Raw genomic sequence first — 72,089 nt, forward strand, 5'->3', positions numbered from 1 at the left:
TACTCTAGTGTCACATCTCTTTCTTTATCTTATTTTCATTTATTTCTATATTTATTCTTACCCACTTGTAGTATGCTTATCCAAGTCTCCATAGTTTAAACTAGTTATTAGCTTAGAGTATCTCGTACAAAACTTTACATTGGGTACGCCAATTAATACTAAGAAATCGTATCAACAATCATCATACTTGAAATTTCAGGTTTCAAAGGTTTTTGTACACTGTAGACAGTGAAGATATTTCAATTATGGGTAAGTAATATAAACTTTGATCCTCGCTTGTGTTTCTCTAGGGAGATGAGTGATGAATATTAAGCAAAAAAGTGAAGACAAGTCTGAATTTATTAATAATAAGAGTGGTAAAATCACAACAGCTACATGTGCCTAAATCTTGGCAGTGGCGTCGTGCGGGTTAAAATTATGAAATCGTCTTTTTGCTTTTGATTAAAAACTTTTTTTGAGTGAATGGAGAAGAAGAAAAAGTATTAAAAATTTGACAAGATGTTGAGATTTTGATGGACAATGAAATATAACAGAGTCCGCAATTTTCTGACCATTTTCCACTTTGTCCACTGTTTTTATTAGTTTTTTGTCTCTCCCCCCTCACACTTCTGTCTGTTTATTCTTTGGCTCTGCCTCCTTTTCTCACATCTCCAACTCCCATAATTCTTGTTCCTTCGTGTTCAAAAATTTTATAATATTTTTGCTTCTATTTATGAATCATATTTTTTTTTTTCTAATATCATAAATGAATATCTGATTTAAAATTTTAAACTATGAATAGATTAAATAAATAAATCTAGGTTGGATTCATTGCTTGAAATATAAGACTTGAAATATAATTAATGAAACCATTTTATTGTTGGCAAAACATTCAAACTTGAGATTTGCTTTGAGTGGTAAAAGAATATATTTCAAGTATAAAAAAGTATAAGTTTAACTCACATCTCATAATATTTTAAAATTAAATTCGTAATTAATATAATTCAATGGTTATAAAGTCAATCACTAATTTGATTTTTTTAGTATGATTACTTTAACCTTTAAAGGGTAGTGGTCAAACTTAAGTAAGATTTCTCGTTAAACAAAAAAAACTTGAGTCTTTCTTTTTAAGAAAAGGATTTGAGTTGGGTTATTGTTTAAGCATTTTTTAACCTGTATTTTACCCTCAAGTATGCAGGGTGTCCAGATAGAAGAAGTTATTTTTTTATTAAAATTACAAAATTGGCATTAAAATATTTAACATATATATATATATATATATATATATATATATATATATATATATATAATATCGATGTATCTTTATCAATTTAAAAAAATATTACTTAAGCCTTTAAAAATATCAAAATTTTTAACCAATATTAAAATATCACATTTTATTCAATTTTTTAATGTTGTAATTACAATTTTTTAAACTATTGAAAATTATTTAACTTTTAAAAATTTTAAAAACACTTTAAACTTTTTTTTTCAATTTTTCAAAAATCCCTTGAAAAATTTATTAATACCCATGATATTTTTATAAATTATAGTCCATTCTCTAAACATAAGTGATTTCAAAAAGGAAAAATATATTAGTAAAATTTATACAAAATAATATTTGTATACTTTTACTTAATAAAATTTACTATTAAAAATTAATGACATATAAAAATATAATCATACAAGATAATATATATATATATATATTTATTTATTTATTTATTTATTTATACTATAAGGTTATTATATAAAATAATCATTCGATTCAAATATTAATATTCGAGAAACCAATAGTAAAAGTTTAGTAGTAAACTTTCGTAATTTCTTCAACCGCTGTCATAGGCTAATAGATTAATTTTAAAATTTATTTTACAATAATCATATACCATAATCTTGTTTTGCCTATTGTAAAGATTAAAAAAACAAAAGACATAAACAAAAGACCCCACACCAGACGCAAAAGAGGGAAATTTCTGGAAGCTCATGGGCAATAATAAAAGTTTTACTACAGAGTATGAAATCGAAGGTGGGGACTCTATCATATCAAAAGTTCAACCATTGTTTGAAAAATGAGAAGTGGGAGTTCGAGATTGTTGAATTTTGCTGTAAATCAGGAGCTCAACGACCGATGAAAAAGCTACAATTGTTCTATTAATTGTTCAACCTCCATTAATTAGTGGAGCTTTTTCGGCACATGATTGGTTTTTTAGTATTTTAATTTTTTCTTTTTATTTGGGAAACTCATGATTAATAATTCAAATTTTCTTTATCAGTACTGTAAGTGGGTTACAGCTGACTTATAATATGATTCGTAATATTATTATTATTATAATTCACAGATGGTTATTGCTACATTAATTCGTAATATAGGGTTTGGTAGCTGTTAGGAGACCCAGAGCATTTAATTAAATTTATAATTGACAGAAGATTTATTATTAATACAAACGTACATGATACATGTATAAATAAAACAATGCCCAAAAGAGTATTTCCCTCCTGAGGATCGGTCATAAGCATAATTTTTTATCAGTTAATTATCAAAAATTTATAAATTTATTTATTTATTAAATTTTATTTAAATTAATATTTTAAATTACCTTAAAATTTTAAAATATTTATTTTTGTCCTTAACTTCATATTTTTCTAAGTTTAAAAAATATTCTCCCCTTTCCCCCTTTCCTTAAGTATAGGTTTTAAACTTTTATTTTTTTTTTTCATTACAATTGCCCACCAACTTTATAAAATATTTCAATTTCACCCATTTTCTCTCTTTCAATTTCTAGATTTGATCTCCTACAATCATCTACCATCTCCGATAGTCGGCTCTCTCCCTCTCTTTTATGATCTTCATTAGCGAAGACGAAGACGATCATAGTGGGAAGAAAGAGTGAAAGGAAGATTGGGATGCAACATAAATTTTCTAAAAATTTAAGAGGCAATTGTAAAAAAAAAAGGAATTAGAGTTTAAATACCTAGATTTAGGAGAAGGGGAGAGAGAGTTAGCTTTTAAATATGGAAATACGAGATAAAAATAAATATTTTAAAATTTTAAGATAATTTAAATATATAAATTTAAAAAAAATTAAAATAATAATTTTATTTTTAATAATAATAATAAAATTTAATAAATAAATAGATATTTAAATTTTTATAGTTACCAGACGAAATATCCCCCCCTCTTAGCGTAGCCCGGGGAGTAGTCGTTTGGCCTAAAACGATTAATTAAAATCAATGGCTGCACATGGGCTCTACACGTGGCCTCGCTACAGCCATAATCCATACATATGCCTTCCACTCACTTAATTTCTTTACTGTTCACTGTCATATCCATTCCTTCCAACCTTTTTTATATTTATATGCAAATCACAAATGCTTATGTATCCTCCATTATTCCAAAATTTTTACACACAATATCTCAGTTCTTATTGAGTCAGGTAATATGCTTTAGTCCTATTGATAATTTATTTCATATACGTGATTCTATTAATATTATTATGAATTATATATCACTGAAGATTAAAAAATAAAAATAATCAACATAACAAATCCATATAATCTGTCTAATCACATTGTGCAATAATAAATGCCACGTTATTGGAGTTATTATTTCTCTCTCTCTCACTTTTTTTTTTTTTTTTAAATTATCCATGTATCATAGTTGTCGTTGAATCAAGTTACACATACAAATTGTAAAATTGATGCATGCCTTCTAGAGGTGACAGGGTCCCTAAAGATGTCAATAGGTGGGGTCGCAGGTCGAAAGGGCATAATCCACTATTATAACAGGCTCTATTAAATTCGTAAACCTTTTGAGTCATATTATAGGTTGGCCTTCTGGCCTACAGGCCAACTCAATCTAATACTATTAGATTTAGATCTATCCATAAATTATCAAAAGACAAATGTTAAAAATTATTGGATGATGGTTAGACTGTTATTTAAATATCTAAAAACTGTTTTCCTAAAATATAGAATGCAATATTTTATAGAAAAAGTTTTCTCTTTTTGTTAAAACACAAAGAGATCAAATCTTTCTTTACATTCTCTGGTTTCAATATTTTCTTTATTTAATTTTAATTTCTCTTTATATTCTATTCATTTAATTTTTATATTAATATTTTTGTGTTTAGTTTTCTAATAAAAAAATTTTAAAAATAATTATTTAAATTTGTTAATATAAATTTTCTTTCAAATTAATACAACCAAAATCGTAAATTATAAGTCAATTTTTCAAATCATATTTTATTTATATTTTCAAATGATATAAAATTATTTTTTATTACTATTGTCGTGTCTAATTAAAATACACTCTTTATTTTATCGGTGTCATCATGATAGATTTGTTTTTTAGTTACATTTTCCTAGTTTACCCTACACTTAAGTTGGGATAACCATATTTTATATAGTCCGACAACAAAATGAACCAAGTAACCTACGTGCATTACCTTCAAGCAGTGTCACTTGTATTTTTTTTAAGCCGTTACTAATACCATTTCATTAATATCTATTACCAACATAATTTCTTTTTTGTTTTTCCAATTTTGTTAATAATTATTCTGCTTTAAAATATTTTTTATAATGGAAAATACTTAATCTACTCTAAATGGAAAAAATGTGTAAGCAATTGGGACGACTTTACTTTTGTAGATTCAATTGATCAAAAATTGATGACCTCTCAACACCTACAAAATAACAAATATAAACAAGTGAGTGAAAAAAATAAATAAGTCGATGACCTCTCAACACCTTGAATACTCATAAAACTGATAAACCTAGCGTCCCATTTGTAAATCTAAGTATAGTCACAACTCGACACTTTTGTGCTCTAACATACGCCATCTATAAAGGTTACTAAAACGTAAGATAAAATTGACATATCTAATGCCCTAGTGAAAGCTTAAGACATCTTTCGTGTCATGATCTGTAATGTCTTGTGCAGATGTTATACAGTCTATCAGGCTAGCTATTTAGGACATCCTTGTCACACAGGGAAAATTTTGGCACAATACCTTCCCTTACCATATAAGTTAATCGAAATTGTTATCTAAACCATCTTGGGATGACCCCATACCGTAGGTATATATGTGGTGTATTTTGCTGACCACGTCGAAAAAATCCGAAAATTCATAATGTAATACCCTCAGGTATGTTTCAGAGGCATTTATGTCTTTTGACCCTATTTTGTGATATTTCTAATTTTAAATATAGATATATATATTCACATGTATGTGTGTGTTTTTGGATATATATAAAAATGTATAGATATATATATAAAGAAAAAAAAAGAAAAAAAAAAGAAAATGAAATAAAGATTATATATAGAGAGAGAAAAGTAAAAAAAACAACTTTTACCCCTTTTTCCATCATTTTCCCATCTCTTCCAAAATGAGGTAGATTTCCTTTTGCTTTTGCTATGTTTTTTGAAGAAAAGTGAGTGATTTGGAAGGGTTTTAGAAGATAAATAAGGAAGAAAAATAAGATGAAGCACTTTGGAAGCTTTCGTAACCAAAAGATCTCTTCCTTTTCCCTTTACCTATGTTTATATATATATTGGATGCATGTTATATGAATATGTTAGTATGTTTTGGTGTTGATTTAAGGTGATTTTGGTGATAAAGAAAGCAAAACAAAGAGGAGAGAGCCAACTTGTAAAGATTGGCTTGAAACAAGGTAAAGGGTATCATCCTTGATATGTTGCATGTTTTAGGGTTTTCGTTTCTTGGATCTATGTTATGAATGATGATTTTGAAGTTGAGAAATGTTGTTTTGCCATTTGGGGTATTTATGTGTGTGATTTTGTTGATGGCAAAGAGTTAGAGAATATTTATAGTTTTACCATTGAATTCGTCCTATGTTTTGGCTACCTTATCTGATGAATCATAGGTGCTATTATAGCTTGTTGGAAAGTTCTTTAAATCGTATTTTCAATGACATATAGCTTGTATGAATTGGAGACTGTTTGGACTGTTAAATTGCTTGAACAAAAAAAGTTGTCTTACCAAATAAACAGTGAAGACAGTTTTTTACCACTGATTTCATCCCACATTTTGGTTGTTTTATCTGAAGAATCATGAGTGTTGTTATAGCTTGTTGGAAATCTATTTGAATCCTCTTTCCAATGATATATAGTTTGTATGAATTAGAGATCATTTGGACTATTAAATATTGTATGAACCAAAAGGACTGTTTTATCAAATAAGCAGTGAAGACAGTTTTTTGCCACTGATTTCATCTTACGTTTTAACTGCCTTATCTAATGAATTACAAGTGCTGCTATAGCTTTTTGGAAAGCTCTTTGAATCCTCTTTTCAACGATATATAACTTGTATGAATTAGAGACCGTTTGGGTTATTAAATTGTATGAAAAAGAAGGCTATCCTACTAAATAAATAGTATTTCATAGTTTTTGGAAAGAAATAAAAGGAGAAAAAGGAAAGGAAGAAAGAAAGAAAGGAAAGGAAAGGAAAGGAAAGAAAGAAGAGAAAAAGAAAAAAACAAGAAAAGGAATTTGGGGCTCAAGATTCAGGGGTCGTCCTAATAGTATAGTCTGATGGGTTATAAATAGATTTAGATGGAGCAAGATTAGTAAGATATAAGACATGCATGCATACTATGAGCTATAAAGGGGCACTTTACACTACACCGCTTGTAATAGGGCATGTCTGCAGTACGACACATCCGTAGTAGGACATAGACCCCCAGTAGGGTTAGCTCATAGTAGAGCATACTCGTAGTAAAGCTCAATTCAGATTCAGAAATAGTGTAGTAAGAGAAAAGAAGAGAGCTCGAGCTTAGAAAAGTGTCAAATTCCTATAGTCAGCTTCTAGAAAGTATCAAATAGACACCAGATGAGACAAAATATGACCTAAATAGTAAAGAATAAACTAGATTGTCTTCTCGATTTCTTATAGACATTATGATGTGAGGTTGAGTCTCGAAAGTGAGTTAGAACAGGAAAGGAGATAGTTACCTAATTTTTTCCCCTTACTGAGTGTTCTTATCTCTCACTTCCTTTTCTTTCATGATTATAGGTACAGGTGATCGAAGAAGCTGCGAGGTAAGGTTAAGTCAACGAAGATAGATTCGGTTGGAGCAGGTTATCTGTGGTTTATATTACATGCATACAGTTGCATGTCCTTGTTGATTTTTGACCTTTTTAAGATGATTGTACAGTTGCATATGATTATTCCATGTTTTTAGATGCTTTCAGATGAGTTTTCATATGAGTATATACATCTTTTGTTCACTTCCAGATTTCAATTTTCTTATAATAATTTCTAAACACTTTTAATGATATGTTCATTTTAAAGTATTTTAAAAGAAAAAAATAGACGTTCTGGATATTAATTCGTAACATTTTTCCTTTAGTAGGTAGTACTTCTAGGGAGAGATGTTACAAGTTTATATCAGAGTATGATTTTGGGAAGGCCAAACGACTATTTCCCACCCAAGGTTTGATGTTTTCTCAAGTTTCCACCCTTTAATTATGGAAACACCAAACACCCATCTATGACCGGTTAGATTTAACAAAACCCTAACGGTGGTAAGGGTAAAATCATCATTTTTGCTATAATATTAAAAATAAACTAAAATAGAATCTAATTTTGCCCCCCTAAACTTTAAAAACTAAAATTTTCCCCCAGCCTAAGTTTTAAAAAATGGCAGTTTCACCCTAGAGTTTGATTTTGAAATTCCGGTGACCATTTCGGCTCCATTACTGACGGCTTCTCCCTCTCGAAGTAGTCTCTCCTTTTGGTGAATGTTTTCCTCCTATTTGGAGGCTCGATCGGCTTCATCTTCGCCTTGGGAGACGAAGAACTTCGTCGGCGAAGACGAAGTTCTTTGTCTCCCCAAATGAAGACAAAGCCGTCGTCTTCGTCTAGGAAGACGGTCGTCTTCCCAGAGGTCTTCTTCTGAGAAGACGATCGTCTTCCTAGACGAAAATGACGACTTCATCTTCGTCTGGGGAGACAAAAAACTTCGTTTTTCCCGACGAAGTTCTTCGTCTCCCAAGGTGTCTCCGACACCGATCGAGCCTCCAAATGGGAGGAAAGCATTTACCGAAAGGAGAGGCTACTTCGAGAGGGAGAGATCGTCGACAATGGAGTCGGAACGGTCATCGAAGATTTCAAAACCAAACCCTAGGGTGAAACTGTCATTTTTTAAAACTTAGGCTGAGGGAAAATTTTTAGTTTTTAAAGTTTAGGTGGGCAAAAAGAGATAAAATTTTCAGGCGTTAGGGTTTTGTTAAATCTAACCGGCCATGGGTGGGTATTTGGTGTTTCTATAGTTAAAGGGGGGACTTTTGAGAAAACATCAAACCTTGGGTGGGAAATAGTCATTTGGCCTTTTGGGAATCTAAAAGATGTTTTCTAAAATAAATGGAGTAATCTAAGTAACACAAAGATAGAATACCCTCTAGCCACGTTGACCACCCTCGCAGCTGATCACTGTAAGTTAAGTTTTCACTTATACCTGTTAAGTTTTATGGGATTGATGTGTTCATTTTTAGAACTTATGAGCTGAACACCAATAGATCCCTCTCAGAGGAGCCAGAGTGAAAGAGCAGCTCCCCAGGTACCCTAGGGGGGACTAAGTGCACATGATATACGAGAGATTTTTAGAGAGATAATGAGAGAGCATAGAGGTGCTCCTACATAGGGAAGTGAGATGACGCATACGTTGCCAACCTGAGGATATGATATGAGGGAGGTTACTTTAGCATCTATAGCAGCCCTAATGAGAACTCAGTTACATCCTATTTTCAACCTCCCTAGTATGCACCAACCTCAAAAATTTGATAGTGCAAAAGACCCAATAGCAGCTAAAGAGTGGTTGGAATCAGTAGAGAGTGCAATGACCCTATTTGATATGATCGATCAAGAGAGAGTGAGATATGCCACCTATCTTTTCAAGTTAAAGGCAAGAATATGGTGGAACTTAGTCAGGGAGATGATCAATGTCTTAGAGATGACATGGTCCGAGTTTAGGCACCGATTTGAGACAGAGTATAGAGGTGTCGATGTTACATGCATTAGGGCCCATGAGTTTATTAATCTAGTGCTGGGGATAGATTCAGTAAAGGAATATTTCATGAAGTTTAATCAGTTGTCCCAGTATACCCTCGAGATAGCTAGTACAAAGATAAGATGTATGCAAAAGTTCGTGTATGGGTTAGATCTAGAGATAGCTCAAGATGTTATGACAGGGCACAACTACCTTAGACTTATGCAAAGGCCCTCGATAGAGCTTTAAGGGTAAAGGTTTTTGTGAGAAGGAGGTTTGGTCAGACCACATGGTAAAAAGTTACACCCCCTGCTGCCATACCAGTTCCTTTGATGAGTAATGGTTCAGTTTCAGTACAGAGAGACCCTCTTTCAAAGCGAGACAAGAAAGGTAAATGACCTCTCTAGTTCAAAGGCATGAAAAAGAATTAGAAGAGTGGAAAGAAACAAAGAGGACCTGAGATACCAGCTTGCCAGAAATGTAGGAAGTAACATAAGGAAAGTGTTTGACAGGCTTGGTAGTTTGTTTCAAATGGCACCTTATGAGGCATTATATGGTAGAAAGTGTCGTTCTTATCTCCACTGGGATGAGATAGGAGAGAGAGATGTGTTATCCCGATCTCTTGGGCCCGAGTTGACCTAGAAAATGATTGATGAGGTCTAGTTGATCAGGCAAAGAATGAAACAAGGCTAGGATTGACAAAAAAGTTATGCAGATCATCGACGTCGAGACTTGGAATTCAATATGGGTGAGTTTGTCTTTGCAAAGGTTGCGCCATTCAAGCATTTAATGAGATTCGGAAAGAAAGGAAAGCTAGCTCCTAGATTTATTAGTCCATATGAGATAATTAAGAGAGTTGGTAAAGTGGCTTACTGATTGGCCTTACCAGCCAATATGGATCGGATTCATGATATATTTCATGTCTCATCTTTGAGGAAATGTTTTGGTGATCGTTCCTAGGTCATGACTACAAATGATATTAACTTATCAGAAAACCTTAGTTATGAAGAAAGATCGATTCAGATACTTGATAGAAGAATTAAGTAACTAAGTAACCGACAAATTCCTCTAGTAAAAGTTTTATGGAGAAACTAGAAGATAGAGGAGGCTACCCGGGAAATGGAGTAGACCATGAAGGAGAAGTATCCAGAGTTGTTTTTATGAATTCCGAAGATGAAATTCTTGTAAGGGGGGAAGAGTTGCAATACCCTCAGGTACGTTTTAGGGGTATTTATGTCTTTTGACCCTATTTTGAGATATTTCTAATTTTAAATATAGATATATATATTCACATCTATGTGTGTGTTTTTAGATATATATATATATATATAAGAAAAGAAAAAAGAAAGAAAAAAAGAAAATGAGATAAAAATTATATATAGAGAGAGAAAAGTCAAAAAAGGTAACTTTTACCCCTTTTTCCATCATTTTCTCGTCTATTCCAGAATGAGGCAGATTTCCTCTTGCTTTTGCAGTGTTTTTTGAAGAAAAGTGGGTGATTTGGAAGGGTTTTGGAAGATAAATAAAGAAGAAAAATAAGAGGAAGCATTTTGGGAACCTTAGTAACCAAAAGATCTCTTCCTTTTCCCTTTACCTATGTTTATATATATATTGGATATATATTATATGAATATGTTAGTATGTTTTGGTGTTGATTTAAGGTGATTTTGGTGATAAAGAAAGCAAAACAAGGAGGAGAGAGTCAACTTACAAAGATTAACTTGAAACAAGGTAAAGGGTATCATCCATGATATGTTGCATGTTTTAGGCTTTTGGTTTCTTGGATCTATGTTATGAATGATGATTTTGAAGTTGAGAAATGTTATTTTGCCATTTGGGGTATTTATGTGTGTGATTTTGTTGATGACAGAGAGTTGGAGAATATTTATAGTTTTATCATTGAATTCGTCCTATATTTTAACTACCTTATCTGATGAATCATGGATGCTATTATAGCTTGTTGGAAAGCTCTTTGAATCTTTTTTTCAATGATATATATATTGTATGAATTGGAGACTGTTTGGACTGTTAAATAGCTTGAACAAAAATAATTGTCTTACCAAATAAATAATGAAGGCAGTTTTTTGCCATTGATTTCATCCCACGTTTTGGCTGTCTTATCTGATGAATCATGGGTGCTATTATAGCTTGTTGGAAAGCTCTTTGAATCTTCTTTCCAATGATATATATTGTATAAAGTAGAGATCATTTGGACTATTAAATATTGTATGAACCAAAATGACTGCTTTATCAAATAAACAGTGAAGATAGTTTTTTGCCATTGATTTCATCTTATGTTTTGACTGTCTTATCTAATGAATTATGAGTGCTATTATAGCTTGTTGGAAAGCGCTTTGAATCCTCTTTTCAAAGATATATAGTTTGTATGAATTAGAAACCTTTTGTGCTGTTAAACTGTATGAAAAAGAAGGTTGTCGTACCAAATGAACAATATTTCACAATTTTTAGAAAGAAAGAAAAGGAGAAAAAGGAAAGGAAGAAAGAAAGAAAGGAAAGGAAAGGAAAGAAAGGAGAGAAAAAGAAAAAAACAAGAAAAAGAATTTAGGGCTCAAGATTCAGGGGTTGTCCCAAGAGTATGGTCTGATGGGTTATGAATAGATTTAGATGAAAGTAAGAGTAGTAAGATATAAGACACGCATGCATGCTATGAACTATGAGGGGGCATTTTACACTACACCACCTATAGTAGGGCACATCCGCAGTAGGACACATTTGTAGTAAGACAGACCCCCAGTAGGGTCCGCTCGTAGTAGAGCATACTCGTAGTAAAGCTCAATTCAGATTCAGAAATGGTGTAATAAGAGAAAAAAAGAGAGCTCGAGCTAGAAAAGTGTCAAATCCCTATAGTCAACTTCCAGAAAGTATCAAATAAATACTAGATGGGACAAAGTATGACCTAAATAGTAAAAAATGAACTAGATTATCTTCTTAATTTCTTATAGAGGTTATGATGTGAGGTTGAGTCTCGAAAGTGAGTTAGAATAAGAAAAAAGATAGTTACCTAATTCTTTCCCCTTACTGAGTGTTTTTATCTCTCACTTCTTTTTCTTTCATAATTGTAGGTACAGGTGATCGAAGTAGCTGCGAGGTAAGGTTAGGTCAACGAAGATAGATTCGACTGGAGCAAGTTATCTCTGGTTTATATTACATGCATACAGTCGCATGTTCTTGTTGATTTTTGACCTTTTTGAGATGATTGTATAGTTTTATATGATTACTCCATATTTTCAGATGCTTTCAGATGAGTTTTCATATGAGTATATACATCTTTTGTTCGCTTTCAGATTTTCAGTTTTCTTAGAATAATTTCTAAACACTTTTAGTGATATGTTTATTTTAAAGTATTTTAAAAGAAAAAAATAGACGCTCCAGATATTAATTCGTAATATTTCTCCTTCAGTAGGTAGTACTTCTAGGGAGGGATGTTACACACAATCCTTACCATGCACACCTAAATAAACAGGGTGGCTATGCACCTTGACGCTAAGTGTATTATATATCTCATACATATCCAACCCTGTTGTTTTCACAAATCTTAGCACTTACACACACAGTTGGTGTTTAATTAAGTGTGACCACTTTCTTCAAACTTTTCTGATTTTTGACTAGTATCTGACTCGGTCGAGGTGTCTTTTACATAGTTAGACACTCATCCTAGTTCTATTTGGCTTATTTTTCTTTACAAAATCTCTTATCCTTTCTCTATATTCCTCTTCCCTTTTATTATGCTTAAATTAGGGGTACAATAGTCTTTTTACTAACTATATAGTTGTGTACCTAAGATATACACCCGTGTGCCTCTTTTTAAATGGTGTTCACTTTAGGAATATTATACATAGGCATGTGTCCTACACTACACAATGGTATTTGGCTTTCCTCAAAATGAGCACGAAAATTGTGGAATTTCTTAATTTAAAGTAAGGACACATGAGCATGAATGAGACCATACACAACTGTGTATCACGATCTAGAGATCAAACCTATCATTTCCTATACTATCCCAACTAACTTATGGCAATCTAACAAATATCAACAAACGAAACGACTATCTCTAAGCACCTTAAGTATATTTATTCAATCAATCATACATATATAACACTTATCATCAGAGATAAAAAAGCTAGAATTTATATAAAATCTTCAACATACATCCATACTTCATAATTATGCCCAAATCAAATAATTTCATTATTATAGAAGCATGAACATGCATATAAAGATCACCATAACAATCTCAATCAATCATAAATTCAAATTTTTAGAACATATATCCTACATTCATCAAGGCTACTTGATATAGCCAAAGGAAGAATCAACTTATTTGTCCTCTGAAGTATGCCTTAGTCTTCATGTGGCTGCAAGGATTCCAGTGATCGGTGTCTTCCTATGACGACCAAACACCTCTATAGTCTCTTCTTTTTTTCTTTAGGGTGTGACTGTGGGAGAGAATAATAAGAGAAAATTAGGTTTAATAAGCTTTTGTTTTTACTTGCTAGATGTGATACATGAGCCTTTTTGGACTCTACATGGGTGTGTGTTGTGCGCATAAGTAAAGCAACCTCCGGTCAAATTTAATGACAAAAATGATTTGTGAGTTTTTAAACATTTTTAAGAGTTAAATTCTTATGTTAAACATCTGAATATGATAAAAAACTATTGCTTCTTTTTTAAGATTATTAGATGATAAAATTACTATTTTATTCTTACACTATTAATTTTTTTTAATAGAATTTGATTTTAAGTGAAAAATATTATTTATGATAAGCAAAGGTAAAAATGTGTTTTCTGACCAGACCTTAGGTGGGAAAACATCATTTTCTCTATTTAACAACCTAGGATGGTTAAATGCAAAGGGTCAAACAAATCTGTCTCTTTTCACCTTTTTTATTTTTCTTGACATATCCTTTGAATCGAAAACATGTATAGGCAAATTTAGATTGATGTCAGCTGAATGGATTTTAGGTTCATAATATCTTTTTATTATTGATATTAATATTATCGATTAGCCTGTAATTTTTTTATTATTCAAATAATATGAAAGATAATATAAAAAATAATTTAAATTCTATATTTTTTTGTGTATAAAAAGATTATTGAGATAATATTAATTTTATGACTATTTTATTATTACTTATTCAATTATTATGATAGAATATTTTTATATCTAATTAAAATGAGGAACTCTAAACCATTGTTGAGATGAGAGTATTTTTCCCTTGTTCATTTTTAAGATAGAAATGTCATTTTCTTTCAATTAATATAATGAGCCACCTAAACCCAACTGTTACCCCAATCGTGTAACAACGCACCCCCGCCAACCTATACCTACAGGTTGATAGTGCACCCCATCATCACCTGCATGAATGCTCAAACGCGAAGCCGCCACATTCCTTGACTACATTCAAGCCTGCAACCTGAACACTTGGATCTAGAAGACACCTCCAAATCATTTGGCCCCTACAACACTGCTCCTGCATCGTCAATCAGGGTAAAAGAGCACACCCCACCCACAGTGAGAAATGTATCGACCATTATTCATCAATAGTAGTGTGCCCACAACTTAAGTATTTTAGATTTTGAAAGTAACCATCTCTAGATCAATCACCTTCTCGTGGTGTGACTCTCGATGATTTTGATCAAGGGTTAGGCTAGTAGACCCTAACCATTGTTGCACACGCATCAATTGTCTAGAACACTAGCAACAGTCTTTAAGAATCGTTTGTCGAACTCTTTAATTCAGCTCCCACCTTGTGCTTTACTATTGTTTTCCCTACCATTTCTCCTCAATCCCCCCTACCTCATATTCGCTATAAATTCCCTCTTTTGTCCGCACCTTTGATTTAATTTAACACAAGAGGACATCATAGTAAATGTTATCTTAATATTATTTAAATTATATCAATCAAACACAATAATTATTTACATATATCAATATAACTAAACATAGTAATAATTTATATTCATTAATTTTCAAGGTAATATATCTTGATTGTAATATATTATTATTGATAATAAAATATCACTTCAACCAAACATTGATTCATTAATATTAAAAGTTTGAAATATTCTTGTGGAGGTTGTACAACAACATTGTGTATACAAATAATAAGTATAAATTTGAGTACAAATGATTATGTATCACCATATTAAGTCAAACTTAAGTATACATGTTTCTTCAGGTCCATATTTCATCTAAGAGTATGTATTTAGAGAGGTATGTTACACTGTAATAATAAAATAATAAAATAAATACCTTAAATAAATACTAAGTAGTAAACCAAGAATTATGTCACCATGAGTTTGGTTAAACTTTGCTTTGTTAATGTCTTGTTCGTCAAAGTCAAAATGAAGGGTGCACTTAAATTGGAAAAATTTATGGCCTTGAGGCAACAAAATGAATAATAGAAAATTTTAAAATTAATCACACCATACCATAAATCGTCACTTGGATCTCCCTCATAGATAGATTAAAACACAAACATGCCAATAAATACTTATTGGGTGTTCATAGGAATTATACCTGTGTGGCAATTTTTTTTTCAGAGATCCAGATCGTTCTTTGGTGTTCTATGATATGGCTACAACCCTCTCTACTCACGTTGTTTAGCTCTAAAAGGTATATGCATAAAATAAGCCGAACAAACATGATGCATCTTTTTTATTTTGTGTAACTTACAACATGTAATGGTGGTCCATCCCTCATGCATGGCTGTCCCACTAGAACCCTTATCCTTACCTAGTTTCAAATTCGATGGATGGGTGCATGGGTATGCACAACCGTGTCTTCCATCCTTAGTCATTTTCACACACCTCGCTTGAAATTATGATTTTGTCCTTCTTAATGCATGCATGGGCGTGCACCTCTACTGTACATGATCGTTCATACACACACAAATATCACATAGTCAAATCAATTAAGAGGAAAAAGATAAAATACTCTTATATGTAATTTTGTGTGTTAAAATCATTTTTAAGACAATTATCTAATTTGTAAAAATAATAAAATATAATGAAATATTAATTTCATTAATTAAAATGGTTTTTTAACAAAAAATTATATGTTTTCATTATTGCTTATTTTAAATATGGGTCAACTTTGATCAAAACCTTCTTTATTAGGGTATTATTAGAGTTGAACTGAAACCCACTGAGTACATTATAGCAAAAGCTTGTTTGTATATGTTTTGATTTTGGTTCTTAAACACTAGGAATTGATCAATTTTGGTTTTGGTTTAGGTAACCACATTTTAGGACAAGTACCTCGACCAATTCAACCGTAGTTGTAATGACAATACATTAATTTAATTGGTCAATTTTTTCATACAAGAAATAAAGAATTTGTCTTTTAATACAAAATTGTTGACAAGAATTCGTATCCAAAATTCTTAAAAAAAATGAAATTGTTTGTAAAAGAAAATTACTATATAACATAATATATATCAAGTGCAGATACCCTGATTTATTCAATATCCAAATTTGTATTATTAACGACATTTTTAACTAATTTTGGTCAATCTTCTTCCATATAAATCTGAATATTTTTGTTTTCTTAATACAAAACTGTCGACAAAATTATAAGTTTAATTTCTAACAAAATAACAAATATACAAAAAAGTATGGTAAAAATAAATAATTAATCAAGTATGTTGAATCAATAAAATTATATGTATTTATCATAAATACCAATTTATATATCAATGATTTTGAATTAAAGATAAAATAATATTCAATCATATGATAATATATTACTATTAATATCCCAATTAGTACTTATTATAACTATATATAGCATTGCTCTTAATGAATATACACATCTGTTAATAGTTGGGTGCTAGGAAAATCAATCAATTCTAGTCAGTCCCACTAAGCTTTCTAAATTGAAACTTGTAGACCTGTGTAGTAATAAAGGGGTCCGATCCAACATTTAAGGCAAAAACATGTGCCAATGGGAGATTGGGCAGAGAATTTAGGCAGAATGAGTTGAGCAATATTATATACCCAATTTTAATTATTCAATTAAGTAATTTGATGATGTGTTATTATATAATTTTGTGTTATTTTATTATTAATATTAAACCATCAAATTATATATGGCAACACAGTCTTGTTGAATTATGTTACCGTAAGACGTGTTTCCTGAAACAAGAATTTTGATTTTGAAGTATTTGACGTCTTCATTTCATAGCCAGTTGTTAAAATCAATTGGGTTGTAGTTGAATTGGCACATCTGGTTGGCAAATATCTGGCTAACTGAATTACACAAATAAGCTTAGCTGTCTTTATAGATAATGCGTATGAAGATGGAGCCAACCCATAACAGTGAACATTCAAGTCATGTTGCTGTATGATTATGAATGCAATTTCAGAACTCTACTGCAAATTGGGATATTGCCATGCAAAGCCTTTCAGCAAAGGTATTTGTCATGGCCCTAACAACACTCCAAAATGGCAAAATTATCTACTTCTTTATATAAAGTCGTTATCATGATGGATGCTACTCTTACCATTAATTCTTGGTTCCACCACCAAGCTTATCTGGAAGAAGGTGACGATGCTACCCTTCGTTTGGTTGGATTTATATATGATAGGAAAGACCTCTCTTTTGTCAAATTATTATTTTTTTGATGAACCCATAATTTGTATAATTGATAGTTTTAATATCGTGTCAGTTTGAATTTCAAGTTAAAAATCTCAAATTCTAATCTGACCTAAATTACAAATGTATTAAAATCTTTCAACTTTAACACAATGTAAATTATATTCGGATTGATCTGAGATACCCTAAATTAATTTGAAATTATCTACTTTTTTCAGTATTATAAGGGTTTTTAATGTTTTAATTTCAACTCCAAATAACCCTAATATATTGCTAACAAAGCACATAATATAACACTTTTGTCTTATTTACAAATGACACAAAATTTTTTTTTCAAGACCATTTAAAATAAGTTAATAATCTTAATAACCAAATTTCATACCCACTACTCAAAAAAAATAAAAATAAAACTTTAAAATAAAAATAAAGAATATTCAAAGTACAATTACATAGAGATAAAACTATATGTAATATATGAGAAATTTTAATACCTTTCCTTTCACATTTTCAATTTGTCTCTGAAATTCTATTACAATAATATTTTTATACATATTTAGGTTAGTTTAAGTTAGTCTCGCATTAATTCAAATTGTTTCAAATCATATTAGAATGACCAAAACTAAAATTTGTATAAAAAAAACTTAACCCTAACCTATTTTTGGCATGTCAAGTTAGTGGATTGTGTTGAAAATTTTTATCTCTAATTTTTTAAAATTTTTTTGTGTTAGCTTGTTACAGTTTTAATTTAATTGAACTTATAATTGAATAAAGAACTATATTGAAGAAATTAACATTTGAGTTTTTTCAATTTTAAAGTTTTGAAATATAAAAAATTCGTGCACATAAGTATTTTATGTAATGAAGACCGTGAAAAATGGACTACAAAATCAAATAGAGGATAAAATTTTGAATCTTTATCTTATTTCATATATTAAGAGATATATATGATAATATTTTCAATGAAGCAATTATTCAACTCTTTCATAATACGAAGAATCATCAAAGACAATTATAAAAACAATGTATTATTTTAAAGTTAAACTTATAAATTAAATTATTTTCTTTTACTTATAACATATAGCATCTTGATAATTATATTTATTATTTAGTAAATTAATTTTATTACTAATTCAACTTAATATTTTACCCCCATTAATTAAAATTCTTGGCTACACCCCAATAAATCTCATTAAAATATGACAAAACTACTAAAAGAGAGTAAATAAGTTTTTTCTTTTATCAAAATATTTTTTATGTTTTTCTATTAATAGATGATTAAATTTGGGTTTATTCAATAAGCTCTCTATAAGTTTGTTTTGGGTTTATTCATTGTAAATTTATTAAAAGTTTTAGAATGTTTTCTCATATATAGTAATATTTTAGAGATCTGACTTCATCTATGCTTTTATATATATATATATATTATATATATATATATATATATATATATATATATATATATAATGTATTTTACATTTTATTGCTAATAATTAGTACTTTTTTCATCCCGAGATATATTATTTGAAGAAGAAATAAGGATACCCAGATTAATTATTCCATATTATTAACATAACATTATATCAAAAAAACCCCTAGTTAGTAAAAATATGTATAATTCGCGTATTAAATATAATATTTCATAATTTTGAACCTAAAATATATTAAACACATATTTTATGCGTTTCACATATTAAAAGCATATTAAATGGCCATTTCATTAGTTTTCCCTTTTTTTGAATTTTAAAAAATCTAAAACGACTTCACTTCGATGCCAAAGTCTAAATTACGAAGGTGTTCATTTAATTTTCTATTAATTACTTTAATGACAAAAAAGAAACTTTTTTCTTCAAATCCCCGTCCTCTTCATTCATTACATCAAGTTCATATTTATAATAGTAATAAAATTTTTTCATAAAATTTTTAATTTTTTCACCAAATCGGTGTCTTTCTTTTTGTTGGGTTCAACTTTTCATCTTCGTTATTTTTAAAAAAAGTAAACTTTCATTGTTTTTTTCTTTATTTATTTATCACTTCATTATGTTTGCAATTTTTTTAATGCTTGATATATGAACTAATTTGAAACACTGATAATCCATTAATCTTATTGTATATTCACTTTACGGTACAGTGATTGAATATAATGTATTATGTTATATTAACTTTAATAGTCAATTAAATACTTTACATATGAATTGTTATAGTAATTTTAACCAAGAGATCTATGAAAAGTATTAAATTTTTTATTAATACTACAGTAACTTTAAAAACGTATTATTGACGATGTATCATATTATACTTGTATACATAAGTTATGCATTTTTTTCGTATCTAAATTTTATAACCCTTTTTTTTTTTTTACAAATGTATTTTTCATTATTAGTCTTTATACCCATGTAATTTTTATGCGTTTTTTTCGTATCCATATTTACCAACTCGGAGAAAAACTAACCCAAAAAAAAGGTGGATAACGTAATTTTCTCCATATATAGTAATTGATGGGTATCCATGAGAAAGAGACACGAATGCATTGACAAATCAAGATATGCATAAATTTAATGATTCTTGAGGTGAGCCATACAAATAAGTCATTAGTGAAATAGTATGTTTGCCATCATGTGCAAAAAAGCTCTTGTGATCATTATTTAATTTGGTTTGCCAGCATGCCAGAACCTATTAGTATGACTTAACTAACCAAAATCAGATATTAGAGTTCATTATTTGATTTTGTTAGCTAATAATTTATGATCAATTCACTGATTGAATCTTAACAGATCTTCTTGCTTCTTTTGAAATTACTGTAAAAGTTATTAGGCTTTACAGTTTTCAAAGTGATTTGACTTTGAAGCCCAAACTGTATCATAATGCCAATTGATTTCGCAATGTTCCATTTTCAAATTTAATGGCAAAAACATTGATCAACCTAAGAACCAACTAGCCTTTAGGGCCTGTTCACTTTTTTTTTTTTTTAATCACTTTAGCATCCTTATAGTACATTGCTTATATTTTTACTCCTGAAAACGATATCAAAAACTTTTAAATGCCCACTTCTCCAACCTATTAGCGTACAAAACCTACATTTATACCCTAATAACCAAGGCCTTGGTCTATCCGTTTCTAGGGCCCACTTCTCCAACAGGCTACTCTGGGCCCTTAAAAAAAAAAAAATATATATATATATAACCTAATAATTTTTTTTATTTATATTATTTTGTTTAATTTATAAATAATAAAAAAATTTTCATAATATTTTATTACTAATGGTGATATGATAGATTATATAATAAGTAATTTTATTATTATGTCCATCTTAGATACTGAAAGATTATTAAGATAATATTCATTTTGCTATAATTATGTCCTTATTTATTAATTTTTTAAAACAAAGATTAGTTTATTTTCAATTAATATAACAAACAACATTAAAAATATTTTAAAATAATTATACCTAAAAGTATTTAAGTAAAATAATATATTGATATTTTTTTATTACGTATAACCAAATACAATAATTATTTATAGTTATCTAATTTTATCAGACATAGTAATAATTTATACTCATTAATTTTTTAAGTAATATATTTTTAATGTAATATTTTAATTTTGATAATAAAATATTACCCAAACTAAATGCACATTTAGAAGACATTCGGTTAGGTGTGTTTGATTTGAAAAATGTTTTATTACCAAATTAGAAGATTACCTTATAGATAAATTCCATTAAGGATTACTAGATATAAATTATAACTATATTTAATAAAATTTGATAAAAATGATAGATATAAATAATTATTCAGTTTGGTTAGAGATAATAAAAGAATATTAATATATTATTTTATTTAAATACACTTGGGTATAATTATTCTAAAATATTTTTTTATGTTATATTTTATATTAATTGAAAATGAGATTATTTTTTTCTGAAAAAAAATTAATAAATAAAGATATAGTTATAATAAAATCAGGATTACATTGGTAATTTTTAATATCTAAGGTCGAGGTGATAATTAGATTATTCCTTATATTATCTATCATATCACTATTGGTAATAGAAGATTATTAGAATAATTTATTACTTATAAATTAAATAAAGTAAGACAAGTAATAAAAAATAGATTATTAGAGTAATCTTTAATCTCCCTCAACCAAATACCCTCTTAGTGTTTACTTTATGCTAACCAAGTCATTGGTGTTTTTTTTTTATGTAAATTTATTTCATGAATAAACACAATTATTATTACAATAAAATTATGTGTACACACTTTAAGTGTACAAAATGAATATATAGATGATGTGTCATTATGTGAGTAGATAATTTTTAATTAAAAATAAAATGATATTCAATCATATAATGACATATTATTTATAAACTAATTTTGTATACTCAAAACATGTACATGTCGTATAGCTCTAATTATTGATGGTTTATTAAGTTAACAATTGGGATGATAAAATCATGTTTCAGGAATAAGGTTAACTTACTTCCTCCTGGGTACCAGTCTACATAAGAGAGTCTTCTATGTAGTGGATGCCTTTTCCATCATCATCCGTAAATAAATTCTATTAACATGATTATGGTTTATGCTTTTCTCATATTTTGAAAGATATATCGTTGTTTATTGATTATCTAATTTTACAAATCAATCAAGCGTAAAGTAGATCAACTTACCCAAAAAAAAAAAAAAAAACAAGTGTAAAGTCGATCGATAGCCTTTTAAAGTAGACTTATATTAATTTTTATTAAAAAAAAAAAATTAAAACAGGTTAGGTAAATTGTTCTACTATGATATATCCAGTTGTCCATAAAAACTTGATCTGAAAAAAAGAAGCTAATATTCTAAATTTTATGTTGTGTCAAATTATTAGTATAGACCATAGAGGCCCATTATGTTATATAATAGAAACGTTAATTGGTACTCCTACTGCCTCAAATTTTGAAAAAGAGCCGTCATTATCTCACCCATTAGAGATCCTTCAAAAGAAAAGAAGAATAAATTTTTAGATATTATTTCACTTATATTGAAATGGATCTTAAAACAAGTTTGTCTTTAAACTTAATTAATTTGACGTTTTAAGTAATCGTATTTAATTTGTATTATGTTAAATTTATTAGCAGGTGGTATTGGAGCAGTTTACAAACCCTAAAATAATTTTAGAAATCTTGGATTCAAATGATTTGTTTTATTTTTATGTCTAAATTAAACGAATCATTTAATGAAAATACATGATTTATTGTATGTAATGTGTACAAGAAAATCTTTTTGCCTAAAGTGTTGCATGATTTTAATTTATCATTGAATTGTGACGGTGATTGAATCTTATACACATATATTATTTCAAGATTAGCAAATTTAGTTTTCTCCAAATTTCACTTGTTGCAATATCATGTGTATATATTGTTAACTCACAAATTTTTATAAAATTTGAGAAAACCATAAATAAGTTACCGTCAATAAGACATATAATAGTATCAATAAAATTATGTGTATTAACTTTTGATATATAATTTATATATACAAATGATTTATTATTATTTAATTGAATAATTTTAAATTAAAGATAAAACAATACCTAATTACATAATAATACTTCATCTATATATATAAATTATGTATAAAAAATAGATATATATAATATTACTCTAATAATATTAATATTATATCATAAATTTGATTTAGTCACATTACTATTTTACAAGGCAATTTAATGGTATGACGAGAAAACAATAATTAGAAGCGTTTTTTCTCATAAAATTTCATGTCACAAATCAACGTGTTGGTTTTTTTTTTTTTTTGGGCATTAAGGCCTTATGTCCAAAAGGTAGAAGTGTTAATCGGTCAAGTTGAATTGTGTTGTATCGACCTTACTGTAGCCCATTGTTTTCATGAGTTGTGTCTAGCCAAAACCCACTATAGTGTGGGGCTTTGGGGGGGGGGTTGGCGAAGGGACCTAAAATTTTAGTAATAAAAATAATTTTTTGTATAATTAAATATTATTAATTTATATTTACTTTCAAATTAATACAATCAAGAACAATATTTTGAAAATTGTGGGATGACCCTCAAAATTACATGTTTTTATTTATTTTCAAATTATGTAAAATCATTTATATATTTTTATTACTTATATTCGTATTCTAATTAAAAGAAAACTCTCAAATTTTACTTAATAAATCTCGCTTATCGAAAACTTCAGACTTTCTTCAATGACTTAATCTCAAACTCTCTCAATCAATTTTTAGTTATGTCTAACAACTTAGTTTTCATTTTGTTTTCACAATTTTGTCAATTATTTTTTTCTTTTGAATACTTCGACAATGAAAAAACCTCAATATATTCTGAATGAAAAAGGTGTTCAAACCATTGAGATGAATTTATTATTATAGGCTTAAATGGAAAAAAATAGGTGCAGTATAAATACTATAAGAGAGACTCTATAAGAACAAGTAAAAGTGGAATCAAACCTCTCATTCACATATATTATTTCCTACTTTTGTTTTATCTATTGCTCTACTTAGATTTCTCAAACCAATGTATTTTTGTAATGATATATGAAAATGAGATGTCTAATTTCATTTTTACTTGTTCCTATAAGGTTTTTCTTATAGTATTTTGCATTGCACTCATTCATTTACATTTGAGCTTATACAAATGAATTCCTTTCAATCGTTTGACCATAATTTTCATTTATAACATATTAAGTTTCTTCATTATCAAAGTATTCCAAGAGAAAACAAATTGTTGACAAAATTGTAAAACACACAAAAACTAAATTGTTAGACATAATTAAATATTGATTAAGAGAGTTTGAGATTGAGAGATTGAAGAGAGATTGGGAAATTATGTTTTGAGGAGGTGGAGGAGAGTTATATTGGCAAAAAAGGAAAAGAATTAAACACCAATGGTATCAGCTAGGGCTGAATTCAAAACAAGCTTGTTTAGACTCAAAACGAGCTTTGTTTGAATGAGCTCGAGCTCGAGCTTGCCTTGAATGAGCCCGAGTATGAATGCGAGCCTAAATTTTAAGCAAAAAACGAACACAAGCTGTTCGCTCAGATGAAAAAACATTTAACTTGAAACAAAAGATACCATTTGTTCTTTGAAATACGAGCCTGAAACTGAGCTGTTGAGCCTAAAATCCGAGCCCAAAGTGAACCTGAGCTAAGTGCGAGCCAAGTGTGAATACTAAAATTATGAAACAAGCTGAACACAAACATATATTTAGTAATCTTAGCGAGCCCAAACTTAGGCTCATTGAAAACGAGCTGAAAATGAGCTGGTCCTGTTTGGGCTCAGCTCAGCTCGTATCCAGCCCTAGTACTAGCTTGACCAGTAGTTGTTGGAAAGGTGCATAATGACATCCAACCGTTCTACACTTTTTTTTTCATTTTTTATGAGTTGAGCCTACTTGTGAGCTTCATTTCTAGGTTTGAGCACAACTTGCTATAGTAACAGGTCGGGTCGACTCAAATTATTTTCAGTTCAAAGGTGATATAAGGGTGTATCCCAATGTGAAAGAGTTTTATAATTTTGGTTGGTTTATTGCCACCAAAGTGGTTAATCTATCAAATTTATAAAATTTTGTATTCACATGTTTTAGGGTGTTTCTAATTAATTATAAAGTAATTTTGCCCAAACGTATTGTATTTTCAATTAAGAGATTGCATATAAGACATCTGATTGTGAATTGGCTTATCCAATTTTTTTATTTACACAAAGATGATAATTTTCCTTCAATTGGAATAAATTTGCTAGACCGCTTTATGTGGGAAATTCTAAATTATATTTTATGCAATCTACCCAAAGATGTTTGTATAATGATATGCTTGAATTTTCATTGGTGATACTCATTCATGACTTTGAGTAAGATGATTGTCCTATCATATGCTAATGCTATTGCATATTTTAACATTTTCAGTCACCCATTTTGTCTACAAAAATTGGAAGAAAGATTTGGAGTATGTTATTGAGATGAAAGATGTGGATTCGACCATGACTACAACTAAGCCTGCAGATATCACAACTATCGGTACTGATGTAGAAAAGCCAACTCATGAAACATGGATGGAATCTGATTGTATGTGTTGCCTAGTTTGTCTACAAAAGTTGGGAATTGACATAACATTTTGGATAAATCTCGTACCTTTCTTTGTTTCTACGACAATTGTGCCTTTCCCTTTTGCTTCCACCAATGCTCTATTGCCTAGTTTGACTTGTGATTTGATTAAAGCATCAATGTTACAGAAAATACTTTTAGCACCAGTCATATGATTGTTGTAACTGTTGTCAATGAGTCACATATCTTCCTTTACTTTGGATATTGATAGATTAAAAGCTCTCAAGATTTTCAAGAAAAATGAAACCCTAACTTTACAAGAATGAAAAAACTACAGAAAGAAACTGAGATTTATGTAGTTTGTAGAAATGTGATATAAAAAATGAGGAGAAAGTAAATAGGAATTTTTATAACTGTCCAAGCGCTAAGGTGGCAATCCTTGTGATAGTTTACATCAACCATTTGATTATTACAAAAGAAACATAACTATAGAAAATATCAACCACTAGATGAATTTTCTTTTATACACTTCACTTCAACAAAAACCCACTATATGTAATGCTACTATGTATCACTTCTCATTAACAACTTCTATTACAAAACACATTATTGTTAGTTTTATAACCAGTGCACCTTTCATTCTTCTTATCCTCCCTTAAACAAAAACAAAAAAGAAGAATGATAGTAACAGAAATTAACTGCACAACATCAACATTGCACTACTTTAATCTTCTCACTAAGCTTATACAAGTTGAATTGTGTTGTATCGACCTTACTGTAGCCCATTGTTTTCATGAGTTGTGTCTAGCCAAAACCCACTATAGTGTGGGGCTTTGGGGGGGGGGGGGGGGGGTGGCGAAGGGACCTAAAATTTTAGTAATAAAAATAATTTTTTGTATAATTAAATATTATTAATTTATATTTACTTTCAAATTAATACAATCAAGAACAATATTTTGAAAATTGTGGGATGACCCTCAAAATTACATGTTTTTATTTATTTTCAAATTATGTAAAATCATTTATATATTTTTATTACTTATATTCGTATTCTAATTAAAAGAAAACTCTCAAATTTTACTTAATAAATCTCGCTTATCGAAAACTTCAGACTTTCTTCAATGACTTAATCTCAAACTCTCTCAATCAATTTTTAGTTATGTCTAACAACTTAGTTTTCATTTTGTTTTCACAATTTTGTCAATTATTTTTTTCTTTTGAATACTTCGACAATGAAAAAACCTCAATATATTCTGAATGAAAAAGGTGTTCAAACCATTGAGATGAATTTATTATTATAGGCTTAAATGGAAAAAAATAGGTGCAGTATAAATACTATAAGAGAGACTCTATAAGAACAAGTAAAAGTGGAATCAAACCTCTCATTCACATATATTATTTCCTACTTTTGTTTTATCTATTGCTCTACTTAGATTTCTCAAACCAATGTATTTTTGTAATGATATATGAAAATGAGATGTCTAATTTCATTTTTACTTGTTCCTATAAGGTTTTTCTTATAGTATTTTGCATTGCACTCATTCATTTACATTTGAGCTTATACAAATGAATTCCTTTCAATCGTTTGACCATAATTTTCATTTATAACATATTAAGTTTCTTCATTATCAAAGTATTCTAAGAGAAAACAAATTGTTGACAAAATTGTAAAACACACAAAAACTAAATTGTTAGACATAATTAAATATTGATTAAGAGAGTTTGAGATTGAGAGATTGAAGAGAGATTGGGAAATTATGTTTTGAGGAGGTGGAGGAGAGTTATATTGGCAAAAAAGGAAAAGAATTAAACACCAATGGTATCAGCTAGGGCTGAATTCAAAACAAGCTTGTTTAGACTCAAAACGAGCTTTGTTTGAATGAGCTCGAGCTCGAGCTTGCCTTGAATGAGCCCGAGTATGAATGCGAGCCTAAATTTTAAGCAAAAAACGAACACAAGCTGTTCGCTCAGATGAAAAAACATTTAACTTGAAACAAAAGATACCATTTGTTCTTTGAAATACGAGCCTGAAACTGAGCTGTTGAGCCTAAAATCCGAGCCCAAAGTGAACCTGAGCTAAGTGCGAGCCAAGTGTGAATACTAAAATTATGAAACAAGCTGAACACAAACATATATTTAGTAATCTTAGCGAGCCCAAACTTAGGCTCATTGAAAACGAGCTGAAAATGAGCTGGTCCTGTTTGGGCTCAGCTCAGCTCGTATCCAGCCCTAGTACTAGCTTGACCAGTAGTTGTTGGAAAGGTGCATAATGACATCCAACCGTTCTACACTTTTTTTTTCATTTTTTATGAGTTGAGCCTACTTGTGAGCTTCATTTCTAGGTTTGAGCACAACTTGCTATAGTAACAGGTCGGGTCGACTCAAATTATTTTCAGTTCAAAGGTGATATAAGGGTGTATCCCAATGTGAAAGAGTTTTATAATTTTGGTTGGTTTATTACCACCAAAGTGGTTAATCTATCAAATTTATAAAATTTTGTATTCACATGTTTTAGGGTGTTTCTAATTAATTATAAAGTAATTTTGCCCAAACGTATTGTATTTTCAATTAAGAGATTGCATATAAGACATCTGATTGTGAATTGGCTTATCCAATTTTTTTATTTACACAAAGATGATAATTTTCCTTCAATTGGAATAAATTTGCTAGACCGCTTTATGTGGGAAATTCTAAATTATATTTTATGCAATCTACCCAAAGATGTTTGTATAATGATATGCTTGAATTTTCATTGGTGATACTCATTCATGACTTTGAGTAAGATGATTGTCCTATCATATGCTAATGCTATTGCATATTTTAACATTTTCAGTCACCCATTTTGTCTACAAAAATTGGAAGAAAGATTTGGAGTATGTTATTGAGATGAAAGATGTGGATTCGACCATGACTACAACTAAGCCTGCAGATATCACAACTATCGGTACTGATGTAGAAAAGCCAACTCATGAAACATGGATGGAATCTGATTGTATGTGTTGCCTAGTTTGTCTACAAAAGTTGGGAATTAACATAACATTTTGGATAAATCTCGTACCTTTCTTTGTTTCTACGACAATTGTGCCTTTCCCTTTTGCTTCCACCAATGCTCTATTGCCTAGTTTGACTTGTGATTTGATTAAAGCATCAATGTTACAGAAAATACTTTTAGCACCAGTCATATGATTGTTGTAACTGTTGTCAATGAGTCACATATCTTCCTTTACTTTGGATATTGATAGATTAAAAGCTCTCAAGATTTTCAAGAAAAATGAAACCCTAACTTTACAAGAATGAAAAAACTACAGAAAGAAACTGAGATTTATGTAGTTTGTAGAAATGTGATATAAAAAATGAGGAGAAAGTAAATAGGAATTTTTATAACTGTCCAAGCGCTAAGGTGGCAATCCTTGTGATAGTTTACATCAACCATTTGATTATTACAAAAGAAACATAACTATAGAAAATATCAACCACTAGATGAATTTTCTTTTATACACTTCACTTCAACAAAAACCCACTATATGTAATGCTACTATGTATCACTTCTCATTAACAACTTCTATTACAAAACACATTATTGTTAGTTTTATAACCAGTGCACCTTTCATTCTTCTTATCCTCCCTTAAACAAAAACAAAAAAGAAGAATGATAGTAACAGAAATTAACTGCACAACATCAACATTGCACTACTTTAATCTTCTCACTAAGCTTATACAAGTTGAATTGTGTTGTATCGACCTTACTGTAGCCCATTGTTTTCATGAGTTGTGTCTAGCCAAAACCCACTATAGTGTGGGGCTTTGGGGGGGGGGGGGGGGGTTGGCGAAGGGACCTAAAATTTTAGTAATAAAAATAATTTTTTGTATAATTAAATATTATTAATTTATATTTACTTTCAAATTAATACAATCAAGAACAATATTTTGAAAATTGTGGGATGACCCTCAAAATTACATGTTTTTATTTATTTTCAAATTATGTAAAATCATTTATATATTTTTATTACTTATATTCGTATTCTAATTAAAAGAAAACTCTCAAATTTTACTTAATAAATCTCGCTTATCGAAAACTTCAGACTTTCTTCAATGACTTAATCTCAAACTCTCTCAATCAATTTTTAGTTATGTCTAACAACTTAGTTTTCATTTTGTTTTCACAATTTTGTCAATTATTTTTTTCTTTTGAATACTTCGACAATGAAAAAACCTCAATATATTCTGAATGAAAAAGGTGTTCAAACCATTGAGATGAATTTATTATTATAGGCTTAAATGGAAAAAAATAGGTGCAGTATAAATACTATAAGAGAGACTCTATAAGAACAAGTAAAAGTGGAATCAAACCTCTCATTCACATATATTATTTCCTACTTTTGTTTTATCTATTGCTCTACTTAGATTTCTCAAACCAATGTATTTTTGTAATGATATATGAAAATGAGATGTCTAATTTCATTTTTACTTGTTCCTATAAGGTTTTTCTTATAGTATTTTGCATTGCACTCATTCATTTACATTTGAGCTTATACAAATGAATTCCTTTCAATCGTTTGACCATAATTTTCATTTATAACATATTAAGTTTCTTCATTATCAAAGTATTCTAAGAGAAAACAAATTGTTGACAAAATTGTAAAACACACAAAAACTAAATTGTTAGACATAATTAAATATTGATTAAGAGAGTTTGAGATTGAGAGATTGAAGAGAGATTGGGAAATTATGTTTTGAGGAGGTGGAGGAGAGTTATATTGGCAAAAAAGGAAAAGAATTAAACACCAATGGTATCAGCTAGGGCTGAATTCAAAACAAGCTTGTTTAGACTCAAAACGAGCTTTGTTTGAATGAGCTCGAGCTCGAGCTTGCCTTGAATGAGCCCGAGTATGAATGCGAGCCTAAATTTTAAGCAAAAAACGAACACAAGCTGTTCGCTCAGATGAAAAAACATTTAACTTGAAACAAAAGATACCATTTGTTCTTTGAAATACGAGCCTGAAACTGAGCTGTTGAGCCTAAAATCCGAGCCCAAAGTGAACCTGAGCTAAGTGCGAGCCAAGTGTGAATACTAAAATTATGAAACAAGCTGAACACAAACATATATTTAGTAATCTTAGCGAGCCCAAACTTAGGCTCATTGAAAACGAGCTGAAAATGAGCTGGTCCTGTTTGGGCTCAGCTCAGCTCGTATCCAGCCCTAGTACTAGCTTGACCAGTAGTTGTTGGAAAGGTGCATAATGACATCCAACCGTTCTACACTTTTTTTTTTCATTTTTTATGAGTTGAGCCTACTTGTGAGCTTCATTTCTAGGTTTGAGCACAACTTGCTATAGTAACAGGTCGGGTCGACTCAAATTATTTTCAGTTCAAAGGTGATATAAGGGTGTATCCCAATGTGAAAGAGTTTTATAATTTTGGTTGGTTTATTGCCACCAAAGTGGTTAATCTATCAAATTTATAAAATTTTGTATTCACATGTTTTAGGGTGTTTCTAATTAATTATAAAGTAATTTTGCCCAAACGTATTGTATTTTCAATTAAGAGATTGCATATAAGACATCTGATTGTGAATTGGCTTATCCAATTTTTTTATTTACACAAAGATGATAATTTTCCTTCAATTGGAATAAATTTGCTAGACCGCTTTATGTGGGAAATTCTAAATTATATTTTATGCAATCTACCCAAAGATGTTTGTATAATGATATGCTTGAATTTTCATTGGTGATACTCATTCATGACTTTGAGTAAGATGATTGTCCTATCATATGCTAATGCTATTGCATATTTTAACATTTTCAGTCACCCATTTTGTCTACAAAAATTGGAAGAAAGATTTGGAGTATGTTATTGAGATGAAAGATGTGGATTCGACCATGACTACAACTAAGCCTGCAGATATCACAACTATCGGTACTGATGTAGAAAAGCCAACTCATGAAACATGGATGGAATTTGATTGTATGTGTTGCCTAGTTTGTCTACAAAAGTTGGGAATTAACATAACATTTTGGATAAATCTCGTACCTTTCTTTGTTTCTACGACAATTGTGCCTTTCCCTTTTGCTTCCACCAATGCTCTATTGCCTAGTTTGACTTGTGATTTGATTAAAGCATCAATGTTACAGAAAATACTTTTAGCACCAGTCATATGATTGTTGTAACTGTTGTCAATGAGTCACATATCTTCCTTTACTTTGGATATTGATAGATTAAAAGTTCTCAAGATTTTCAAGAAAAATGAAACCCTAACTTTACAAGAATGAAAAAACTACAGAAAGAAACTGAGATTTATGTAGTTTGTAGAAATGTGATATAAAAAATGAGGAGAAAGTAAATAGGAATTTTTATAACTGTCCAAGCGCTAAGGTGGCAATCCTTGTGATAGTTTACATCAACCATTTGATTATTACAAAAGAAACATAACTATAGAAAATATCAACCACTAGATGAATTTTCTTTTATACACTTCACTTCAACAAAAACCCACTATATGTAATGCTACTATGTATCACTTCTCATTAACAACTTCTATTACAAAACACATTATTGTTAGTTTTATAACCAGTGCACCTTTCATTCTTTTTATCCTCCCTTAAACAAAAACAAAAAAGAAGAATGATAGTAACAGAAATTAACTGCACAACATCAACATTGCACTACTTTAATCTTCTCACTAAGCTTATACAAGCTTTTTCTTGAGTTTAAGCATCGACAACATGACATAAAAACATATTCATCAACTTAACTCAACTATTCAAACAAATTAACACACCAATTCTTTAGAGACCATTCACATCAATAGATTAGTAGTATCATGGCACATATCAACAAATCAAACTACAATGCACATATGAATAGTTGAGGACCAATTCCACATGCAAAAAATACTTTTCTCCTAGTTTTCTTCATACTTAACTTTGTAACAACTCCAAAAGATAAGAACAATCCTTGTTGTGCCTTGTAAGCTTAACCATCAACTTCATAGCTCAAGGCAACAACATTAATAATAATAAGAAGCTAAGCATACTAGAATAAAAATATTTATACAAACAAGACAACAACTGAGAATACACCTTTAGCTTCTTTGTAATTCTTCAATCAAACTTCCCTAACTATTCTTTAGCTTCTTGTTCAATGATTGGCTCAACAACAATATGCATCACATTTATTCCAGGCCTTTAACACCATAAACCTTGTAATTGACAATGGTTTAATATGAGCATTTGCAATTTGAAATTCAAAGGGCACATACTGTACAGAAAGCAATTTGGATGCAACTTGCTCTCTTATACAATGCATATCAATTTTTATATGTTTTGTCCTACTATGGAACACAAAATTTGATGTTAGAGACCTAACTCCTTGATTATCACATTAGATGATAGCTTGTTTAAGACATTGAAGTTGTAACTCAAAAAGCAAGCTATTTAACCATGATATTTTAGTAGTCATTTGACTTAAGGGTTTGTATTTTGATTCAGTGGATGATAAAACTATAACCTTTTACTTTGCTTAAGGCCTACTAAACTAGATTTTGCCCAGAAAAACACAATACCAATTATTAGATCTCTAATCTCCTATATTACCAACCCAATCAACATTAGTATAAACTTCTAATTGAAACAATGAAATTGGTTTAAACATTATTCCAAGTTGCAATGTACACTTAATATATCTAAGGACCCATATAAAAGCTTGCCATTATAATTGTGTGAGAGAATTTAAAAATTGGCTTAACTTGTTTATAGTAAAAGAAAAGTACGCTCTTGTTATTGTAAGATACAACAAAGCCTCAATAGTGCTCTTATGCAATGTTGGGTTCTCAAACAACATATTGTTTGCTACAAACAATCTAGTACCTATTGCCATAGGTGTTGAGCAAGAATGAGCCTTGTGTATTTTGGTCTTAATGAGTAGATCAGAAGCATATTTAGTTGACTCAAATGCAACCTTTCATTAGATCTATATGCCTCAAAGCCTAGAAAGTAGCTTAACTCTCCCAACTTCTTTAATGCAAATTCCTTATTTAATTTTGAAACTAATTTCTCTATATAACTAGAGCTAGTTTTAATTAACAAAATATCATCAACATAGATCAACACATATACTGTTACCTTCTTATTTTTTAAGGTTACAGATTTGAGTCTAATATTGAATTAACAAAATTCTTCTTCAAAAGAGTAGCCCTTAACTTCTCATATTAGACTCTTGGAGCTTGTTTCAAGCCATACAAAACCTTTATAAGCTTGCAAATTTGATTTGGTTCAGAAGGATCAACAAATCCTTATGGATGAGTTATGTAAACATTCTCCTTCAACTTAATGCATTATTAATGTCTATTTGATGAATATGCCAATTATAAAAGACAACTAGTGTTAAAATCACCCCTCACGTGCAAAATTATAGAAGATCCCCTTTAAGATCAAACAATTCCATCGAATTGAGTATGATTGTATGTGTGATAACATCTGATAGTTATTGCCTTTTCTATAGGATTGAAAGTCTTTACATAATCAATCCCTGGTCTCTATTGGGACCTGTAGCATCAAGTCTTGCCTTAAATTTTTGTAAAGTTCTATCGACATTAAGTTTGGTTTTAAAAGCCCATTTATGCCTTACTATATTCATCTATTTAGAAATAGGAACTAATTCCCATTTCTTATTATTTATTAAAGCACTAACTCAATATTCATGGCTGCATACCATTAAAGACTAGCTAGGGCTTCTACTATTATTTTATGTTGTTTGAAATCTACATCTTGAACCTACCTTGTAAAGACTCTAGAAGTAGTTAATAACCATGTTTTAGATCTTGTAATTGTACAAAAGATGTGTGGAGGCATTCAACTGATTCTAAAACGTGGCAGGAGCTTGACAAGATATATCCTAGTTTTGCACTTGATCAATATAATGTAAGGTTAGGTCTTGCAATTGATGGTTTTAATTCTTTCAGAAACATAAGTAATTCTTATAGCATATAACCGATGGTACTTATCCCATACAATTTATCTCTATGGAAGTGTGTGAAAGAGTCATATTTTATGATGTCATTGCTAATTCTAGGACCCAAAACACCTAGAAGAGATATTGATGTATATTTACATCCATTAATTGATGAAATAAAAGAGTTATGAGATGATGGTGTACAAACTTATTATGCATTTAATGGAGAATATTTTTACTTACATGCTGCTGCTACATGGATAATAAATGATTTTCTTGCCTTAGGAAATTTGTTTGGTTAGAGAACCAAAGGTTATAAAGCATGTCCAGTTTGTAATGAAAATACTTCATCATAATTGTTGAGAAGTAAAATATGCTATATAAGCCATCAATGATTCTTGTCTATAAATCATCCTTGGAGAAAAAACAAACAATTTGATAGGAAAAAAGAAAAAAGCCTTCACTGAAGATATTTTCAGGATATGGAATTCTTAAACAACAAGGTAATGTTGAAAGTATGTGTTTTAGGAAAAGTCAAAAAAATATTAATAAAGTTCAAAAAAGAAAAAATACTTTTGATGGATCTAATTGGACAAAGAAAAGTATATTTTTTGAGTTATAATATTGGGCCAAATTTAAAATTAAACATTGTCTTGATGTTAAGCATATTGAAAAAAATATATGTGATGACATCATTGGTACATTGTTGAACATTAAAAAGAAATCAAAAGACACTAATAAAGCTCAACTAGATTTGGTAGATATGAAAATATGTAAAGAGTTACAATTGCAACCTCATGGTGATAGGTATTTGAAACAACATGCATGTTACACTCTGATATTAGATGAAAGAAGACAATTTGTTAGTTTTTAAAATGAGTTAAATTTTTAGCTGGGTATGTAACTAATATTTCCTGAAATGTCAATGTCAAAGATGACAAGGTAATTGGAATAAAGAGTCATTATTGTCATGTGTTGTTACAACAACTCTTGCCTGTAGGAATATGTCTATACTTGTGTAAAGATGTTTGTACAACACTTGTTGAACTATTTCACTTCTTTCAATAAATATATGCTAACACTTTGTCGATAAATGATCTAAATAGATTGTAGAAAGAAATAACCCTAATTCTTCATAAGCTTTAAATGATATTCCTCGCTTTTTTGATATTATGGTCCATTTGGCTTATCCATCTTCCATTTGAAGCTAAATTTAAGGGACCTATTAGATATCAGTAGATGTATCCAATAGCGAAGTATTTAGGAAAATTGAAAAAAATATATTAGAGACAAAGCTAGACCAAAAGGTTCTATTATGGAAGTTCATATCGTGAATGAAACTTTAAGTTTTCATTCAATGTATCTTTTGGGAATTGAAACTAGATTTAACAAAGTATAGAGAAATGATGATGGTTGGCTTGAACAATCACATGAAGACCTTTCAATATTTTCACAAAAAGCATATGAAGTTCAATACAAATAATTCAACTTCCTCTAGAAGAATTGGAAAATGCTCTATGGTACATACCTTTTCTAGAATAAGTCACTTTTAATTTTAATTTGTTTAATGAAAATTGGTAGGTTTTTTTTTTATAGTTAATGACCATAAAAGCTTTTTTTTTCCTCTTATTGTGCCTTAATAACCAATGAACGGTTAAGGAGTTGGAGGCACAATATTATGATAACATATACCAAAGACATGAACAATTATTCCCTAAATGGTTTGAAGATTGTATAAGTACACATACCTGAAAAAATAGACAAATTATTTTATCTTATCAATTATTTGTTTTATTTACATCCGAGACAATGTTATTATGTAAATGAACACCTTACATGTTGGAGGATCTAATGAGAGAACTAAATAACTATATTCATTATCTTGTGGCCTTGACTTTCAAGTTAATTTGTACAATAATTGTATTGTCAATGAAGTGCATTTTCATAACAAAATCAAGAAAATTGTCAGGTCACTCAAAATAATGGAATGATGGTAACAGGAGAGCATGATGGTGAACCAATTGAGTTTTTTGTTGCTTTATCTTGTGTCTTGGAACTAAAATATAGATACATACATACATACATATATATATATATATATATATATATATATATATAGAGAGAGAGAGAGAGAGAGAGAGAGAGAGAGAGAGAGAGAGAGAGAGAGAGAGATTATAGACTATATTATTCAAGTGTGATTGGTTTGACATAGATGCAAAAAAAAAAAAAAAATAAAAGAATACAAAAGTGTAAAGCTTTAGCTTAAAAAAACTAAGATGACAGTCTTGTAATTAGGAGAATAAGTTGGGCAAAGTTTGGGCTATAGTTAAATATCTAGGGGTAATTTAGTCATTGCATAGTTAAGTCTTTTATCTAATGGGTATAAAGGATTAGTTGATTTTATTAAGAAAAGAGAGAAGAAAGGCATGTGTTTTAGCTTTTTTAGAAAAAAGAAAAACACAGGAAGCTTTAGACTTGAATTTCTCTCCAACTCTTTATATTCTCTATGTTAGGGTTTTCAATCCTAAGAGAAATCCACTTGTTTCTCTATTGGTTTGGCCTTCTCGTTGACGAGTTAGTGTCATGCTTACTATGGCTCTTGCTTTCGAGTGTGTTTATGGTCTGTTTGGTTGAGTCGGATTGAGTTGGGTTTTGTAGTTTACTCTTTCAATTCATAGTGGATTTTGCTAAAGGATTCCTCCACCTTGGATGTAGGGTTCTAATCTTTAGACCTGAACCAAGTATATTGTTGTGTTGATTTGTGCATTGATGTTATTATACTATTCTTGTGCAATTCTTGAATGATAAACAATCTGGATCGTGAATAATATTTGAACTCGATAACTATAAAATATTAACAAGTGGTATTAGAGCCCCCTTGAATCGAATATTGCTATTCCTATTTGAGATAATTTGTTTGAAGTGTTTCTTAATTAAAGATTGGATTTATCTTGTTGATTACTACATTCTGTTACTGTTGTTTGAAAGAGTTGATAAATATTTGGCTTGCTATTTGTTTTATGTTTGCCTACTGTGACTGCATTGTTCATTTGTTTGATATATTGTCACTGTGGCTTAAAGAAATAGTAGTTAACTTGCTCTATTCTCTTTCTATTATTATGGCTTGTAAAGAATTGGGTTAGAAAAAAAACTCGAATAATAACAATGACTCAAACAAAAATAGATGTTAAAAGATTTGATGGGAAAAGGTGTTTTAATATATGGGGAAAGAAAATGCATGCTGTTCTTATTCACCAAAAATGTGTAAAGGCACTTGATGGTGAATCTGCTCTCCTTGAAAATATGGATCCTGATGTTAAATCTGAAATCTTAGAAACTACATATAGTCTTTTTATCTTGCATTTATCTGATAATGTCGTAAAACAAGTTAATAATGAAAATACGGTTGCAAAGATTTGGTTGAAATTAAAGTCATTATATATGACTAAGTCCTTAACTAATAAAATCTACCTGAAGGAATAATTGTTTGGTTTTAAAATAGATTTTGTTAAATCTCGTGATGAAAACTTTGATGAAATCAATAAAATTGTCATTAGTTTATCTAATATAGAAGATAAGATATCTGATGAAAATCAAACAATAATTATCTTAAACTTTTTACTTGATTCTTTTAAAGATGTTAAAGCTGCAATAAATTATAGTAGAGAGTCTTTGTGTTTAGATGATATATTGGATGCCTTAAAATCAAAAGATTTAGAAATTAAATTTGAAAGAAAGTCAATCAACGAAGGGCTTCAGGTTAGAGGTAGGATTGAAAAGAGGTATAATCAGAAAAATGGGAAAACTTTTATATCTAAATCTAAGAGTAAGAAAACTTGTTAACAGTTCACAGAAAGAGTCATTTTAAGAAGAATTGCCTAGAGAAAAAGAAAATGTATAGTAGTAATAATAACAATTGTGAAAACCAAGACATAGCAAATTTCCTAGAGGGGTATGAGAGTGTCAAGGTTCTTATGCTAACTGAGGGAATGTTTAATGAGGAATGGGTTATAGATTTAGGCTGCACTTTTCACATGACACCCAAAAAAGATTGGCTAACTGATATTAAATACTTGAATGGAGATAAAGTATTAATGGGAAATGATGAGTCATATGATGTTATTGTTGTTGGTAGTATTAAGTTTAAAATGTATGATGATTCTATTAAAATTCTTGAAAATGTAAGATTGGTGCCTAAACTAAGGAGGAATTTAATCTTTTTAGGTTTGTTAGATTCAAATGAATATGCTTTTAAATATGAAAATAGTGTTCTTAAAGTAATAAGAGTGTGCTTAGTGATTATGAAAGGGAAATTGAAGTAGGGGTTATATATCTTGGAGGCTTTTATTGTGTCAGATTCTATAAATTTTGCTCTTAAATTTAATGAAACTTTTTTTATGGCATAAAAGACTTGGGAGCATAATTGCTGCTAGATTGCATGAACTTTGTAAACAGAAATTGATTAATCCTGATAAAATTGATAATTTAGATTTCTGTAAAAATTGTATCCTAGGTAAATCACATAGACTTAGATTTGCCTCTGCTATTCAAAGAACTAAGGATGTTTTAGAGTATATACAATATGATTTGTGGGGATCTCTATAGATCCTTAATTCACTATCTAATTCTCATTATTTTATAACCTTTACTGATGATTACTCTAGGAGGGTATGAGTGTTTGTTTTAAAACAAAAGGATCAAGCCTTTGATTGTTTTGAAGAATGGAAAACACTTGCTAAAAATCAGACTAACAAAAAAATAAAGGTTTTAAGAACTGATAATGGGTTAGAATTTTGTAATAAACTCTTTTCAGTTTTTTATAAAAGAGCAAAAATTCTTAGGCACAGGACATGTATTGAAACACCTCAACAGAATGGGTTAGCTAAAAGAATGAATAGAACTTTTATAAATAAAGTTAGGTGTATAATGATAGATTCAGGTCTTAACAAAAGATTTTGGACAGAGGTAGTTGCCATTACATGTTATCTGATTAATAGATCACCTTCATCTGTATTGAATTTTAAAACACCCATGAAACTTTGAAATAAAAAACCACCATCATTAAGCCATTTGAGACCTTTTGGATGTTTTGCATATGTTCATGTTAATCAGGGGAAATTAAATCTTAGGGCTATAAGGGTTGTTTTTTTATCCTGTAAGCACAAAAGGATATAAATTGTGGTTGATTGATGACAAGAAATGTGTGATAAGTAGAGTTGTAGTCTTTAATGAATTAAAGTTTTATAAAGACTTGTGTGCTAGTAATCACTCAGGACAAGTTCAAATTAAGGTGGAGACACCACAATGTAGTTTTCAAAGTTAGTCTCAAGAGTCCATTGGTGGACCTGAATTGGGTTTGGATTCAATTCATGCTCTAAAGTATGAAATCTCATACTCGAATCAGCAACCACCATTATAGAGTCAAGAAGAAAGTCCTCAATCTAATAGTAGTCCTAATTTATCCAATTATCAGCTTGTTAGAGATACGGTTAAAAGGGAAATTAGATTACCTTCTAGGTATGCACATGCAGATCTCATTTTATATACACTTTAGATAAGTCATGCAATAAAAATGGATGAACCTATTAACTTCAAGCAAGTGTGTAAAATTCAATACATGGATGATTAGATAAAAGCCATGGAGAATGAGATAGCTTCTCCATAGAAAAATCACACATGGTTACTTGTTGATAGACCTAAAAGTTAAAAGGTAATTTGATATAAATAGGTTTTCAAAAGAAAACCTAATATACCTGGTGTTGAGTAAGCAAGATTTAAAACAAAAGTTGTTACAAAAGACTTCTTACAAAGAGAAGACATTGATTATAATGAGGTATTCTCTCTTATTGTAAAACATCTTTCTATTAGACTAATGTTGTTTGTTGTTGTTCTTTTTTATTCAGAATTAGAACAAATGGACATTACTATTGCCTTTCTGCATGGAAAAATGAAAGAACAAATATACCTGTAACAATTTGAAGGGTTTGAGAAACTTGGTAATAAGAATGAGGTTTGTTTACTTCCTAAATCTTTGTATAGTCTTAAATAATATCCTAAACAATGATACAAACGATTTGATGATTTTGTTTTATCAATTGGATTTTCTAGAAGCAATTATGATCATTGTGTTTATTTTAATAAAATTGATAATGACAATTTTGTATACTTATTGATTTATATAGATGAAATGCTTATAGCTTCTAAGGATATGAAAGCTTTACTTGATTTGAAATGTATGTTGAATTCTGAATTTGAAATGAAGGACTCGAGTCCTACAAAGAGAATACTAGGTATAGATATAAGCAAGGATAGATTGAAATAGTGTCTGACTTTATCTCAATTTGTTTATATTAGAAAAGTACTTGAATTATATCTTATGATCAATGCAAATTGTGTGAATGTTCCTATAGGTGCATATTTTAAATTAAAATTTGTTGGATTATTATTTTTTGATAAATCTGATTTCATGAAAAATATACCATATTCTAATATGGTAGGGAGCCTAATATATGTAATGATAAGTACTAAACCTGATATAACATATGCAATTAGTCTTGTTAACAGGTTTATGAGTAATCGTGTAAAGAACATTGAAATGCAACAAAATGATTATTTAGGTATTTGAGGGGTATATCTGATTATGGCTTGTTTTATACTGCTAATGTTACTAACTTGTTTTCTGTGAAAGAATTTTGTGATTTAGATTTTGTAGCTGATCTTGATAAAAGAAGACCCTCACTAGTTATGTTTTCACTTTTGGTGGGAATGTTATGAGCTGGAAGTGTAATTTACAACACATTATGATACTTTCAACAATTGAGACTAAATACATAACATTAATTGAAGCTATTAAGGAAACATTGTGGTTGAAAAGAATTATTTCTAAGTTTGGATTGAATGTTGGTGTTCCAAAGATCTTCAATGATTCTCAGAATGCTATCCATTTGTCTAAAAATTCTGCATTTCATGAGAGGACTAAACACATTGAGATAAAGCTGCATTTCGTTAGAGATGTGTTAGCTGCTAGTTAAGTTAGTGTGAAAAGAATCTTAGCAGATGTCAATCCAGCTGACATCTTAAACAAGCCTGTGCCATTAAGTTTAGAGATGCTTTAGGCTTACTCAAAATTTGTCCAGTTTAAGTGTGTTATGATATCTGTAGGGGAATCCTTAGATGTTTTAGGTTTTTTAGTCAAGGTGCAGTTTTGTAAAGTTGTGACTTAAAAAAATAAGGATGACAGTCTTGTAATTAAAAGAATAAGTTAGGGCAAAGTTTGGGCTGTAGTTAAATATCGAGGGCCAGTTTAGTCTTTCCTTAGTTAAGTCTTTATCTAATGGGTATAAACGATTAGTTGATTTTATTAAGAGAAAAAAGAAGAAAGGCAGGCATTTTGGCTTTTTTAGAAAACAAGAGAAATGCTTTACGCTTGAATTTCTCTCTGGCTCTTTAAATTCTCTGTGTTTTCACTTCTAAGATAAATCCACTTATTTCTCTACCGGTTTGGCCTTCTCGTCATCGAGTTAGCATTGTGCTTGCTATGGTTCTCGATTTCGAGTGCATTTGTGGTTTGTTTGGTTAAGTCGAAGTAAGTCAAATTCTGTAAGTGTACTATTTTGATTCATAATGGATTTTGCTAGAGGATTCCTCTACCTTGGATGTAAGGTTCTAATCTTTAGGCCTGGACCAAGTATATTGTTGTGTTGATTTGTGCATTGATGTTATTATACTGTTCTTATGCGATTCTTGAATGATAAATAATCTAGATCTTGAATAATATTCAAACTCGGTAACTATAAAACATTAACAAAAAGGATTATCATCTCATGTGCATTAATGTTGGCAAGTTTTGTATGAAAATGACCTTTTTATACTTGGAATTCAAGCTCAAAAAGTATTCTATGTTGATGATTACAAGTATGGGGCTCATCAAAAAGTGGTTCAAAAAGCTCAACAAATAAACTTATGGGATATACAAGAGATGGATAACATAAATGACGAAGAAGAAAACATTGTTCTTGTTAACCCATAAAATGAATCTTTTGAAAGTGAATGGGTTAAATAGTAGACAATTACATAGAATTGATATTAATCCAGATTTAGTTGATTCAAATAATTTACATGATGATATTGAAGTTGTAGAATATGAGTTGATGAAGAAGATGAAACAATGATTGATCATTTTAGTGATACTAAAGACAAGTTAATTAGTGATATTGAGAGTGAATGAAAAATTATATGAAATAAATAGACATTAGTTTTTTTTACTGAATAATTGTATAATTATATCATCTTTAAATTTAAAATATTGTTCTTGATATTTCTATTTCTAATTTATATTTTATAGATTTTGACTATGACTCTTGGCACAAGAAGAAACCTTATAAAAAATAAAAATCGACTTGAAGGGATAAAAAGTTCATCATTGTTTCCTAAAAAATGATGAAAATATAGGTAAAGATATAAAATTCATTTATATATTAATATATTTTTAATTTGTGTAAATCATGCATGTTGTAATATAAAAATGACTTATACCTTTTTAATTGTTTTAGTTAATGAATCAGATGCTTAGGATGTGATATTGCATATTCAATATTTTATTTTGAAAAACTTGTTGAACTTAAAATTTCTTTCATAATTAAGAAATTCAAGATATCTCAATGATCAAATGGTTATTTTCTAATATTGTTGAATGTGTTTGGGTATCATTTGTAGGTGTTATTTTGATAAACAACATGTGAGCAAAGACCCAATGAGTTAGATGTGAAAGACTCTTACAACAACAAAAACCAATTTGCAACAACTATTTTCATTATTTTATGTACAGATGAATGTGTTTCTTATATGTAGCAAAAGAGTTATGTAATATGATATTATTCAAATAATTGTGATATTGTACATTTTTTAATATATATGAAATCAGGAAATTTGAAAAACATAATGCCAAAACAAAACCATTGATGTCTAATATCTTTAGTTGTGAAAAGTATTATTTTTGTAACTATAAAAGTTGTTATGAAATGTTAAAATGAAAAACAAGCAAAACATTAAAGAATACATTTTATGACTAAATTGATTTAGTTGCCAGCAATACTCATTTGTGACTAAATTTTTTAGCTGTTAATGACATTTCATCTACGACTAAAGTTTTAGTTGCTAAAGACATTAATTTTTGACTAAATTTTTTAGTTGTTAATGATATTCATTTGAGTCTAATTTTTTTGTTGCTAACGACATTCATCTGCCATTCATTTTTTTAGTTGCTAATAACATTCATTTTTAACTAATGTTTTTAGTTGCAAATGACATTCATTTATATTAAGCTATATTTTGTTATATTAGGAAGGCTATCAAGCCATACTAGGATAAAATATGTATTTTAGGGATTTGATTTAATTTATTTCTTTATATACCTTTTTTGTAACTGTATATATTGTAACTTTTTTGCTCTCTATCAAATAGAAGAAAAAAAATATTTTGAATTCACATGGTATCAAAGCCTAGATTAGGCATTTAAAATTTTTCTAGCGTTCTCAACTTAGTTTCGAACGAATCCAAGTACTTTCTCCATTGTTTCTCCAATCCCTGAGCCTCTGTCAGTTTTTGGTAATCGTGCTTATATTAGTGTGACTAGGATTATCTCACCAGTAAATCTATTAAAAGAGCATCACTATCATGGTGTCACGTATCTACACGCGCTGCTTGTTCTGTCGGTATCTTTTGTCACTAATCTCTTATTTTGACGACCATGTGATGACACCGCCTTTCCCATTGAACTCAAATGATGTCGACGAGTTGATCTATGGTAAGCTTACCATCATCGGATGTCAGAATCTACTGCACACATTGGCCGTTTTTCTCCTTGGAACGTGATCTCCTATCCATTGTTTCAATGCACATGGGATTACACCACTACTGTCAATTGATTCAGTAGAAGCCAATGATCATTTCTGTTGAAGACCTACCTCCACTAGTTACTGAACTTGCCGTTGGTGATGTCACCAAAAAGCTCATCCACTGTTCATGCATCCAGAAGTTGTTTTTCACTATTTAATAGCCTTCTGATCAGTTTTGTTAGCCTCGATTGCTTTGAATCTTCACTTTTCTCTAGAAAGCTTTCGTTCTCTGATTTGTGATTCAATATGTCCACTGAAAGCTCCAAACTAGGTTTTCTCTTTCCTTTTAATAATTATTATAGAAAAATTATTAGGGAGCAATAATTATACCTCATAAGCTGCATCTGTTGAATTATGGTGCATGAGACAAGGTCTTGAGGACTATCTCACTAAGAAGGTTGAAGATATTATATCTGATAAGACTATATGGACTAGGACTGATGTTTTGTTATGTAGCATGCTATGGAATACCATTGATTCTCAACTCTATTATATTTTTAAAGCTTATCGGACATGTAATGACATATGGACTCAAGCCAAACTCTTATACACTAATAATATTTAACAATTATACTTTGTTGTATCGACTTTAGTTACTTTAAAACAACAAGGCATGAGTATGTCTGAATTTCTAGGTCAGATGGCATCCCTGAAGACTAAATTTAATTTATTGTTACCTTTTGGTAAAACTGTCGCTGAAAACTTAGCCTAACGAGACAAATTCTTTATGGTTCTCACATTGACTACTATTAGTCTTGATTCAACTCATGTTCGAGATCAAATTCTTGCTAGTGTTGTCATCCCCATCTTTGATGAAGTCTTTGCTCATCTACTCTGTGTGTCTTCCCTATGAGTTATGACTGGATCTTCCGGTACCTCTAATTTTGACTTATCTGCCCTTGTCTCCCAAAATCCATAGCCAGATGAGCATGGTGGCTGAGGAAATCAGCCAAAGTACAGTTATTGTAACATATGGGGTTATATCAAAGACAAATGTTATAAGTTTTATGGTCGTCCCCCTCAAACTATTAATATTGTTCAAACTAGTACATCTAATTCTCTTATTGACTCCTCTAGAGTATAGTCTTCACCATTTTTGACATTCATAGGTGCTAATCTTGAAGACTGTCTCTGATATCAGACAACAAAATAATCTTCATCTTCTATTGCTTCGATTGCTTATCCGGGTAATTCAGCTGTGTGTCTTACTTACACTTCCTTTTCTAAGCCATAGGTCTTTGATTCTAGTGTCTCTGAGCACATCTCCGGTAACCCTCGTCTATTTTCACACTTTACTAAGTTTACTTTATTGCCTACTGCAACATTAGCTAATGAATCTTTGTTATTGCAAAAGCAATAGGTTGTGCTCATCCTCTCCCATTCTTGCCTTTGAAGTCTGCCTTTTATCTCCCTGATTGTCCATTTAATCTTATTTCTATTAGTAAACTTACTCGTTTCCTAAATTGTACAATTACCTTTTCTAATAATTCTGTTCTTATACAGATTGCAGTACGGGCTGGATGATTGGCGTAGGACGTGAGTCATAGGGCCTCTACTGACTAAGTCCACCTTATTCTGTAGCATGTGCTATCACTAAGTCTCTAGTGCTCCTTCATAATTATTTGGGACACCCTAGTTTATCAAAACTATAGAAGGTGGTCCTTGGTTTGTCATATTTATCATCCTTTAATTACGAGTCCTGTCAGTTTGGAAAATATACTTGTATATTGTTTCCAAAATGTGTCAATAATCGAGCTATATCACCCTTTGAGTTAGTCCATTCCGATATATGGGGTCCTAGTTGAGTCGTGTTTGTTTTGGATTTTCAATATTTTGTTACATTTATTGATGATTATTTACGTTACACTTGGTTATTTTTAATGAAAAATAGATCTGAATTATTCTCTATTTTTGAATCCTTTTTTGCTGAAGTTGAAACACAATTCTCTATTACTATTCGTACATTATACAGTGATAATGCAAGTGAATACTTTTCTACTTCATTTAATAAATTTATGGCATCTAAGGGAATTTTATATCAATCCTCCTATGTTCATACTCCGCAGCAAAAAGAGATTGTCGAATGTAAAAATCGACATCTTATTGAAACTGCTCATATCTTACTCATACATAGTCATGCACTTTTCTAGTTTTTGGGTAGATGTTGTTCTTACTACTTGCTTCTTAATTAATCGAATGCCTTCTTCAATTTTGCAAGATCAGGTATCTCACTCTATTTTATATCTTAATCAGTTGTTATTTCATCTTTAACCTTGTGTTTTTAGCTATACATGTTTTGTTCATGATTTATCTCCTGGTCGAGACAAATTGTCTGCTTGTTCCATTAAATGTGTCTTCCTTGGATACTCGTATCTTCAAAAGGGTTATCGATGTTATTCTTTTGACACACATAACTACTATTTTTCTACAGACGTTATATTTTTTGAGTCTTCTCTTTAATTTTCGTCTTTTTCTTAACTAGACAATTCTTCTATCATAGAGGTTCTTCCTATTCCCTCAATTGTTCCTCTACTCGATTCACACTCTAAACCTAATCATTGTCCTACTAGTGTAGATCTTACACTCACTAGTCTTTCTACAAGTGATGACCTTGCTTCTCTTTCAAGTGAGTCAATCTCTTTGAACCTAGTGCACCCTCTTCCTGCTCTAGAATCCTCTGGTACTGCGATCTTACCTTCTAATGATCAATTTCTTATTGCTATTCGCAAAGGTATGCGCTCAACTTGTAATCCTCATCCTATCTAAAATTTTCTTAGTTATCATCGTTTATTTTCACCATACTGTGCTCTTGTATCCACTTTTTTCTCTATATCTATCCTTATTACTGTTCATGAGGCATTATCTGATCCTGGATGGCGACAAGCAATGGTTGATGAGATGTCTACTCTATATGCTAATAATACTTTGGAATTAGTTCCATTGCCCCCTGTTTACTCAATGGTTGGATGCAAGTGAGTCTATGCTATTAAAGTTAGTCTTTATGGTCAGGTTGACAGACTGAAAACACAGTTGGTCGTTAAAGGATATACTCAGACATATGGCCTTGATTATTATGAAACTTTTTCTCTTATAGCTAAAATGTCATATGTTCTCCTATTTTATCTATGGCTGCCATTCACCATTGGCCTTTGCATCAGTTAGACATCAAGAATGCCTTTCTTCATGGCGAACTACAAAAAGAGATCTGTATGGAGCAACCTCCTAGTTTTACTACTCAGGGGGAGTTTGGATTAGTTTGTAAGCTCCATTGTTCTCTATATGGCTTGAAACAATCTCCTCATGCTTGGTTTGATCGGTTTAGTACTGTTATTCAAGAATTTGACATGCTACGAAGTGAATTTGATCATTCAGTATTCTTTAGACATACTCCAAAGGGATAATGTATCTATCTAGTGGTCTATATTGATGATATTGTTATTACAGGAAGTGATCAGGAAGGTATTGAGCAATTAAAGAAGCATTTGTTTAATCACTTTCAAACCAAAGATTTAGGTCTACTCAAATACTTTCTTGGTATAAAAGTCACCCAATCTAAATTTGGAATTACCATTTCTCAAAGGAAGTATGCATTGGATATTCTGAAGAAAATAGGAATGTCAGATTGCAAACCGATAGACTTTCCCATGGGCCCTAATACTAAGCTCTTACCTAGGTAGGGAGAGCCACTTGCAGATCCTGGGAGATATTAGAGACTAGTTAGAAAACTCAATTATCTCACCATCATACGACTATATATTTCTTTTACTATTAGTGTTGCAAGTCAATTCCTTCAGTCTTGATGTGACAGTCATTGGGATGCAATTGTTCGGATTTTGAGGTACATTAAGAGGGCACCTGGAAAAGGGTTGTTATACAAGAATAAATGACATACCTAGATCATTAGGTATTTAAATGCTGATTGGGTAGGTTCCATAAGACAAACGTTCTACTTCTGGGTATTGTGTATTAGTTAGAGAAAATCTGGTATCATGGAAAAGTAAAAAGCAAGATGTTGTTGCTAGATCTAGCGTAGTTGCAAAATATCATGCTATGACCTTAGTCACTTGTGAGCTTATCTAGTTAAAGCAATTGAGTCAAGAATTAAAGTTTGCAAAAATATCACATATGTCGTTATTTTGTGATAATTAGCTGCTCTTCACGTTTCTTCGAACCCCGTGTTTCATGAAAGAACAAAACATATAGAAATCGATTGTCATTTTGTTTGAGAAAAGAATCTGTTAGGCTGTATCTCTACAAGTCATGTTAGTTCAAATGATCAGCTAGCTGACATACTTACTAAATCTCTTCGAGGTCCTCGAATTAGTTTCATTTGTAACAAGCTTGGTGCATATGATTTATATGTTCCAGCTTGAGGGGGAGAGTTGAGCTGTATTTTGTTATATTAGGAAGACTATCAAACCATATTAAAATAAAATATGTATTTTAGGGATTTGATTTAATCTGTTTTCTTATATACCTTCTTTGTAACCGTATATATTGTAACATTTTCGCTCTCTATCAAATAGAACAAAAACAATATTTTGAATTCACAATTTGTGACTAATTTTTTTAATTGTTGATGATATTTGTTTGCGTCTAATGTTTTTAGTTGTTAATGACATTCATCTGTAACTAATTTTTTTAGTTGCTAATAACATTTATTTGTGAGTAATTTTTTAGTTGTTGATGATATTCTTTTGCATTTATTTTTTTAGTTGCGAACAATATTCATCTACAACTAATTTTTTTAGTTGTTAACGACAATCAGTTGCTTCTAATATATTAATTACTAAACATATTCATTTGTATCTAAATTTTTAGTTGCTAATGACATTCTTTTGTGATTAAAATAAATGATTATTTAAACCCATTTGCAACAATTTTAATTATGATTAGTAACTAAGATATTATTTGCTAAAAGCAAGTTTCAGAAACTATTTGAAATTAGTTGCTGAATCTTTTCTTTGACAGTGATTTTGTAATTATTGTGCAACTAAGTTTTAATAGATGCTAAATATAATATGTAACTAAATTTGAATTTTCAACAACTATTTACTTAATTGCTAAATGCTCATTTTCTTGTAGTAGGATGACTTGTTCGAATATGTGATAGAGTGGTACTAGGTTTGCTATCAGTTGAAGCTTCTTATTGCATCATACCATGAAGCATTATCTTTAAGGTTACAGTGGAGTAGCTGTCTGATGTTGAAACCATTTCAGGAGATTAAGGTGATAAATTGACTTATTTTTTAGGTACACTGGGCAATGAATTTTGAACAAAGTAATTAGATTTTTGTAAGACATTGGGAGCATATGTAACATGACTAGAATTTACAGGAATGGAATTTTATTTTTGTGAGATAGAAGGTTTGATAGATTTGATATCGAGATTTGTTATTGTTGAAATAATTTTACCAAAGTGGTCCACTTGTCTAGATTTGTCAAGGCAGGCGTTATCATTTTTATCAGTAAAGGTGGAATTTGTACTAATTGGAGGACAAAAGATACCTAAATGATTTTGTTTCGAGTAAAGGTTTTCTCTCCTAAAAGATTAATTAGGGCAAAATTTTGGGTCTATTTATATGGAAATTAGTCTTATTAAAAGTAACACTGGCTGCAATAAAGATCCTTATTAAAACATATTTTTCGGTATTATAATCAAGTTTGTGTCTGTGATATGTCTTTAAGTAAGGGAAGCGAACACAACCAAATACTCTAAGAAAAAATTAATCTGGTGATTTTCTAAATAAAAGTTGGAAAGGTGAATTTCCATCTAAGACAAGAGTTGGTATCCTATTTATAAGGAAGATTATAGTCTAGAAAACAAACCACCAATGATTTAAGGGTATACTAGCCTGAGATAATAAAACTAGACTAGTCTTAACAATGTGTTTGTGTTTTCTCTCAGCTTTCTCATTTTGTTGATGTGTATATGTTGACTTTGAAGATAAGAACCAAGACTTCAATACTCTTCTCCCTAGTCACTTTGAAGTGTTTTGATTTTATAGTCAAACTGTGTTTCTACTTGTTTATGAAAAAAGGTAAACACTTTTTCACTTTTGACTTATTATTCAAAGGGAATCTCTGGATAAATCTTATGTAATCATTAATAAAATGAACATAATATCTATAACCCTTTTTTATTAGACATAGTGCAGGACTCCACACATTTGTGTGAATAAGTTCTAAAGGTGCTGGAGCTTTAGAATAGACTTACAAAAGTGTTTTTGGTGACTCTTTCCAAGCTGGTAGTCCTCACAAAAGGAAACTTCCCTAAGGAAGAACCTACCTGTTTAAGTACAATATTAAGTGTTTGAATATAGGGGTGACTAAGTCTTTTATGCCACATAAAAGGATTTGTTTTGATAGTATTTAGAGTTTCAATCTCACTAACTTTTGAGTCCTAACTACTTATTGTAACGGTTGTTTGGAACCCTGTGGGATTTCTAAGCTCAATACTTTGTTTCCTACTATCAACAGATTTGTGTCATAGGATTTCTAAATTGACTAATAAGTTGATACAACCTGTCTTTCAAAATTCCTTGAAGCAGTACTATTTTAGTATCTTTATCCCTAACCAAACAACAATCAATATTGAATTCAACAATCACATTGTTCTCATTAGTAAGTTTGGAGATGTTCAATAGGTTTTTGGTGATTTTGGGAATGCAAAGTATATGTTTCAAGTATAGGTATTTATCAGAAAATATAGAAGGTAAAGAGATATGACTTGTGCTGGAGATAGGTAGTTAATCTTCATTGCCCGCTTAGAGTTATTGTTTCCCAGCATAATGCACCATGTTCCTTAGCTGACCAACATTTAAAGTAACATGGTCTATTGTGCCAGAATCCATGTACCATTTAATATCACTTCATTGTGCTTGGTGTAGCAACAAAGGTTTGAGCATTTTTGTGAGTGGCTAAGTTACCACCATCTGTTTGCTTTGCACCACCAGAGGTTGTATAAGCCACTTGTGCTAAAGTTGGACTGCCCTATTGATCTCCCTCTAAATACTCAACTTATATATATTAGCAGGCTTGTAGTCAGGAGCCACAAACTGAGCAGTACTGTCAAACTCTAATCCATTAGGCCTGAACTAAAATTAGCAGCTCTAGCAAAATTTGGTTGACTATTCATGTTACCTAAGAACGTAATATCAAACCTATGATAACATTGAAGTGCCATGTGTCCATTTTTTCCACATAACACACTATTCTAGGTTTCATATAGTTTCTTCCTTTGCCTCTGTCATGTCCACTGAAAATCCCTTACTAATAGTTTCTCTAAATTGTTGTGAATTCCCAAAACTAAGTTGTGACTGTGAACCAATAGAAGCATTGTCAGTATAAACCACTATTTTATCTACTACAAAATTATTCCCTTTAGCACGACTACCTCTAAGATTGACTTCACTAAACCTTCTAACATAGTTGATAGTGCCTCCTTGTAAATTAGAGAGATACATTGAATTTTTACTCATTCTTTCACATTTTTGAAGAATGAACTTGACTAGTAAAGAGTCTAATTGAGATGTAACACAGACCACTGCTGGATCAAATTCAAGGCCTAAGCCATCCAGTATGTAATTGATCATTTATTTTTCAGAAATTCTCTTAGCACTAGCAACTAGAGCATTTGAAATATTTTTCCTTTTTCTCATATGATCATGTACACTCAAATCTCCTTTCTTTAGACTCTGTAATTCATTTTTCAAGTTCATTACTCTAACTTTTGACTTTGTAACAAACTATGGTAGCAAGACTCTCCAAACTTCATTTGCAGCTTCACAGTGTTCTATCAAACTAAACATACACTCAAACATCGATACTAACAACCAACTCATCAATAAATTGTCGTTTTCATCCAAATATTGTCCTGAGGATTCGATTGTTTAATAGCAGTCATGCCCGGTTCATGTTTCATAACAACAAACGGTGATGGATAGGAAGTCACACCTATAAGATGTTCAACTAATTTGTGTGCTCCAACTATGTACAGAACTTGAGCATGCCAATATCGATAATTCTCCTCCGTTAGGTTCGTATTCATAAGCTAAAACATCGTGACTTCCACAGACGAACTATTTTTTAATTCTTCTCTGAAGTCACTATTTCATCAGAGAAAGATAACAGATCTGTCATATTTGACGTTAGTCGCACAACTCTGAAACCATAAAAGCTCTCAAGATTTTCAAGAAAAATAAAACCCTAACTTCACAAGAATGAAAAAATGTGAAAAAAAGATCACGGCTGAATTCGAATTGAATCGAATCGAGTTTGAGTTTGACTCGGTTCGTATATAGTAGAGTTTGAATTCGAATTCAAGCTCATGAAAACTACATTCAAACTCTACTCAAATTTAATTTGACTTATTTCAAACTCGAGTTTTTAACTATTTCGCTATCAAAATGACGTTGCTTTAATACATATTGATCAAAACGACATCGTTTTGTATCAAAATCTTTAATTAACAAATTTAATGAGTAGCTCAAGCTCGAGTTTGAGCTCGAATAAACTTGTGTAAGACTAACTCGTTTTAAACTCATTTGAGTTAAATTTGAATTCGAACTCAAATAAATTCAATTCGAATCTAACTCAAAAAGAGATTAAGATTTATTTAACTTGAAAAAATGTGATATGAAAAATGAAGAGAGAGAAAATAAGAGTTTTTATAGTTGTCCAAGTCCCTAGGTGGCAATCCTTGTGACAGTTTACATAAACCATCTGATTATTAGAAAAGAAACACAACCATAACAAATCTCAACCATTGGATGAATATTTTCTTATACACCTCACTTCAGTAGAAACCCAATGTATGTGATGCTACTCTTTATCACTTCTCATTAACAGCTTCTATTAAAAAACACATTAGTTTTATAACCATTGTACCCTTCATTCTTCTTATTGATGAGCATAGAAAAGTACTTCATCTGCTTCTTTATTTTTAGAGTAATTAGGTTGTTGCTTTACTTTGAAGTGACAATCTTTTTCTTCATGCTCTACTTTATGGCAATTTGGACACTTCGACTTTCCACGAAACCAAAAACTTTCTCCAAATGGCTTATTCTTTTGCAAATGCCACAAAATAGATATTTTCTACCACCTATATTTTTATAACATTCTCCTGTTGATGAGTTTTCATTTGTTTTCTTTCTTTTAGGTTTTGATTTTTGAGAGTTCATATTGAACTTACACTGAAAAGCACTCTCTAGCGAACCCTCATTTCTGTGACTTACCCTTTTTTCATAAGCATATAAGGAATCTATTAATTTTGCCATTGATAATTTAGATAAATATTTTGATTCTTTAATTACAGTCACTATAAAATAATATTTTTCAATGACACAAATCAATATTTTCTCTACTATTTTTCTTTCACAAATATTTTCTCCACAATTTTTCTTTCATAAATATTTTCTTCATAGACTCTTAACTAATTTATTAATTCTTTCAATATAGTGTAGTAAAAGCTTTGCAGTCTCAGACTCATTCATCCTGATATTCAAAATCTCTTCTAAGATTTTTTAATTTTGACAAGCGTACCTTTTTATTACCAAGAAACTCCTCCCGCAAGACATCCCAAACGTCTTTGGCACAGAAGCTCCGTTGATTTTGGAAAATATATCATCTGATAGTGCTTGTTGCAAAATGAATAAAGCCCTTGAATCCTTTATTCAATTGTCCTCCAACACCTTTTGTTCAGCTTTTGAAGAGTTAGATGTCTCTTCTAAATATTAAACCCAAATTTTACTATATCTCATAAATTTTGGGATTGAAAAAATATCCTTATCTTAATGTATTAATAATAATATTTTTCACGAATTAATATTGGCATTGGAATAGGGACAGATGAGTGACTAATATTAGTCATAATGATAGATTCCTAAGAGTGACAAAACCTGGAAAAGTAGTAAGTGTAGGTGTATTGAATATACACCAAAAAAGTTTTCAGAAAAGACTAATGAGGACAAAGCCTCCTTAAAAACCAATCTCCTTAGATAGAACTCCTAGCCATATATATAATCACACAAACAAAATCTCACTATCCTAAACCGAGCTCTTCCACTGATAGAAAAAAGATAGAATAAAAATTTTTAAACTCAAATGGAGCAGGGGAGCTTGATTACTCCTTAAAGTTGCTCTCAAATTGCAATAGAAACTTTGATTCTTGGATGCGTTACAAATGAAGAGGGAGACCTATTTATAGTGTTCATAATAGGTTTACTATCAATGAAAATTATTTATCTAAGGCTTTTGCAATTCCCATCTAGATATTTTTCTTGGATTTATCTTGACACATGACAATGTCATCTTTTTGATACTTGCATCATGCTTTAACAAATACTTAAATAGGTTGATAATCAAATACTGAGATTTTTTCTATATATTGCAACAAATAATACTTCAAAACTAATGTGTAGCATATAGCTAATTTAAACCTTTGTTCCCTGCTCGACTTACTTTAACACCTTGCACCAATCAATACAAATGTCTACATATTTGAAGAGAGTTAATTAAGCTTGCTACAATATTGATTTTTTTTTTCAGGCTGGGTTGACCATGATATGGAATTTAATGATAGTGGGATGGAAGCTATAGAGAAGAGTTCATTCCTGATGATGAAGGTTCATAGGGTTCTGCTCCATGATGGAAGGGAAAGGAACATGAAAGAGAGTATTCAAAATTTATTTTACATTAATCAACCTGGAAAGATGGTCATTAGTCATTACCACTAACAATACAACATTCAAGAAGAAAAGGGTTTTCTATAGATTTAAGACCAAACCTACTGTTCCATTTTACATCTACTTCAGGAAATAGTTTTTCTTTTTCTGTGTGTGTAAATATTCTGATGAAATAGACTGGAGGCTAAAATTGTACAAACTGCGGTATCTGGAACAGTAGGTCTATATCCTTAGCCTTCTTCATTGTAAATTCAATAGAGTGTGTGTGTGTGTGTTTATTAAATCTTTGATGCACCTTCAATCTCTTTCGCAACAACTACAATGGCTAACGAGCTTCATTTCTGCAAGGGAAAGCATTGCAAACATGTAAGTTTCTCAAGCTCAATAAAATTCGTCCACTTGTTATTTGTTCTAGACTAATAGCAGTGGGAAAACAACAAGCCAGAGAGTGATCATTCTGGTTAATAGATAAACTTGACGAGAAACATGTAAGTATCTAGTTAGATAAACAATAAACCTAGTTTTCGAAAAATTAAAAACTTGAGGAATCCTAACTATTTATAACACTAACAATAACACAAACCAACCATTAAAACAACACAACCAAATCACAAACTCAACATTTTCAGGCTAAAAATTAACTACCCACAAGTAGAAACAACACAAGAAGTTATTTAGCCTATAACAGAAGGGGTGTACGAAACTGGTTAATTGGTTTTATAAACCGAACCGAATTTTTGGTTTTATAAAAATTATGAACTGAAACTAAACTATTTTATACATTAACCGACTTATAACCAAACCGAAATTACCAGGTAACCAAACCAAATTTTCGGTTTCCCAATTTTGAACAGTTTTAATATTAATATTTCAATAACTTTAATGAATTGTTTTTTTTTTTTTTTTGTAATTTTAGCTTTCACTAAACTTCTTAATTAAAATAATTTAAGACTAAAATTAAGTAAATTTTTGATGACATTATGTTTAATATAAACACATACAAATATGACTCAATTAAGTATTAAATTAATTTACAAAATGAGTACAAACTAGAACAGTTAACTAATATGTATAAATTGAAAAACTGCAGTAATTAACATAGATCGGTAACAATTCTTTTTTGCACTTTATGACAATATCTCCAACCTATAGATAATTAATAAACCAAGAAAATAAGTTAAAAAGAAAATAACTAGCATTAGAAAATCCTTTTAAATCTAAATACAAATTCAATATCATTTCACATACCAAGACATTGAGCATATAGTTAGTAAATTTTCCAAACAATAATGTCACTAACATGGGACGTAGCTAGCTCAATGGTCACTGCATCAGATTCTCCAATAAACAAAATATAAAGTTTGATGTAGCTAATCATAACAAACAACCAACAAATGTATTATGTAGCCATGTCTAAAGCAAATGACCAAGGAAAACAACGGCTTTGTAACTAAATGAACAATACACAAATTAAATAAATAAATAGAGAAATAAAAACTTAAATATTAAAGTATGAGATTGAATTGAGCAACTCACTAAAAAGATGAAAAAATGGCATTGAGACTAGAGAGATTGTATCAATCATCCTTCAAATGAATAGTGATATTTCCATTGACAAAAGCCAAAATTTTTCAAAATATGAAAAATAGATAATATTAACTATGGTTTAAAATGTTAAATATAATGAATACATAAGATATAAATAAATCATTTCATCTTACCTTTATTAAATCAATAACATCATTTAACAAAACATATCATTAATAAATCAACAATATTTGACCCCATCTACCCAGTACAAACACTACTTAATTCAACAATTAAAATTGACTTAAATAGTTTCCAATAGTTTTTTTTTAATGGAAAGTAATCTCTTTTTATAGTGCAATTCTAGGAAAATATTAAAAATAGGCTAGATGATTATATCCTTTAATATAACAATTCTTAAATCACAATCAATCATTTCAACAATCACAATATTTATAACATGTATCATAAACAATTTACAAATTATTTATGTATGTTCATAAATAATTTTAATTCTACCTGATTCAATTTATATTATCACTTGCAAGTTTTCTTTAATAAAAAATGGTTCATGCGATCTTCATATTCGATTTTGTGCACAAATAAGAGCCTCCACCTTCTTAAGAGTAAGAGAGCTACAAAATGGATTTAATACATGACCTTCAATACTAAAAGTTGAGTCAGATGCAACAATTGAAATAGGAATAGCCAAAATATCTCGTGTTACCAAAGAGAGAATTTGATATTTTGGTGAATCCATCTTCCACCAATTCAAGATATCAAACTTCTTATCCCTATCATCATGAATATCTTTGGCTAGATATTTATCCAACTCAGATTTAGACTGCATAGCTTGTTATTCAACCTTTTCCTCATTATATATAACCATCATGAAATCTTCAAGATCAAGATTTACATCACCAATATCGATATTGTTTATACCTTAAGATTCCTCAGTTGATTGCGTACTATGAGAAATATTAAGCAAATTGTATATTCAAATAAATCATACAAAGTCTCTTTCACTTTTGTTTTCAACTTATCAGCATCAACATCATAGAAATGATTAATAACCTAATTCACATGCTCTAACTTGTACCTAAGATCCAATACCACTGCAATGAACAACATTAGATATCAATGTTTTCCCTTTCTCTTTCTAGCTATTTGACATAATTTAGGATCATTGCTTTTACACTATGTTGAAATCATCAATCTAATGCCATATATTTCTCGCATGTATACATTACTTGTAACATAAAGAGAACCAGATACATGTAGAGTTGTATCATAAAAAAAAAACAACTAATGAGCATGTTCCTAATTAGTAGGCATAGACACACTTTTATACTTATCTTCATTAAGCTTTGCTCTATACTTACTATCTTGAAGCTTTAACAAGTCAAATGCTTTCTGAAATTTTATAGCCACATCTAACATCAAGTAAATTGAGTTTCATCTTGTTACAACATTTAGAGCCGATAGACTTTTACTTTCAATTTTTTCTTACTCTCCACAATCTTTAAAATTATTCAATCTTATTGGAGAAGACCTTACATACCTCGCAGTAGAATTAATTCTAAAAACGGGGTCATCCATATTTTTTAACCTCTCTTTTACAGTTAGACTTAATATATGTGCACAACATCTCATATGAAAATACTCACCATTCAATACATTATTGTTCCAACGTTCTAATATTTGTTTAAGATAATTTAGTCCTATATCATTAAAGCTTGCATTATAAACAACTCTTAACTTCCTTGCTAATAGTTAAGCTTTCATGACTCGAAATAGGACAAAAATTTAGAATCTTTTTGCTTAGTTTCCAATCCTCATCAATAAAATGAGTTGTAAGGCACATGTAATTAAGTTTTGACAAGATGTCTATGTATCAGTTGTGAGACAAACTCTATGAGGCACATGTAATTTCTCAATTTATCTTTCTCCTCAACAAAAATTTTAAAACAATCTATAGCCACAGTAATACGTGAGGGAACCTAAAATGTAGGTTGTGCCATACTCATCATTTCACGAAACCTCTCTCACTCTACAAACCAAAAGGGTAAATCATCTATAATGATCATTTTTGCTACAACATGTCTAATTAAATCTTGATAAAATTTTCAAGAGTAAAGTGAAGGATGTGTGGAAGTAGTCTCAACACCACTTGAGGGATCATGTGCATATTTTTGAAATATTAAAATATGTTGTTTCTTTTCTGCCACATTCAAATGGTATTTTTTACATCTACTTAAGTGTTTATGTAAGAACTAGTACAACCCTTTATTTCCATCAATGAAAACACAAAATCAAAACCTTTAACTATTTTTAGAGATTAACTCATCCAAAAAAATTTAAAAAAAAGAAAAAAAAAACTTAGCGTGAATTCAAGTGTTGGAGATAGAAAGAGGACCATTTTGCTTGATGATGTCGTAAAGAGATTGGGCAATTGCACTTGTATACTTTACAAGAACCCAAAAAAAGAAGAGTTTAATAGCCCTTTATTTTATTTTATAATGAAATCTGATGAGTGGTGCATTTTGCATTTGTATTAAACAAAATCTACCTTGTTGAATGTTTGAGTTTTTATTCAAAATAGTATATTTTCGCTCTGTTATTACGAATGCTGGTCAAGGTTGTATTACTTTATATAAGTTTAGTGTTTTGTATTTGTAGAGGGTATGTTAGCAACAAAATTTCTTTACTAATTAAACTATATAAAAAATTTTCTAATAGTCTTAAAAAAGAATAAATAAAGACACTAATAAAGTAAGTGAATATTATTTGATTTGAGAAAGAAATCGTCATTGACGTCATTGGAAAAAGCCAAGATAAATATTGTCGAAAAATGGCAAGAGCCTGGTTGGCTATTGAGGTGAGTTGATGAGTGTTTAAATGAGAATAAAGAAGAATAGAAGATAAAGCTTTTTGTAGTGAATATTGTTGCAATAATAGAGAAGAGAAGATGAGAAATCATGTGTTAAGCCCTGGTTGCTTGTTCCTCACGGGAATTTTGCTGGAAAAACCTTGCAAGAAAAGGAAAAGATAAAAGCATATTTTCTTTAAATAAACATTTATTAATAGTAAAATGCATGTTTAAATTTTTATTATTTTTTAAATTTAAAAATTGAATTGGTTACTAGATAACCAATTTTCAAATTTGAGTAAATCGAAAACCGAACTGAATTTTTGGTTTCCTTAATATTCTGATCCGATAAAAAAATTGGTTTTACCAATACCCTATTTTGCAGTTTGGATATGGTTTAGATTGGCTATTGGAAAATTTTGAACACCCTTACATGAGTGACACATTGAGACCCAACAACATATTTCTCATAACATAGACTCAATAAATTAACATGAAATTGTCACAGAAGATTAAAAATTTTACTAGGAACTAGAAGTGATGGAGTTGCGACTTATCAAATTTTTGGGAGAATGCGCAATGAGGTAGAATGAGTAAAGAAAAATCGAGGAAGGAGTGCTGAAATAGAAAAGTCGAGAGGTTAGGGATTTGGAAATTGGGTTTTTGAGTTTGCTTAAACTTTTCAGAAAAAAAAAAATATAATTAAGGGTAGACCCAATAAAACAAATAAGGATGGGTCTGCTTAAAATTTTCATAGTAGATTTTGAATTGTGGGCCTAGGCCTACTCTCAAAGAGCCCAGTTATGCCCTTACTGTTGCATCCATTTGTGTTTAAAAAAAAATGTGCATACATAATATTGTTCATAATAAAATAGTTTAAATACATTATAATTATAAAACCATAATGACTAAAATTCCCTCATGTCGACTCCATGCTTGTTGAACGTGCACTATAGCCATCATCATTAGTTGTTACCTACAAATATGAAATAAGGGGGAATGAGTGAAAATTCAGTAAATACGAGAACTTAGTTTTACAACATAAAACTCAATCTCTTTTTTAGACTTAACATTTTTCCATTTTTACTTTGTTATTAAGAGTACATCTTCAAATTCCAATCCTTAATATAATGAAACTAACGTTATTTATTTTACTTGTTACGAGTACACTTTTGGTCATATTTTGTCATCTCAGAAAATATTTTCAGTCTCATAACTCTGATGACTTCATCTTAATCATAAATGACTTACTTTTTAATACGAGAATTGAAATGTAAAGGTTTAAAGTATATTGTATTACGGAGAATTTTATTTAACTCACTCGACTTTCAACAGCCCCGATAAGCCCTCTCCTCCCACCAGCCGTCTCTTCTTTTAATGAATAAAAGTAGCCTTCTTCATGCGGAGGAAAGCCATTCTTTACAACAAATTGAATAATTACGGAGAATGAGACGTCGCAGATTGTTGCAAGAGAGACAGCAATTTCAGTTGGGATTTGTTAACGTGTACTTATTATAGGTTGATGTGACACAAGAATTATTTTGTAATAGTTACTTAGATTTTGACATTAGTATCAATTAGGATTCATATTGTTGGTAGATTGATTGTACAATTAGCAAGCTCCGCTCCAGATATATCAAATTTTGAATCAATGGCATGCAACTCAAAGTGATTTAAAACCAAAGTCCCAAACACCTAAGAAAAATCTGGTAACAAATAAAAAAATCTATCAAGGTTTCGGATGTCATTATTCACTATCATGGATATGTCATTTTCATTCAATTAGGAATTAATTTCATTTTACTCAAAAATTCAGGAATGAATATGTTATGGTGAATTTGTTAGGTTTTCAAGGTTACAGTATTATACCAAAAACAGATTTGAAATCTGAAAAATATTAATGAATTGGACCTGAAAGAAAAAGTTCGAAATCGGAGCCCAAAAAAATTTTGAACTCAAACTTGTAGGGTTGATTCAATAGATACTATTGATAGAACCATACAGAAGTTCTAGTCTAGAACTATATTTCCGCAATTTCCTAACTTTCTAGCCACTAATTTTCCAATATTAATCAATTCGTTCCTTCATTGCGTCGATATAATTTTGTCGGCAGAACGTAGACTAAAATATAAGTGCGTCAAGGCATGCGCAAGCCTAACTTTTCAAAAGCATGCGTATATTTCCTAGTACATTAACATCTTATTCATATATATATATATATGTTTTAAATTATTGAAATCATCATTGTTGAATTAAAATGATATTTTAGAAATGAATTTAAGAATATTTAGATATGATCCTTACAAAATTTAATTATTATAAAAACTTCTTTACTAAAAAATTATATGTTATGATATTTATATATTACTATATTTTGGTTATAATGCAGAGTGGACAGCATGCATTCACTTATACATTCAAAAGATGTGAAGGCAAAAATGTTAAAACGTGCATGCAGATAACTTTGAAGAGGCTTGTCACAATGAAATCATTTTAAATAATTTTCTTAAAAGGCCAAAGCTGTTGTAGTTACATATATTCAACTTTTTCTTAATCTGTACCACTTTAATTTCCCACAGATTTCTCATCGTAGGTATTACCGTCATGGAACCTAGTTTTGAAATATCAGACCAAGTTTCAACCGTTTGATAAAAAATCACATGATTCAGAAAGTTTATATTACAACCTTCTCTCCTGTGTTTGACCGTCAGGCTGTATATATTTATGTGCATGAGGCCTCCCAGAATCATATCCCCAACTCTCAAACTCATTAGCATTTTCGAAATATTCATCTTTTCTTTTTGGTATAAACTTGTTCAACTTTCACCCACATAATCTAGTAATTAAACCCTCTCTTAATTACTTTCAAGAGTAATTATATTCGTTCTTTCATCTGTCAAATGAGCACCGCCCGGTTCAATCGTTCTTCAGAGATGATAATGAGCAACGGTGGTGATGATAGTAATGAAGGATACGTTGAGATTATTCTTGACATCTTTGAGGACTCAGTTGCCATTCACAACATTCAAGGAGAGGCAGTTCTTGAAGATCCTCAATTGTCTTCGCTCGTCAATAAAACTTTGATGAATAGGTCCTTCTCCTCGCTTCCTTGTTCTTTGTTTCCAAACACTACATTGCCTATCAAGCAACCCTCTAACTCAAACGTCCCACAAGATAAGCTGCAGCTCATGCCTTGAAAGGACTCAATTGTTCATTTGATGGAATTTTAGATTTAAATAGAGAAATCATTTTCCATTTGTATTTGATTTTATATATTAAAGGCAAATATCTCATGAAATACTATATATTTTGTATTTACATTGTATCATTCATTTCCAATTCGAGTATAATCTATGAGTCAATATAGTATTGAGTAGTTCCAAGAATCTCATATTTTTAACTTAGCTCAAAAAGCTTTTTAATCATTGAAGTTATACCTAAGTTGTGTCATCCAGTGGTAGAGCCTAGATCAAGAACTGGGGTGGAATCAATAGCAGCTCGTGGATTAAATTTGTAATTCATGTAAGATAAACTTAATCCAATGACTTGCTTCACTGCATGATTGCAAGGCGTTGAGGTGAACTACTTTGTAAAATCAGCTAACACTTAGGAGATCCTTATTAACAAATCAACTTAATTTATATTTTGCCGTGGACTTTGCAATTGACTGATAAATAGAGGTATGTACGGATTAATTTTCTGAAAGTTAGTAAATGAAATGCTCAAATTTAGCGCTAGATCAAGAGCTGGTGCCATGTCAAAGAGACCTCGTTGATAAAATGCATAATTGATTTGAAAAAGACTGAACTCAGCGCTTTGCTTCACTGTTCCATCGTAAGCAAAGCTATACTTAATACCACTCTCAATGGCCTGACTTTGAATTGTAATTGACATCAGTTTGTGTATCAGTTTATGCTCATTATTATCAACGTATGCTTCGTTGTTATCATCAACTCTCGTGGTCAATATCATCTCAGGACAAAGATTGAACCTGGCATTAATTTTGCAGATATAAGGAGTACCAGTAGAAATTAACAGAGTTAGTTTATGTGGGTGAAAAATGAAGGGATTTATATAAAAAGAAAAAATACGGAAAAAAGATTTTGCCATAATTATGTGAGTGTTCGATATGATATTGGTCATTATGGTTATGCATGAACATACAAGAGTAGAGAAGTTCCAATATGAACGCGAAAGAGAAGAGGGTCAAATCCAAGACGAGCAAAAATAAATAAATTAGTACAAACTGTTCTCATTTAGAGATCGATTCTTATTCAAGATAAAATTTGTGTGTGGTGACTGACGATAAGTCATAGTTAAGCTAGAAAGCGTGTATTAGTAGTAAGGAAAATTTGAATTTCATAAATATATCTATCAAAGTTTCGGACAATTTCCCCCGTGCACATTGAAAACAATTATAACATTTGCGCGCATCTATGATCATCCCAAAATTTATATAAGAGTTATAAAATAAATTTAATATTATAGAAATTATAAAATTCAAATTATAAATAGATTTGTAATAAGTTATTTAAATAAGACATTAATACTTTAACTAACCAATATAAAAATGTCCCACATAAAAAAGACCCGTTAACATTCTAAAATATTTTTCTTACAACTTCGACGTTACAAAACTCAGTGATTATCCTATAGCCTTTGCAATCCCATTCTTACCCAAACAAAAGGAAAAACCTCTTAGTTTTATAAGTTGGGTGTTCGTGTTGGAGACTAAAAGTCTCACATCTAATAAATTGAACATAAGAAAGTGGTATATAAGTGTCGTGGATTGAATTTTAACACAAACCAATTAGTTTTGTGTAATATGAGTTTCAATCTTTACACGTATAAACACAATATATATTTCTAACATGATATCAAAGCACGAGCAGTAGACCTAACAGCTTAAAGTGTTTTTGAAAACAAGTGACAACACATCCAACCAAAAATCGGCTGAGCCGAGCGGCAAGCCTAACAGTCTAAAGTGTTTCTGAAAACAAGTGACAACACACCCAATCACTGAAAACAAGTGACAATGCAAAAATCGGCTGAGCCGAGCAGCAAGCCTAATAGCCTAAAGTGTTTCTGAAAACAAGTGACAACACACCCAATCACTGAATACAAGTGACAACGCACCCAACCACTAAAAACAAGTGACAATGCACCCAACCACTGAAAACAAGTGACAACGCACCCAACCAAAAATCGACTGAGCCAAACGATGCGTCTAATAGCTTAAATGGTTGCACTTGAGCAGAGTGGTGTATAAGTATTGTGGATTGGACTTTAACACAAACCAATTGATTTTGTGTAATATGAGTTTCAATTTTCACACATGTAAACCTAATATATATTTTTGACAATTTGTATGGCTTTCTATAAGGTTAGATTTGAATTCTTATCCTCTTTAATTTAATTAATTTAAATATAAATATTATATTTATTCATAAATATTTCATGAATGTAAATTTAGTTCTACTATTTTATAATACAAGCTGCCTAATATACTAAACTAAACCAAACCACAAACAAACAATAAATTGATCACATGTAAATCTCACTCAAATTCGTGACAAAAATTAATTACATCAGCAATTTAAGAATAGATAGACTTGTACTGGAGAGATGGACCAAATGGTTAATGTGCATTCAACTTAAAAAAAAGCAACGTTGAAAATAAAGCCTGTCCCAAAGCAGAATCGGCACCCAACACAAGTAAATGAAATGATCTGTAAAATTCAGAGTAGTAGCTGGAAAGTTATGAAAAGGCCAAAAATAGTGCCAAAATTTGGTCAATTCTTATCAGCTGAAATCTGATAGGAAGGGGACATAAATCTTTCACACTGTACTACTGTCAATATTTAAGGTTGCAACTTTCGCCCATACGCATTTGGGAGAAAGGGTTAGCCGTAAATTGGGTAAATCAGTGTGTATGAGCTGTAGAATTTTTTTCAATATAATTATTTAATAAAATTTTGTGCACACATAATGATATACTATCATATAAGTAAATGATTTTGAATAAAAAATAAAATAACAGTTAATCACATATTAATATGTCATTATGCATGGATATAATACTACTCATAATTATTCAGGTTTTTCTAGATGGTGGATATATATATATACACACACACATGACAAAATTTAACATTGTCTGTTAACCCGATATGACAAGACATAAAAAAATCAGGTTAGAGTTATGATTTTCGACACAAAAAGTAGTTTTGATCAAGTTAGGGTTGACCCTCAAAAAAATCAGATTGTATTCAGGTTGACATGAAGTCAATTTGAATTTACTTGAACTAACTCGAAAATTTTAAACACAATATTACATAATATTATAACAGTAAAAAAATCCCCAATGTCCTTTATTCTCTTAATTTGACACAAAATATTTTGATCTATGAAATCTCTATTCTCTAATTAAAATCAACAAATAAATCAGTATTGCATTACCAAACATCAAATCTATATCCCCTAAATATATTCATTTTAATTTAGCAACCCTTTTTGATATACTTAGAAAAAACTATTTGTAACTTTTTTTTATTATAAGTACTATTGGTTTGAACTTATTATGTTAGATGTGCCATATTCATATACTTGTTAATGATTTTAATATTTATGATAGTCATATTTATCATATGGATTGAAAATTAAATTATTAAATATTTGACAAGTAGTTGTTAAACTTGTTAATTATCAATTATATTATTTTTATGTTCAAATTGTAGACTTATTTGATTTCTTAATTATGATTTTTTTTTTGTCCCTACAATTTATTATATAAAAAGATAATAAGCAAACTATTATTATGAACTTGAAATAAAGCAATTTTGTTTTGACTAAATGGCATTTCATGTATTATTTTGTAATAAATCATATTTTTTCTTGACATTTGACAAAGTATGTTGTTTCGTAACAAATCATATCATTACATATTGTGTTTTAACACAACTTCACTACTAACATAATTTGGGTTAGGTTAGATCAACCCAAAGATATTTTAGCAGCATTTAGGGTTGAAATTTTTGATATGTTTTATTTTGTGCAGGATTGGGTTTAGAATCTTTGACATGAAACCTTAATTAACACGATACAAATATGACTCAATGACATGAACTACTAGGCTACACACACACATATATTAACGTATCAATATACTTGTGTTTTTAAAATGACTGCAAACATGTTGTAGTAGTTATCAGCGTGCAAGGAAAATGATAGATCATCAATATTCAAATTTCCTACTACCCAATTTTCACCTAAAAGTTTCTTTTCTAAATTATGAACGTATACTAACTACAAGTAATTCAATTTAAAGATTTATATTTACATAAAAGCTAAAGCTTTAGTATTAAAAATACATCTTAATTAAATTCAACTTCATCTTTACCTGAAAGAATTTAATCTGGAAAACTTTCCTACGACTTTCTTAATTAGAACCGTTTGATTTAAACATCGTACGATTCAGAAGTCTACTTTTACAATCTTCTTTTTTGTGTTTGACCATGCTTTCCAACAACATTCATCTCTTCGTGTTCACATACAAACTCCTCAACCTATATATATGCTTATGCATGAGGATTCCAATATCAAATCCAATACTCAAAGTCTTGACACCGGCGCTTAACACTCTCAAATATGTTGCTTCTTGTTTTACATAAAATTGTTCAATTTTCACCCACATAATTCATTCTTTGATCTGCGAAATGAGCGCCAGGTTCAATCTTTCTTCAGAGATGTTCACTGGAAACAGTAGTGATGATAATAAAGCTTACGTTGAGATTGTTCTCGACATCTTTGATGACACAGTTGCCATTCATAGCATCCAAGGAGGAGCGGCTCTTGAAGATCCGGAGTTGTGTTCGCTGGTCAACAAGATCACTTTGGAAAATAGGTCATCCACCACCTCCAGCTCAGTTGATTTCTCTTTATTTGAAAAAACTTGTTGGCATATCAAGAAGGTCTCTGAAAGGCTCAAACTCCATGCTGCTTGACTAACCAAGGGACCTTTTACATCTAGGCCTTTTCATCAGACAAAATCAGCTGCAGCTCATGCCTTGAAAGGACTTAAGTTCATTTGATGATAGGCTTAGCATAGAAAAATAATTACCGATTTGCATCCTAGTCTATTCAAATCAATAGATACCAAATACATTCTTTGGGTCCTGTTTTACCATTATATTATTCACTTCCAATGCGAGTGTAAACTATTAGCTATTAAAGTTGTGCGTAGTGCATGAAATTATTTTTAAGTTGTACTACTCCTGGTGATAGAATCTAGATCAGAAACTTGGTCTATTCAACAAGAGTTCGTGGATTAAATTTGAGAAGGAATAAAGCAAATGCTTCGCTTCTATGAAAACTGTTCTTGATACAATTTTTGATCTTCATGTATATGCATATGTAGGTTAGGTTAGAAGTTTGTATGTGAAGGAGAAGAGAAGAATGTTGTAGAAAAAAGATGAGGCAGTCCAACACACAGGACAAGTAAAAACTTCTAAATCATATGATGTTCATATCAAACGGTTCCCACTCGGTTTGATAAAAGACTAGGTTCCACGACTCTAATTAATGCTTATATATGACTCATAAGAAGTCGTAGGAAAGGATATGCAGTTCAAATTCTATTTACAACAGTTTAAAATGAAATAGCTGTGGCTACCTTATTTAAATAATATGACAAATGTGTAAACTTTAATTTGAAATAATAATTTAATATGAACATACATAGAATATAAAATACTGAATTCCTATATCAAATTGAATATAAAATTAATAATTAGGGATATAGAAAAATCTATTTGAGCCATATCTTTGAGCCGAAAGGTCTTCAGAAATCACTTGAAACTAGAAAATATGTTATGACAGGTCTTCCACTTCAGAAACCTCTTTAATTAGATTTTGGAGTGGGTACCTAGTTTATTTATAAGAAATTATCTGGACCCTCCCATTAAAGGTCCAATAACTGAAGGCCCACACTAAATCGTCCACCAAGACCAATAACTTTTAAGAAATATTTTTATTGATCACTTAAACTCATCTGTAAACTGGCATTGGATTATCTAATTATCGGATTTTATAAAACCAAAACTATAATTACTGTTAGCCCACATAAAAAAATTTCCGACGTTCTCCCACTTGGGCAACATTAATTATTTTATTTTAACAAAAGAAAACAATTTTGACTCTCGGGTAATCAACGATTTTAACTTTAGGTGGCCACTATTTTATAAAACGGAATATTTCAAAGAAAAATTACACTATAATAAACAATCTGGTTAATATGATTCTCAATAACGAACTAAGACATTACTTATGTACTATATTGACATAAGATCATCATCAATTACAATTACTAATAATCAAACCAGTGCAGATCAAGTCTGGGAGTGTGGCAGAATAACACCCAACAAGGTAATCATAAGCAGTGTTATATCTCTGTCAGTCTTCTTTATGATTTCTCTCTAACCTTTATGTTTCAAAAGAAACAAGAGAAATCTCTTTGCTTCCAATGAAACTTGTATGTTGTAATTTTGATCAAGACTAATGAAACATACTCATACAACTGTCATTCTCAAGGGAAACTTTATCTTGAGATACATGTTGTGCTTTAACCTTATACATACACATATATCCATACACAGATAAATATATAATCAAGCATTCATATAATAAGTTTTGCAAAACTCATAATTATAATAAATCACCCAATGAAATAATGTCATAAAGTCAAGTAGAAAACAACAAGAAATTACTTTAAGACTCCCACTAACCTAAGGCATCAAAAAATTCTAACACACCCATATTAATCACATGACCTTTAAAAACAATGGGTCTGAGTCCTTTGGTTAGGGGATCAACCAACATTGCATCTATTCTAATATGCTCCACCAAGATGTCTTCTTTCTTTATGAGGTCCCTGACTGTAAAATATTTTAGCTCTATATGTTTTGACTTGCTGCTGACTTTATTATCCTTGCAAAAGAACACAGTTGCATAACTATCACAGTGGATCATAAGTGGTTTAGAAATGGAGTCAACTACTCGAGGCTTAGAAATATAATTCTTCAACCATATGACATGGGTAGATTCCCTATAGCAAGCAATAAACTCTACATACATGGTTAAAGATACTACTAATGTCTGCTTAACATTTTTTTAGGATATGGCCCTACCTGCAAGCATGAAGATATACCCTAAAGTGGATTTGAAGTCATCATGACATTCACTGAAGTCTGAATCAAAATATCCCACCACTTTAAGAGTTTTCATTCTTCTGTACACAAGCATGAAATCTTTAATTCTTTGTAAATATCTCATGATTTTCTTTGCTGCTACCCAATGATCAGAACCAAGATCAATAACATATCGACCAAGAACACTCACAACAAAAGTTATGTCAGGTCTCATGCACACTTGGGCATACATCAAACTCTCAATCATATTAGCATATGGTTTATCTTTCATGAATGCCCTTTTAATATCATTTTGAGGAAACTGCTTGTTACTAAACCTATCTCCTTTTATAACAGGTACATCGCCAGCTCTACAATCTTGTATTTAAAATCTTTTAAGAACACACTCAATATATGCCTTTTTGAAATAAGTCAAGCAAACTACGATTTCTATCTCGGTGGATTTCAATGGTAAAAACAAAAGAAGCTTCCCCAAGATCTTTCATGTTAAAGGCTCTAAACAAAAACTGCTTAGTCTCAAAAAACATATTACGATCACTATTCGCAAGCAAAATGTCATCAACATAGGGTACCAAGAAAATAAACCTACTCCCACTGATCTTCATATACATACACTAATCAAATTTATTTTCAATGAAGCCATATGAAGTCACAATCTCATCAAACTTAAGATACCATTGTTGAGAGGCCTGTTTTAAACCATTGATAGACTTTTTAAGTCTACATACCATATGTTGTTTCCCATCAACCACAAAACCATCTGGTTGTCTCATATACACCTCGTCATCAAGATTGTCATTGAGAAAAGTTGTCTTTACATCTATTTGATGAAGCTCCAAATCAAAATATGCTACTAAGGCCATTATGATTTTGAATGAATCCTTTGAGGATACAAGTGAAAATGTCCCATTGAAGTCAATCCATTCTCTCTAAGTAAACCCTTTTGTAACCAATCTTGCTTTGAATTTATCTATCTTTTCCTTAGGATCTGTTTTAGTTTTAAAGACCCATTTACAACCAATAGGCTTGAAACCTTCAGGTAGCTCCACAAGATCCCAAACCTTATTTTCTTTCATGGATTGCATCTCATCTTCCATAGCTTTTATCCACATGTTTGCACTTAAGCTTTTAATTGCTTCAGGAAATGAAACTAGATAAGTCATATCTCCAATATCATACTCATTTTCAGCCAAATAAACATATATATCTGAAAATGGCAGCCTTTCTTTGTCTTGATGATCTTCTAAGGGGTACCTCAACTGCAAGATCTTGGGTTACAAAAAACCATGTCTTCCAAATTATGCTAAACGAAATAATAATACATAAGCGAATGACATCGTGGAAATGACTAATGGTCACACCTCGTATCACATTCAAATTGTTTTTGTCACAAACTCAAATCCAGATATGCATTTATGTTTGCTATAATTTATAGAATGACATGCTTTATTTTCTAACATTGGGATCAGATCCTAAGGTTGATGAAAGTGTTGCTATTCCATGAATGATTATGCTAAATTTTTCGATTGATTGTGAAATTTAATAAAATTCAATTTTTGAGCACGAATTAAATTCAATCGAATTGCATGAAATTAGACGTTGGAAACGTGTTAAGAGTATGCCTGGAAATGTTTTACATGAATTGCGTTAAAAATCACATAAAAAACAACCTTGAATCAACGAATTTAGAGGCCAAAAGCATCATCAAAGTCACGATGTTCAAGTCGTTGTTTCAACGAATTCTGGTGGTGATAAGGCCCACTGTTAGTACGATTATGATCACTGACAAGAGAGCTTGAAAGTCGTTATACTTCTGTCATTGATTGTCAATCAGAATTGATGAATTGAAAGACGACAAAATTAGGGTTCTTTATGGCAATAGGGGTTGCAATCAAGTTGGGAAAATCTGATTGTCTGACCTATTTGGTCAACAAGTTATCCAAACCTGCTAGTTAATAAGTCATTCCATAGTCAATCAGATCGAATCAAACCTATCAACACCTAATGGGCTAGTTAAACAATCAACTATTAATGGTTGATCAGTTTTCGATTGATTGGTCAATGGTGTTTGGTCAACACTAGTCAACAACCAATGTTCAACAACACTTATTGAAATGTGGATAAGCATGTGATCCATCTCCAAGCATGTGATAGCATGTGTGACTAAATCCCAATGACTGGTAACACGTGATGCACTATTTCCAGAGCATGAAAGCACGTTAGGACTTTATTTCGATACGTGGCACATGTTTCTAATTCATGCAAACTTGTTAACTAAGGACCATCACATATAGTATAAGA

The sequence above is a fragment of the Mangifera indica genome, chromosome 10 (genome assembly GCF_011075055.1).
Source record: "Mangifera indica cultivar Alphonso chromosome 10, CATAS_Mindica_2.1, whole genome shotgun sequence".
In the NCBI taxonomy this organism is placed as follows: domain Eukaryota; kingdom Viridiplantae; phylum Streptophyta; class Magnoliopsida; order Sapindales; family Anacardiaceae; genus Mangifera; species Mangifera indica.